Source organism: Schistocerca serialis, chromosome 1 (assembly GCF_023864345.2).
Source record: "Schistocerca serialis cubense isolate TAMUIC-IGC-003099 chromosome 1, iqSchSeri2.2, whole genome shotgun sequence".
In the NCBI taxonomy this organism is placed as follows: Eukaryota; Metazoa; Arthropoda; class Insecta; order Orthoptera; family Acrididae; genus Schistocerca; species Schistocerca serialis.
Genome location: NC_064638.1, coordinates 589772843 through 589844931, shown reverse-complemented (window position 1 = coordinate 589844931; position 72089 = coordinate 589772843).

Genomic DNA, 72089 nt, shown 5'->3' with positions numbered 1-72089 from the left:
GATTGCAGACCGAGCGCCGCCAAACGGCAGGTCTAGAGAGACGTCCTAGCACTCGCCCCAGTTGTAAAGCCGACTTTGCTAGCGTTGGTTCACTGTCAAATTACGCTCTCATTTGCCGAGACGATAGTTAGCATAGCCTTCAGCTATGTCATTTGCTACGACCTAGCAAGGTGCCATTATCATTTGCTATTTATCTTGTGATGCATGTACCATCAGACCGATGTTCACTAATTATGGATTAAAGTAAAGTATTCATGAACCTACGTACCTTTTTTTGCTAGTCTCTATTCCTTTAACTGTTCCAGACCTCACGCCAGCCTGCGTGAGCTTAAACACGTGCATTTTGGCTACCTCGTAGTGGCTTGGCTGTCTCGCCAAGTCACAACAGTTTGGATTTCAAAGAATCAGTCAATGTAGTTGCAAAAAGGTATACCTTCTTTCGTACAAAATGTACGGCTGGTCAGACTAATAGGGAGTGGGTTGCAACTTTGCAAGGCCTTACTAGGGATTGTGCTTTTGAGTGTGAATGTGGACTTCCTTATTCAGATACTATGGTACATGATGCAATTGCACAGAACATTTCTGATGTTTGCATACGGGAACAGATTTTGAAACTAGTCAATCCCTCCCTTCAACAAGTGATGGACATATTGGATAGGCAAGACACACTTGACTTTGCTCGGGAATCATTTGCAACTTCGCCACCCGTGTGTCAGGTTAACCGGCCCACCGGGCGAGCTGCACAGAACAGTCAACAGCCCTCGCGCCCGTCTGCACAGCTACCGCCAAGCTCTCAGCCACGTGCGCCGCGCAAGCAAGCAAATGCAGTGCTAAAATCATGCCCGCGGTGTGCTACTAGACATTCGCATGAGAATTGCCCGTCACGCCAAGCTATTTGCTTTTTCTGTATTAAAAAGGGACATGTTCAAAGTGTTTGCCAGAATAAGCTCAGATCGGGCACTCACAACCAGTCCAGGCCCTTTGCTTCGCACTGGAATCGGCATCAAACCCAGAATACTCAGGCTCGTGAACCTTTGCCCATGGAAATTCATGTAGTTCATTCCACTCCGCCCAGTGCCAATCTCCCTAACAGTGACTGTGTTCGTCCCACAAATAGTGTGCGTCAACATTGACGGAAATCCCGTCATGTCGCAAGTGATTCTGTTCCAGTGTCGGTTCACGTTGCACGGGACAGTCGCTCTTGTCGTCAGCAGGACAATAAACTTTTTGTGGACTTGGACATTCACAGCACAGTGATACCATTCCAGCTCGATACCGGAGCTGCCGTTTCACTGATCATTCAAGACACGTATAAACAGCTGGGCACACCTCCGTTGCGTACCGCAAATGTTAAGCTAACTACATATTCAGGTCACGGGCTCCCTGTGTTAGGACAGTGCAGCCTTCTTGCAACATACAAGGGACAAACAAAACTTGTGTCATTGTACGTCCTTCGTTCTTCTTCTGCAGTGAACTTGTTTGGTTTAGATTTATTTCAGTTGTTTAACTTGTCTATAGTCAATCAGGTCCAATCGGTGAACCAGACTGTGCCTTCAGACAGTGTTTCTCGTCTATGTGAAGAGTTTGCCGACATTTTTGCACCGGGCCTTAATTGCGCTAAGAACTATAAAGCACATTTGGAACTGAAAGTAAATGCGCAACCGAAATTTTTCAGAGCGCGCAATGTTCCCCACGCATTGAGTGATAAGGTCGCAAGAACATTACAAGATTTGGACTCCAAGGGTGTAATTGAACGTGTGCAGGCTTCTCTTTGGGCATCACCCTTAGTAATTTGGCCAAAACCTTCCGGAAAATTGAGACTTTGTGTGGACTTCAAGGCAACAGTGAATCCACAACTAGTGATTGCAACTTTTCCTTTACCCCAACCGCAAGATCTTTTTGACAAACTGTGCCTGGGTAAATATTTTTCGAAGTTGGACCTAGCAGATGCGTACTTGCAAATACCGGTGGACAAAGAATCCCAGCGCGTTTTGGTGGTTAACACGCATCTTGGTTTGTACCGGTTCAAACGGCTACCATTCGGGTGTGCATCCGCCCCTGCATTGTTTCAGCAATATCTACAAACTGTTTGTGCGTCGGTCCCTACTGTAGCAAACTATCTGGACGATATTGTGATCTCCGGAAAGACGGAAGAAGAACATTTAGCCAATCTGAGATCATTATTTCAGGTCTTACGACAAAATGGTCATCCCTTGCGGAAGGACAAATGTGTGTTTTTTGCTCGTGACTTACCCTATCTGGGACACGTACTCAATGCCCAAGGCATACATCCCAGTCCAGAGCACCTCCGTGCCATACAAGACTTGCCTTCGCCGCAGAATTTGAAGCAGCTACAGAGTGTGCTGGGAAAAATCAATTACTACCATAAATATGTGCGCCACACCTCTTCTATTTCAGCTCCGCTTCATTGCTTACGCTGTAAAGGTGTTCCGTTCGTCTGGACGACGGAATGCGAACGCGCCTTTCGCCAGTTGAAATCGGCGTTAATTTCCAATACTTGCCTTACGCCATTCGATCCCCAGAAACCCCTTTTGTTGATGGTGGATGCATCGGATTTCGGGATCGGTGCTGTGCTTGCGCACAAAGATGGTTCGCACGATCTCCCTATTGCCTTTGCGTCCAAATTGCTCTCGTCTGCACAACGAAATTATTCACAGATCGAGAAAGAAGCTTTGGCTCTCGTATTTGGTGTTACAAAGATTCATGATTTCTTGTATGGTCGTCACTTTACCATCATCACAGACCACAAACCTTTGACATCGCTTTTTCATCCGACCAAGGCTGTACCTCCACGTACAGCGCAGAAATTCATTCGATGGTCTATTTTCCTCTCGCAGCACCGCTACGATATCTTGTATCGGTCCACTGCTAAGCAAGGAAACGCTGATGCGTTGTCCCGTTTGCCTGTTGCTGAGGATAGAGCATTCAACTCCTCCGAACTTGCTTGCATGTTCATTGATTCGGAAACCGATGACGTGGTCGAATCTTTTCCGATTGATTTTCGTCGTGTAGCTACAGCCACAGCTGCCGACCCTGTCCTTGCTACCGTTCTGCGTTTTGTTGCTACGCAATGCCCCTTGTCAAAGTCACGGATCGGGGATCCGTTAGTTCGCCGATTTTTTGCTCACAAGGAGAGACTATTTGTACGATGTGGTGTTTTACTGTTGCGTTCTGAGAATGATCAGTCCAGGGTCGTGGTCCCACGTTCGTTAAAGTCCTCTGTCTTACGGCATCTGCACCAAGGACATTGTGGTATAGTGCGAACGAAACAACTTGCTCGTCAACACTGTACCTGGTTCGGAATCGATGCTGCGATTACGAATATGTGCTCTTCTTGCATGGCGTGTGCCGAACAACAATCCGCACCACCGCGGCAATTCTTTGCATGGCCGAAAGCCACTTCCCCTTGGCAACGCTTACACATCGATTTTGCTGGTCCATTCTGGAATGCTCGATGGTTGGTAGTGGTAGATTCATTCAGTAATTTTCCTTTTGTTGTCCAGATGTCTTCCATGACGTCTTCGGCCACCATCCAAGCGTTATCCGCTATCTTTTGCATTGAAGGTCTTCCACAGACAATTGTTACCGACAATGGCCAACAATTCATGTCCGCAAAATTACAGTCATTCTGCAAGGCCAATGGTATTCAACATCTGACGTCCGCGCCGTTTTCGCCACAGTCAAACGGTGCCACTGAAAGTTTGGTCAGGACTTTCAAGTCACAGATGTTGACGTTGAAAGAGTCGCATTCTCGGGAGGACACGTTATTCCTCTTTTTGTCCTCGTATCGCTCTCAGCCTCGCGATGGTCGCTCGTCGGCTGAGCTGCTTCACGGTCGCCCTCATCGAACCTTGATGTCTTTGCTACATCCGCCGCATCAGGTTCCTGTGCAGCGGCAGACACCTGCTTTTGCCCCAGGCGACGTTGTATACTGTCGCAACTATCGAGGTTCACGGCGTTGCCTTGCAGGGCGCATTCTTCGCTGCCTCGGCCGCGCTATGTATCTGGTTTTGGGGGCCTCTGGTGGGGTGCGTTGGCATCTCAATCAGCTGCGCCTCTGTCGTCACACGGGTTCTGCCGCTCCCCGTCTGCTTTCAGCGACGGTGCCGTCCGGTCAGCGCCCTGGGGACCCATCTACTGGCTCGCCTCAGTCCCAGGTGTTACCGACGATGCCTTCCCTTTTGCCCCATAGCGACGCGCCGCCACCGCCTGTTCTCCCGCCGGCGACGCCCACCGTGGACGCGTCGTTGCAACCGCCGGGCGCCTCCATGAGTCACGCGCCGCCGATCGCTTCCCGTGACCAGTTGTCCTCCGCCAAGGAATTCTTGCCCGCTCCGGACCACATGGCGTCTTCGCCCGTCGGGTGCCCCGACCCGATGGAGGTCGACCCTTCGGCCCCTCCTGTCTCTTTGCGGGCGCTTACAACGCATCTTGGCGTGCACCCTGGACAGGGTTTACAGGCGTTTCCTAGCTCCCCTCGGACCGAATGGCAGGGTGCGGGTGGCACAGCCTCCCCTTTCATAGGCTCCCCACCTCGTCGCATACGTCAACATGGGGTCCTCCCCACGGCAGGCGGAAGCCTTATAACACAACCGTACGCCGATATGCGGGGGAGGAATGTGGTGTCACCTCCAGACACCACACTTGCTAGGTGGTAGCCTTTGAATCAGCCGTGCTCCGTTAGTATACGTCGGACCCGCGTGTCGCCACTGTCAGTGATTGCAGACCGAGCGCCGCCAAACGGCATGTCTAGAGAGACGTCCTAGCACTCGCCCCAGTTGTAAAGCCGACTTTGCTAGCGATGGTTCACTGACAAATTACGCTCTCATTTGCCGAGACGATAGTTAGCATAGCTTTCAGCTACGTCATTTGCTACGACCTAGCAAGGCGCCATTATCATTTGCTATTTATCTTGTGATGCATGTACCGTGAGACCGATGTTCACCAATTATGGATTAAAGTTAAGTATTCAAGAAGCTACGTACCTTTTTTTGCTAGTCTCTATTCCTTTCACTGTTCCAGACCTCACGCCAGCCTGCGTGAGCTTAAACGCGTGCCTTTCGGCTACCTCGTAGTGGCTTGGCTGTCTCGCCAAGTCACAACAACAAACTTTTTGAATTTCCTATAAAGTAAACCAAGGACCTCCCCTAGCTTTAGCAAAATTGTTGTGAAATCGGAGTCTGGAGATCTATAAATAACAACAGTTAGGAGTTTACCTCCACTAAATTTAACCACTCCTGCACAACATTCAAACACCTTTTCAGTGCAGTACTTTGAAACATCAATTGACTCAAATGGGATACCGTTTTTCACATACATGGCTACTCCCCCACACCGCAAAGAGCTGCTAGAAAAGCTGCCAGCCAACCTGTATCCTGGTAAAGGAAGCCTCTGAATTATTTCCTAATTTAAGAAGTGTTCAGACATACCAATAATTTCAGAGTCAACATCTATAAGCAGTTCACTAACTTTCTCTCTAATACCTTGTATTTTTTGATGAAATATACTAATACCCTCATTAATCGGATACCTAAGCTTTGTCGAAAGTGGTTTCTTTGTTAGAGAGACTTCCATTAAGCAGGAATACCTATCAGCTGACTTCAATCTAAAAAAGGTACAGCTCTAACACTGACTACTACAGGAATTTTCCCATGAGTGATCCCACCACCCCCACCTATGCTGTCACCTATGAGCTTTGCCAACCTCCCCTTTCCATACCTGTGGAGGTGCCGGCTATGTCTAGTGAAACCCGTCCTGCTGATAGACTCCACCGACACCACTGAAAAGTGACTCATACCTTCTGTGACCAGCGCACCCACAAGTCTCATATTATTACGCCTGACGGCTGTATTAAGATGAGGCCGATCGTGACGCTGAAACAGTTCCACGAAATGCACATTCGTGTTGCTAGTCTGAGTGGCTATCTTTTCCAGGTCACCATCTATGTCATACTCCCCATCCCTGCCAATACTATTACCAGCCCCAAACACAATCACTACCTGATCCGCTTCAGTAAAATCCGTACATAACCCCCCTATGTTAACAGTCACGTGAACGAATCCTGCATTCGGCTTCACAATGCTGGTGACCTGGTACCCACTCCCCAACACTTCCTGCAACTGCTGGCCTACACCTCTACCATGAGAACTACCTAACAGCAGAACCTTCTTCTTTCTCTTGGACTTCGCAGCTGTCCTAGCCACCGTAACTGCTGAGGTCTGCTGCATACTTCCTACATCTACAGCTACTAGAGATTTCTCTGCACTAGACTCTGACAGTTGGTCGTATCTATTGAAAACACCAATAGTAAAACTATCTGAAAATCTCGTTCTTCTAGCAGATCTCTTGCCAACAGTCAGCTCTCATTCCCCAACCCCCTTCTCCATCCTCATCCTATCCTGTGCGTTTTTCAACTGCACCTGAAGGGCACAGATCTTACGCTCCTGCTCCTCTATCATATGGAAAGAGCTTATGCGGACAGATCGCACTAATCTATGGTTATTGAAGAAGTGCAGCAAATCTTTTGGTTTTCGCAGAGGGATCAGTCTGAATGATGAAATGATCTGGCCTTGTAGCACTAGCCAATATGGCTTCTCTTGATTGTTAATGCGAAGGAATGAAAGTAAGAGTAAACTACAGTCTTATTTTTAAAAATTATCTAAACTGTATATTTTCGGGTCAAGACTAATATGGAGGATGCTAGAAACAGGAAAAACCGAACTGGCTGCGAGTGTTAGATGCTTTAACCGGGTAGGAAGGTTAGGTAATTTGAGACGAGATCGTTTAGTTGAGTAAGTGCGATGGCAAGAAGAACCATAGTTTTGGACAGATGAGTACAGTGCTACCAACACAGAATCAGTGTAATGAAGGAGTAGTTCTCATAATTAATAATAAAATAGAAATGACGAAAAGCTAGTATGAACATCCCAGTGACCGCGTTTCCTAGCTAAGATAGTTTCACAATCTGACGTCAACGATTTTATATTCACCTAGTATGATGTTGTAAATGCTTTTAAATGAGTATGCATCATTTTATAACGATTGTATTGGTGACAAGAGTAAAGATTTTGTGACCGTTTCAATTGTTTTACAGAAACTGGATGATGGTTAGGCGACCGAAACTGCCCAATGCGGCAGTCACGACATTTTTTTTCCAAATAGCTACGAACTATGAGGTACATCGTGCTGAAAACGAAAACGGTAACGTAATAATTGGAAAGAGCAAGGTTTCATACGAGGAGAGTTTCAGACATTATGAAACGGCAAGTCAAAAATTTAGGAACCAGATTTTAAACTGCACATCATTTCCTTGAGCGTATGTGAACCTAATTTATTGGTTATTAACACCTATAGTGGCACTACGCAGTATTTTGCGTAAAGGTATTTAATGTTTAATGTAAGTGACCGAAAGTAGCATGGATATCTCTGCGAGGTATTGCAGTAACAGCATTGGCCATCAGCCACGCTATGTCGATATATACAGCACAGTAACAGGTGTGCAACTGCGTTGCAAAGCGAGGACAGCTGAGCACAGCACTGAACTGCCCCACGTAACAAAGAACAATGGAATAAGTGGGCCGTTGCCACCATACTCGAGCGAGTCTCTTTATTATGGGTGATGTGACTAGACATCAGGCTATAAGAAACAAATGGGTTCTAACGAAGTATAAATGAAGCTGAATTTGAGGGCAAGACATATCTCAGTTGGGTTCTTGGTCACCGCTGAGTAGCCATATCACGGACCCAGAGCAACGCCACACCTCAAGACGACTGATCAGCGCCACCAGCAGTCTCCGGTTCGAGGCCAGGCTGCGTCTGCGTCCACACTGGGTCCTTCACAGGACTTGGTGCCACAGCCCCACCAGCGTGTTATTCGTGCCTGCTATCGCCGCGGCTGAGGCCGAGGCAGGGACTCGGCATCGCAACGCCAGCCCCCGTCCGCCACCTGTCTGAGGGGCATGGGTCGAGCCCCGCTCACAGCCACCTCCGCCGCTGTCGATTGAAGAGCAGCGGGGCCACTGCCTGGCGTGTCGCTCTGCCGGGAAGCGCCACAGTCACAGCATAATCACCTGGCACTGTCGTAGCAGCCGACGCCAGCTGCACCGTCCAGAGCTTGCAACCGACACTGCTTTGAATAACAGCGGAAATCGAAAGTGTTCTTCACGACAGTGCTGCGAAATTTGGTGTTAATGGGCTATGGCAACAGACGACCGACGCGATTGCCTTTGCTAACACTACCATATCACCTGCAGCGCATCTCCTCGGCTTGAGACCATATTGGTTGCACCAAAAGACGATATCAAAACTGTGACCCTGTCGGATGAGCCCAGTTTTCAGTTGACTGGAGCCGATGGCAGGGTCAGCGTGTGGTGCAGACCACTCGAAGCCATGGATCCAAGTTGTCACCAAGGCACTGTGCAAGCTGATGGCAGCTCCATGATGGAGGTGGACAGTGTTTACATGTACTTCATGTTCTGAAAAAAAAAATTGAAGGAATCTTTTTTGGATGACAAAGCGCCTTGTTACCGGGCCACAATTGTTCGCGATTGGTTTGAAGAACATTCTGGACCATTCGAGCGAATGGTTTGGACACCCCGATCGCCCGACGTGAATCCCATCGAGCAGTTATGGGACATAATTGCGAAGTCAATTCGTGCACAAAATCCTGCACCGCCAAACGTTGGCAATTATGGACGGCTACAGAGGCAACATGGCTCAATATTTCTGCAGGGGCTTCCAATGACTTGTTGAGACCATGCCACGTCGACCTGCTGCACTATACCGGGCAGAAGACTGGCCGACACAATATTAGGAGAAATCCCACTACCATTGTCACCTCAGTATGTATCATCTCTATCACTGTCGTCGTCACTTGTTTTCTGCCCAAATAAAACACATCTACAAGTTTTAGTGTATAATATACTACGATAATCCCTTCGTCATCGCCTCTTAATTCAATTATAAGTGCAAAGTCTTTATTTACTTTTACCTCACTCGTTTTCCAGCCATTATGCGAGATATTAATCTTCCAGTTCTTTGCCATTTCTGAGCATATAGCAATGTCTTTGAGGAAAACTCAGATTTTTAATTTCTTCTCCCTGCGTTTCAACTGTCTTTCTAAATTTCTCCTCTGTTCCTTTCTCCGCTTGCTCAGTGAAATGGTCGAATGACATAGGAGATAGTAACTGAACAGAAATGGATAGTAGCTCCGTGAATGCTCGCTACTGGCCTCAAATGAAGTACATGTTATACCGTTTACGTGCTAATTAGTGCTCCTCCCTTTGGTTCGGGTTTCGACATCCGTTACCATTTCTGGAATCTCATTTAATTGAAAGATCAATTCGAAAACATCATACAGTAATATACTGGTATTTCTCCGCCTAAACCTCACCACGTTTCAAATACAGCTGCCTAATGACAGCATCTTCGCCTCTGGCTGTTTCGAAATCATTACTTGCCTTTGTATTGTGTTGTGACATTCTGCAAACACAGCGTTATTTATCTCAGTCAAATTCCTAGAAAGTGGACCCGACAGCCAGGTACGAGACGTGGAAGCCACCTTGTACGATTCACTCAAATAAATCTCTCGGGGTTTTCCGATGAAATTTATTTCATATTCTGTGATGGCTTATAAATACACCGGGTGAAATTTCCTTCGCTCCCTTATTGCTAGTCAATATTGCATCGCTTCTCTCATCCTCTTTTATTAATCGAATCACTCAGCACCGATATTGGAAAGCCTGAATTCCTCCACCGCCGTAACGTTTTCGATGAAACCTTAATCTTAGCTACGGGAACACAAGCAAAATCAAATTTCCCGCAAATGTGTTTAGAGAGACCACGTTCGATATAGTTTTCTGAGTGCCTGAACAAACTAGCCTTCAACATGGAGTACGCCTCTACGTAGAATTCGCTGGCAGTAAGTAAGAAGGTAACAAGTTAAAAATAAACTGAATTATATTATGAGCTGAGTACTAAATAGAAATTACTGGTAAATGCGTACATTATGTTTTAAATACAAAAAGCCTTGGATAATATTCAGCAAAAGGTAATTATTAGTGTAATCTAGGTATGTAAATAGATGGCTGCAAAGAAAATGTACTGCCCTTTCTGCTGTTTTGTGATTTTGCTATGATTAAACTTTTTCAAAACGTAGCCTTGTTTGAAAATGCAGAAAACAGCCTTCTTATCCATAAGTAAGTCTGGTTGTACTGCCCTCACTAATTACTTTCTTATTAAAGTGTGTAACTGTTAGACAAGACTATAAGGCCAAACATACAGCGGTCATGGTAAATCACGAATGATTTTGATAACTCCTTGAACAAATTGACGACTTGCTCCATCCTTCTTCATCCAAAACCCCGTTTTCATCAATCCTCTTTTTTCGTTGCCTTTTTCTCTCCCCTTGAGTTCAACAATTTCGACGTGCTGGATATACTGGCAAAAATACGTATTCAAAGCTGGTGGTAGGTATCAAACATCTTCCGGAACTGTTTTGAGCAATTGGTTCAGGAGCATATTCAAAGTATAAATTGCTGAGAAAACATACTCCATCTCTAAGCAACCAATTATCCGGTATTACTACAGCAGATACAGGGATTAGTGACGACAAGGTCGTCATGGCAAGACTGAATACCGTAACACCGACACGCACCAATAATAAACGCAGAATACATCCATTCAAAAAAGCAGATAAAAATTCGCTTGAAGCACACCTAAGACACAGTCTCCGTTCCTTCCGAACTAGCTACAGAAACGTAGATAAGTTGTGACTGAAATTCAAAGAAATAGTAGCGACAGCATTTGGGAAATGTATACAGAATATGTAAATTAACAGTAAATAGTAAGTAGTAAGTAGTAAACATCACAGGTCAGAAAGAAGTTGCAGAAGTAACTGAAGAAGTACGTCAAATTTAAAATTTAATACTCGACAATATGGAGGGAGTTTTATAGACTTCAGTGGCAGCCGATTTTAATAATGTCCACAAAGAAACTGTATCATGAAATCTGCCATAACATTCATGGAGAAACTGGACGTAAGTAAAGCACACCAGCGGCAAGACCCGTTCAATACCTTCACCCCAGGATAGCGAAGGCTCTGATAACGATATTCCCATTGAAGCTGAATTACTAAGTAAGATTTTGCGAAATTTGTTCCCCAGAGAAGATGAAGAAGATATACCAGACCTCGAATCAAGAAATGCTGCCAACATGCGTAACTTAGAAGTAGAAGTAGCAGCTCAAATCACTTAGTTAAGGCCAGTTTTCCGGTCCACAGTGTATACTCTGAGATTCCTTTCAGAGTATACTGATATAATAGATTCATACTTAGCAGCTATATACGATCACTCACTCGATGAAAGAGCTGCAGCTAATAGCTGTATAACTGCGCAGGTCAAGAAAAGAAATAGGAATCATCTGCTGCACTGCAGAGCCGTATAATTGTCAATTATGCGGTAGAATTTTGGAACAATAACTGTGTTCGAAATTATCGCTCTAATGAAACATAGTAAGCTTTTTATTTTAATTACAGAATGTATGTATAGGTTGCATAAAATTGTGGTCAAATTGACCATGGTTTCGACAGCACTAAGGCGGTCTTCATCAGAATAAAAAGTACATAAGAGTATTTAAAAATATAATTACAAGGATCAAAAATTCTATATACTTAATGGGATTACTTCCATAGAATGTACAAACAGTGTACTTACATGCAATCACACCATGGGTGAAAAACATCTGGGCCAAAATGCTCTCGTCAAATTGACGAGATTTCGTTACTAGAGGAAGGATTAAAGTATGTCATGCCTCAGTCATCCAGCCAGAATGTACATGAAAATTTTCTTGTTGACTCAAAATCAGGCCTAGACAATGTAGAAATGAACAGTTGCCGCCAGACTAGAGTAGCTCATGATGTTGGTAATATTGTCAGCAAAAACCTAACCAATTCCCATAATAATGTCAATTTCGACAAAGGCTAGTTAAAACCAGTAATACCAAACCTGCAGAAAAATATGCTTTGCTAAGGAATGCTGATAAGGGTAATACCATTGTCAATGGTAGCAGACAAGAGTATGTTACAGAGACTCTACATTTCCTTCAGGAAAACGATATTTCCGAGCTACCCCACGTCAACTTTGCAGAAAGGAGTCAGAAGTGCTTTAATGATGCCACAGCTTTTCTTAAATCTTTTTAATCAACTTGAATCTGCACTCGCCTAAGTTACGAGCTCAGTTTGAAGTCCATAAAAAAGACCACCCGATCCGCCCAATTTCCAACATTATGAACAGTGCTTATCACGACTTAGCAAAAATTCTTGCAAGATATATATTTAAAAAATCGCTCCTTTTCCATTGTAAATATTCTGTCTCCAAGAGTGAAGATTTAGCTAATAGAATCATAGACGTTCACTGTGATAGAGATACGAAATTAATTTCCTTCGACATTAAAGTCTTTACACAAATGTGCCGGTAGTTGAAGCCTTAGAAGGAATAGAAAATAATTCACGTTCTTTCAAAACAGATTTATCTGATGAGCATATCACCGACTTAATGAATTTACTTCGAATTGTAGTAAAATACAAATATTGTGAATATATTGGAAAGCTATATCAGCAACTAGATGACCTTGCAATGGGGAACTCCTTATCAGGAATCCTTGTAGAAGTGTTAATTAATATCTTAGAAGGAATATTTTTCAATAATTTTTCAGCGTTAACTGTAGGCATTCTTTCATACGCTAGATACGTCGACGACATTTTGATCATTTACATAGGGCCTAATGACGGTAATGATAAATTTCTTAATAAGTTCAACGAGTTTCGTGAAAATATTTTTCACCTGTGAACGCGAAAATGAGTTCCGGCAATTAAACTTTCTAGATCTCATTCTTACGATAGTAGACGACAAAATTAGCTTCAACATCTTCGGTAAGGAAATCAGTTCTGATCAAATTATACATTCACTTCAGTACACCCGCATTCCTATGAGATGGCCTTTTTTCTTTCAGCTATTCATCCTTCTTTCTCTGAACATCTGAATTGTGAAATCAATCTGATTAAAACTGTTACTGTCAATAACGGCTATGATCCTTCTATAGCAGACAATACCTTTAGTAGGAAAATCAATAATAGAGTCACGACCCTAGGCATTGCTAATAACGAACCTAACGGAAAGAAAATATTTCTCTCTATACCATTTCTGGTTCCAGTTTCTTACAGGATACAGCGTTTGCTTCAGAATAAATATAACTGTAGAGTAGCCATCTCCACTACTAATTCTTTAAAAAGTAACATCATATATAACTTGAAACCTACGCATTCCCCTTTTCGAAATTCAGGTGTCTATAAAACTATTTGCGGCATTTTCCCCTCCTATTACGTAGGCCAAACAGGCTGAGCTATTTCGACAAGATTCAAGGAACACCTTCTCGGCAAAAAAGGCACTAATGTTCAGAATTCAATTTTCGATGACCATTTGTTAATCACAGGACATAATCCTAAAGATGTAAAAGACGTCCAGTTCTTGCACTCAATGAAAAAAGGGCTTTATTCTTAATATCTAAGAAAAGCTAGAGATTTTTAAACACCTATCTCTGAAAGACAGCATCATTCTTAACGAAGAGTTGCAATTACGCAACGAAAACTTTTTTCAGGGTATTGAGCCGCTAATGAAACATGACCTGAATGGCGATACTCTCCTCAATGTAGAATCTTAAACATCGTTCTCCTTTCCATTTTCTTATTTTCTATGTACATTAAAGTGAACCGTATTTCTTTTGTAAAATAAGAACGTTACGGGATGTTGTAACTTTCATGCAGTGGTTCCTGTGGTTACCTGTAATGTTAAAATTGTCTATGCAGTGCCTCATTTGGTCTTGTGTATAATTCGATCACTTCTTGCTAGATGGCCTGGATCTGTTTTCGTGTCTAATACGTGGCTGCCTTGACCTGTTAACCGTCTACTGTGACGGTAGGGGCTGTTTGATGTAGTTCTTGGCCGTAATCGACCTCGCGACTGCCATTGTATTTCGATGAATCATTTTATTCCAGTTGAAAAACATGTAACATTTTTATTCTTGTGACAATTTTTTTTTGACCAGAGCATTTTTGCTCAGATGTTTTTCACCCTTAGTGTAATTACATGTAAGTACACTGATTGTACACTTTATGCTAATAATCCTGTTAAGTATATTGTGTTTTTGAGTCATGTCTTTATATTTTTAGGTAATCCTATGTAATCTTTATGCTGATGAAGACACCTTAGTGCTGTCGGAACCATGCTCAATTTGACAACAATTTTATGCAACGGAGGTGACTATACGTACATTCTGTAATTAAGTTAACGCACAGTTGCTGAACTTAAGCCAGTAAAAATTTTTTAAATTTCAGACTTTTTATTCTCATGGAGTACTGACTGTCATAGACAGGGGATCGCAAATTAATTCCACATATATAGAGTTTCAATGGGCCTTTGAAACCGTTTCTAACAAGCGCTCCTGATAAAATTTCATGCCTATGGAGTATTGGCTAAATTGTGCGACTGGAGTTGTAATTTTCTGTCAGGTAGGTCGCCATAGAAATTGAAGGAAAATAATCGACTAACACAGAAGTGATAACCGACGTTCCACAAGGAAGTCGTGATTTTCATAGTCTGTATAAATGAAGTAGGAGACAATCTGAGCAGTCATCATAGATTATCTGCAGAGGATGCTGTAATTTGCCGGCCGGTTATGAAGTTGCTTTCTCGGGTGACGTTATTCTGCGTCTGTACTTTTTCGTTTCCCCTCCGACGAAGACTAATTCGATCGTATGGCTCATCGGGCACCGATCCCACCGTGGTGTAACAACGATTCAGCACATTGAAAGTGGCAGAGGCTTCCACGTCATCGTTCTTTATTTGTCATCGTTCTTTACTAGCAGTTTTGTTGCATCTGGTCTTTAATCGTCAAGGCATGGGATAGCTTTGTTTGCTTGGTTTTATCCCCTTGTTCTGAAGCCTTCTCTCACTAGGTTCTTCCCAGAAGAAAACTTTATTTTCTTTTTGTCCCGGAATTGTGGTATTTATGTCTATAGAGTCGTACCTCCATAAAAGAATGAAGAAAAAATAAAAAGTATGAAAGAAAAGAAATAAAATAAAACCCAATCCAGTACCATGTCCATGTGAGGCACCAGCACACTTTGTGGGGAGGTATCATAGCGCAGCTTGTCCCCAACCAGCCAGAAGATGATTGTGTCCATCTTTACCATAATATAAAATAAAAACAACGCAAAAACAAAATAAAAGCAAGAAAAAGCACTACTTTTATAAGAAACGTATTATTACGTTTTCCGAACAAACTTTCTATCTACTTGTAACCAAAAAAATGAATGGGCCATTGATTGCTCGTTTCGAAAATAATTTGTGGCCCCACACATTCAAAGCAATTTTTTACACAAAAAACACAACAAAAACGGTAAATCGGGTGCCTGGAAACCGAGAGGTTGCGGCATTGGATCTCGGTAGGAACACCGATTTTCAGTCCACTACGATACTTCTCCACTTAGTATAGCAAACAGTTGCAGTTTGCTGTAATCCTATCAACGCCAAACGGTAACTGTAAGTGTCTACTGTAAGCGGTTAAGGCAAGCCCTCGTGATGATAAAGCCGGCTTAGAGTTTCGGTCCGATAAGGAAAAACAGAAAACAGAGAAAAAATGTCATGGTTTACGGGTAGCGTCCTTGACTAGTAACGCTCTGGGTTCCGCGTTCAAATTTAACCACTGCTTCCACTGCTTCAATTCTAACTGAAAATCATCAGCAATGATGACCGAAGACAGTAATATGTCACCCTCTTTCTGACAACGGTCTTGTCAAATGGGGCGGAGAGGCGGACAGGGTTTTGGGGCACCCTCTTGACCTTAGGGGTTTGAAACTGCCCCGAGGAAGCGAAGAATCAGCGATAATCAACGGTACGTGTATTCAGAAGGCAATGGAAACAATTACATTAAAGACGCAAATGTGCCTACACAGCTCATGTGACCTATAACTGAAAAAGTCCCATAATGATCATTAGCAAAAGATTCCGGTAAAGTCCCCCAATTCGAATATCTGGGAGGGGACTGCCAAAAGTGAGTCGGCTTGAGAAACAAACTCAATCACCAATGAAAGGCTAACGTTATATTAACCTGGTATGGATTGTCAGAACTTTGAATTGGAAAGGAAAATATTAAGATTGAATCTATACATAGTTTGGAACGGGGGGGGGGGGGGGGGGAGAGTGCGGGTTGAGTGAAGCGAAATGGAAAGAAGAAAATGATTTCTGATCTGTCGAGTATAGGGTAATATCAAATGGCTCAAACGGCTGTGAGCACTATGGCACTTAACTTCTGAGGTCATCAGTCCCCTAGAACTCAGGACTACTTAAACCTAATTAACCTAAGGACATCACACACATCGATGCCCGAGGCAGGATCGAAGATGTGACCGTAGAGGTCGCGCGGTTCCAGATTGTAGCCCCTAGAACCGCTCGGCCACTCCGGCCGGCGGTAATATCAACTGCAGTACGAAATGGTATAACGGGAGTAGGATTCGTTATGGAGGCCCGACAACCTAAAGAAGTTTGGGTCTGAGCGTAAGTCATGAACGGATAGACGAAACGATTAAGGTGACCACTCGCAGAAAGCAGGAAATTCGGGTTCGAGTCTCAGTCCGGCATAAGTTTTCACTATCGCCATTACCTTATACAGGTGATGGACTTCGCCCTCAAATTTAGTGAAGTAGTTCTTAAAAAATACTGCTCTAGAAAGTCTTAAGAATGAAATGTATGATCACAGTATAAGGCAAGTGTTGCTGCTGTTGTGGTCTTCACTCCTGAGACTGGTTTGATACAGCTCTCCATTCTACCCTATCCTTTGCAAGTTTCTACATCTCTCACTACATACTGCAACCTACATCCTTCTGAATCTGCTTGGTGTATTCATCTCTTTGACTCCGTCTACGATTTTTACCCTCCACGCTGCCATCCAATACTAAATTGGTGATCCCTTGATGCCTCAGAACATGTCCTACCAACCGATCCCTTCTTCTAGTCAAGTTGTGCCACAAACTCCTCCCCAATCCAATTCAATACCTCCTCATTAGTTACATGATCTACCCATGTAATCTCCATCATTCTTCTGTAGCACCACATTTCGAAAGATTCTATTCTCTTCTTGTCTAAACTATTTATCCTCCATGTTTCATTTGCATACACGGCTACACTCCATGCGAGTACTTACACAAACGACTTCCTGACACTTAAATCTATACTCGATGTTAACAAATCTCTCTTCTTCAGAAAAGCTTTCCTTTCCATTGCCAGTCTACATTTTATATCCTCTCTACTTCGACCATCATCAGTTATATTGCTCCCCAAACAGCAAAATTCCTTTACTACTTTAAATGTCTCATCTCATAATGTAATACCCTCAGCATCACCCGACTTAATTCAACTACATTCCATTATCCTCGTTTTGCTTTTGTTGATGTTCATTTTATATCCTCCTTTCAAGACACTGTCCATTCCGTTCAATTGGTCTTCCAAGTCCTTTGCTGTCTCTGACTGAATTACAGTGTCATCTGCGAATCTCAAAGATTTTATTTCTTCTCCATGGATTTTAATACCTATTCCAAATTTTTCTTTTGTTTCCTTTACTGCTTGCTCAATATACAGATTGAATAACATCGGAGAGAGCTGCAACCCTGTCTCACTCCCTTCCCAACCACTGCTTCCCTTTCATGTCCCTCGACTCTTATAACTCCCACCTGGTTTCTGTACGAATTGTAAATAGCCTTTCGCTCCCTGTATTTTACCCCTGGCACCTTCAGAATTTTAAAGAGAATATTTCGGTCAACATTGCCAAAAGCTTTCTCTAAGTGTACAAATGCTAGAAACGTAGGTTTGTCTTTCCTTAATCTAGCTTCTAAGACAAGTCGTAGGATCAGTATTGCCTCACGTGTTCCAATATTTCTACGGAATCCAAACTGATCTTCCCCGAGGTCGGATTCTACTAATTTTTCCATTCGACTGTAAAGAATTCGCGTTAGTATAAATTATTATTAGTTTCAGAGATAGTGACATTTGAAAAATTAGCAGGTGTAGAAGTATGAAACCGGAATTATGCGTACAGATGGTGCTAGTCGATAACGTTGGACCCGCGATACCGCGTCTGTAGCATCATCAGCTTCCAGAAGCCTCTGACGACAAATGTCAACATACAGTAACCGACGTTCCATAGATTGGTATCTGTTTCGATCTCGTAAACATGACGAGTTTTGTGCCTACGAACTACGATTTGCGGACGGCGTTAGTTTTCTGTTTCATTTGAAGAAAACTGCTGCAGAATTGGATCAAGTGCTTGTCGAAGCTTTCGGCAAATATGCTCTTGGGAAAACACGGTGTTTCGAGTGTCAAAAAGCTGAAAAGTGTTCATTTTGACGTGAGAAACGACGAACGCGGGAAACCACCAAAAAAGTTCTGGACGACGAATTGTAAGCTTTATTGGATGAAGATGATACTCAAACCCAAGAGAAACTCGCGGAACAGTAGTATTTGACCGAGAAAATACTTTCTCATTTGTTGAAGGCTATGGGAAAGGTACACAAACTGAGAAAATGGGTTTCACATGAACTGAATGAGAGACAGCAAGCATATCGAAAGATCACTTGTGATATGCTGCTCACCAATACAAAAGAAAGTCGTTTCCCCATCGAATAGGGACAGGTGACGAAAAATGGATATACACTCCTGGAAATGGAAAAAAGAACACATTGACACCGGTGTGTCAGACCCACCATACTTGCTCCGGACACTGCGAGAGGGCTGTACAAGCAATGATCACACACACGGCACAGCGAACACACCAGGAACCGCGGTGTTGGTCGTCGAATGGCGCTAGCTGCGCAGCATTTGTGCACCGCCGACGTCAGTGTCAGCCAGTTTGCCGTGGCATACGGAGCTCCATCGCAGTCTTTAACACTGGTAGCATGCCGCGACAGCGTGGACGTGAACCGTATGTGCAGTTGACGGACTTTGAGCGAGGGCGTATAGTGGGCATGCGGGAGGCCGGGTGGACGTACCGCCGAATTGCTCAACACGTGGGGCGTGAGGTCTCCACAGTACATCGATGTTGTCGCCAGTGGTCGGCGGAAGGTGCACGTGCCCGTCGACCTGGGACCGGACCGCAGCGACGCACGGATGCACGCCAAGACCGTAGGATCCGACGCAGTGCCGTAGGGGACCGCACCGCCAATTCCCAGCAAATTAGGGACACTGTTGCTCCTGGGGTATCGGCGAGGACCATTCGCAACCGTCTCCATGAAGCTGGGCTATGGTCCCGCACACCGTTAGGCCGTCTTCCGCTCACGCCCCAACATCGTGCAGCCCGCCTCCAGTGGTGTCGCGACAGGCGTGAATGGAGGGACGAATGGAGACGTGTCGTCTTCAGCGATGAGAGTCGCTTCTGCCTTGGTGCCAATGATGGTCGTATGCGTGTTTGGCGCCGTGCAGGTGAGCGCCACAATCAGGACTGCATAGACCGAGGCACATAGGGCCAACACCCGGCATCATGGTGTGGGGAGCGATCTCCTACACTGGCCGTACACCACTGGTGATCGTCGAGGGGACACAGAATAGTGCACGGTACATCCAAACCGTCATCGAACCCATCGTTCTACCATTCCTAGACCGGCAAGGGAACTTGCTGTTCCAACAGGACAATGCACGTCCGCATGTATCCCGTGCCACCCAACGTGCTCTAGAAGGTGTAAGTCAACTACCCTGGCCAGCAAGATCTCCGGATCTGTCCCCCATTGAGCATGTTTGGGACTGGATGAAGCGTCGTCTCACGCGGTCTGCACGTCCAGCACGAACGCTGGTCCAACTGAGGCGCCAGGTGGAAATGGCATGGCAAGCCGTTCCACAGGACTACATCCAGCATCTCTACGATCGTCTCCATGGGAGAAAAGCAGCCTGCATTGCTGCGAAAGGTGGATATACACTGTACTAGGCCGACATTGTGCATGCTCTGTTGCCTGTGTCTATGTGCCTGTGGTTCTGTCAGTGTGATCATGTGATGTATCTGACCCCAGGAATGTGTCAATAAAGTTTCCCCTACCTGGGACAATGAATTCACGGTGTTCTTATTTCAATTTCCAGGTGTGTATTTTAAGTAACATAAGCGTCGTAAACCATGGGTGAATCCAGGCAAACCATCGACATCAAAAGCAAGACCAAATCGATTTGGAAAGAAGATAATGCTCTGGGATTTGTAGGATCAGAAGGGTGTCATTGTGGTCATTAATACAGTTTCCGTTATGTCTCTTTAGCATTCTAATCTTATTAGATTCACGACTGAATTAATGCTTCCTCTGTGGCAGTTTTGTATAAAATATCGAAGACACTGAACGAAGCCAGAAATGTCGGGTGTCCGCTGTAACAGTGCACAAGAAATATACAAAATTATTCTCAATGTCTTCTGAAAGTTTTCCTGCGAAAAGTACTGGCAATATTCAGTAATAATTTTCCCTTTTCTCCATTTTGCAATGACAAAGCTATAGAAAGTATTCTACATGACGAATTGCCAGTACCTCAATATTAGTTCTTAACAGGTACAATTCTGCTTAAATGCAAACAGTCAAATATGAAGAAAACTCAGTTAATATTAATTCCCAATCATCTCCACGGGGACCAAACGAGGCGGCTCAGTGGCTAACGTCCATATCATTTTCGAGAAACCCGTGTTCATTCATGGGTGGGCCATCCACGTATCATTTATGTGCCATTACCCACACCACTCCACTCAAATGCCGGAATAGTTGCTTAAAAGGATCACGGCCAGTTGATTTCCCTCTAGTAGCATGATATCCGAGCAAAGCTCCGTCTGCAGTAATCTTGACTATGGACGGGACGTAAAGCACCGATCTTCCTTCCTTCTTATTCTGTCTCGATTATTATTATTATTATTATTGACGTATAGGCGCACTAGCACCAAGAAACGTAGGATCAATCAATGTCGCTTTTGATGGGAGGCCTTCCTTTGTGTCCGAATTTGTTTCATCCTATCAGGATGAAGTCTCCTTCTTTCATCAGACCATGTTTTCTAATTTCGCTCTGACCAAATTTCCAGTCAGATATCCTTTGTCTGAATATTTTTTTGTTTGTAACGTCTGCCTTAGTAATACCGGCTACTGTAAGATCCTCCTTAAGCGCAGAGATCCATTTAATTGGCTCAGTTTTGGCCTTACTTCGGTTTTCCTAGAATTCCGGTATTTGTTTTGTCAACCTAGTGGGTGCCATTCTTTTAAAGTGCCCATAAAATTGAAGTCTTCGTTTTCTTATGTCACCATTTATGTCCGTCTGTTCTTTATTTCCTTATTACTTCTCAGCCTATTAATTTCTCCATCAGTAATTTTAGGGTCTAATATTATCCTAGTAATCTTTCTTTCTTTCTTATGAGTTTATTCTTTATATTTAGAATTAAAGTTTCTGTCCCATCAAGACGATCAGCTTTGATTACAGTGCTGTAATGCCTAAGTTTACTGAATTTAGAAAGTGACATTTTATTAAAAATATTGTGTGTTTATCTGAACACAGTTACCAGTTTTTGACAAAGAACTGCGTTTGCAGCTTTTTCCAGACCGTTTCCATGTATGATTTCCCCCAAGTATTTAAACTGAGAAATCCATTTTATTTTTCTTTATATTTGCCTTCAAAAACTTTGGTGCTCGTTTGTTACATGCCGTATATTGCATTTTTAAGTGATAACTGTAGTCCTACTTTTCCGCCACTTCTTTAAAAATTTCTGTTTGTTTTTGAGTTGTGCTGATATCCCTAGTTAAAATTGCCAGACCATCAGCAAAGGCTAAGAAATCCACTCTAATATTACTCCTACATGACTTGATTGATTTATCTATATTTTGACTAGGCTTTTGCTTTTGCCATTCTATAATTACCTTTTCCAAAACACACTTAAGAAATAATGGGGAAAGTCCATATCCGTGTCTAACACCTGTCTTTATATCAAACGGTTCAGTAATTCCTCCCATGAATTTGACTTTCGAGCTAGTGTCGGTTAACGTTTCCTTAATCAGTATTGGAATTTCCTTATATAGCAATTATTCCCTTAAAGCTTGGAAAAGAGATTCACGATCAACTGAGTCGTAGGGCTGTTTAAAATCCACAAGTAAACATACAATATTGTTACTAGAGTTCCATTGGTGTCTAAGGACGGTTTTAGATTAGGAATTTGTTCCAGAGAGGATCTGTTTGGTCTAAAGCCTGCTAGATATTCATCGGTTTTAGGTTCTAAGTGTTCCTGGGTTCGATCAAGGAAACTTTTTCTTTGTGACAGGAAGACGAGAGACTCCTCGATAATTATTAACATCGGTCTATCCCCTTTTTATGCAAATGAAGAAATAGGGCAGTTTCCTGTCCTCAGATATTTTTTCAGTATGCCAGACATGTCCTATTAGTTGAGTGATATCTTTTATAGGGTTAGCGTCAGCTAATTTTAGTAGTTCTACAATTGTACCGTCTTCTCTGGATGCTTCATGATTTTTAAATCTCTTAATTTGTATAGTTGTTCTTTACAGTTAGGGTCGGTATTGTTAGTTTGCTGTGGTTAGAATTTATTCGCTGTTTCCGGATAGTTTAACAGTTTTTAAGAATAATTAGCAAGTACTTTACAATTTTCCGGGTTGTTAAGAACCAAACTGCCATTTTCATTTTGTAAGCGAAGAATTTGAAGTTACTAACCGGTTGGTTTTGTTTTTAAAGTTTTATAAATGTTTGTTGTGTTGTTCAGTTCGAAGAATTTTTCGACTTCTAAAAGTTGCGCATTTTCGTAATTTCATTTACTTTGTCGGATTAATTTACATATTTCTTTTCTTACAGTCAGAGAGATGTTGTATGCATTTCAAGTTATCTTGCTATTCCAATTTTTTATTGCCTTATGCATAGACTGTTATTTCGTAATCCGCATTCCACCAGGGGTGTTTTTGTTTCTTTCTAACGGAATTAATATTTGTGCTGTTTTGATGAACTTTTCTTTTAGGCTTTTCCAATTGTTGAATTTTTTTGTTAAGTCCACTTGTTAGTGTTGAGGTTATTTTAGCAGTGTCAAATTTTAGGATAACATATTTTGTTTTGAAAAGTTTTTGAGGTTGAAGTTTTACTTTTAATCGCGTTAAATAATGCTCAGAATAAATATTAGTCCTTTTCCTAACTTGGATATTTTTTTGCTAGAGTATGAAACTGATACATGTTAGATTTAAATGGCTAAATATATGTGTTGGGCGCTATCCAAGTTTTTCGTTTACAACGGTTCTTTTTAAAACATGTTCACATGATTTTAAGGTTAAAAGTCTCTGGGCATTTTGGTTTGTCCACTTAGGGAAACTGCGAGATGATGCTTTCTGACGCTTATCAACCTTCATTAGATTCTTCAGGTTTTTAACGTTTATCCTCATTGACTGGCATTTGGGCGTTAACTAAAGTGTATGCTTTATTTGCGCATTTAAGAGAAATTGTCATTATTCCATTATTAATGGCATATGAACCGGTAATCGAATTCAAAATATTTTAAGAGACTTCAAAAGAAACTCCAAGATGTGGTGTATTATTAAATTTTTTTATTACTTTTACTTTTAAAAAGACGATAATCGCCGAAAGCCGTAACGTCTGGATATTAAATGAACCAATTTAAGAGGGTCGTTTTTGTAAACAACTATGTGTGGGAAACGTCCAATTCAACAAATTACGATCGGACTGTTGCACGTTATATATGTGTTTACGCCATGAGCACCCAGCGTAGATCGCCCCTGCTTCATTCCATCTGAAGTCCTTCAAAACTCTTTTATATTATGATTCTAATACTGGATCCCCGTCTCTTCCCTATCGACTCCTACGTCTTCTTCTATCACGTCATCAGGTAAGTCTCCCTCTCATAGAGGAGTTCACTGTAGTCACTGTTTTCTTTCCACCAATCCGCACTCTCCTCTGCGTTTAACAGTGGAATGCCCACTGCGCTCTTAATGTTACCGCTCGTGCTTTTAATTTTAACGAAGGTTCTTTTGATCTTTTTCTATAAGCTGAGTCAGTCCTTCCGACAGCCATTCCTTTCTCGATTTCTTCAAATTTTTCATGCAGCCGTTTCACCTTAGCTTTCCGGCACATCCTATTCGTTTAATTTCTAAATGACTTTTATTTCCCTATTTCTGGGTATCACAGAACATTTTTGTATTACCTTCTTGTCTGTCAGTTCAAGTATGCTACCCTGATTTCTTACCTTACACATATCTTTGTCTTCTTTAAAATAAATTAATACTAACAATAAAAAAAATGCTTTACTCTTAGCTGCTTCTTTTCATGAATTATATATGTGTAAAGAGAAAATAATTTAAAAACTCAAACAGTCCAGGTTTCGACAGAGCATTTCCCTCTGGGTGGTACTGGATAGATCATGGTATTTTATTTTTCGATTCGCTGAACTTTGCTACTGACGAGTGAAATCTTTGAAGCTCCTGATAATTTTCATATTGTCTTCGGCATTCGACCAGTGTTCATGGCCCAGTAGCATACTGCCTGCAGCCGATAAACGGACTGTGGCTCTTGGCCTGGGAAACACTGCGTTAGAACTACGTCATCCAGCCTGTTGAAATTTAACTGGAAATTCTTTCAGGTTTAATAATTTTGCAGCCACCGACAAGCAATAGCATACGTTAGATCACAAATAATTTTAATAGAAAGATGTTTTCTCAATTTGGATTGGAAGCCTACAGAAGTCCAAATGCAAAAGTGACTCTTGAAAAGTAAGCTGAAAGAAACACGAAATTTCCAGATCGTTGAGAGGAACAAATGGATGAGAAGGGGAAGAGGCTGACTGTAGGACTTGGGAAGGAAATGCAGAGGACGTCAAAAGAAAGGAGTAATAGAAATAAGGAACTTTAATTCCAAATGAATATTAGTATAAACGAAATGTAATCACAGATATTTAATGTTTTATAGAGAGCGAAAAGCAAAACTGACATCGATCGAACTTCGAGAATAATTTGTTTGGAAAGCATGAGGTCATTCTTACTGCAGTAATGCAAAAGCTTTAACGGAAAAATTATGTAGTATATCTTTGATTAAACATCATAACACGACATCTCGAAAAAGAAATAGTTGGCGTTGCTTACAGTGATATCGACTTTCAAGCTAAACTGTGGAACAAATCACAAAATGGTGTCGTGAGTTAGGCAGCAGATGAATCTACAATAGCTGCAACTGCTGGTGCTGCGAGACACATTTGTTTAGCTATAGAACAGAATTTATAGTTTGAGAACGAAGAGCAGGGCTGCATTAGGAATGAGAGAGTAGAAATTTCTGTATTTTGGTAGAGAAGCTGACTGCGGTGGAGATGAAGAAGCAAAAGGAAGAAGAAGTGTGTAAGATGATTAAGTAAACAGGGAGGTAAACAATGAAACTCTGAAGGAGTCACCGGAAAATTTAGCTGAGGGTAACTCTACGTTGTAAATTGAAATATGAGATCAGTGAATGTTTGAAAATCCATACCAATAGAAGGATTTGGAAGTCTAGATAGCGAGGGAGTGAATTTTTCACGCTGATAAGACCCATTCGGTGTATCTTGCTCCAATTACAATTACTAAATGCACAGGAACGGAGAAGATGTAATTAAGAAATATCTTAATCGTGTATATCCGTGTGATTCTTTTAGAAAACTGAATTTTCGATACGACCGTTGATCGACACATTGTACTGTTTACAGTAGAGGGCAGTGGGTGTCCATCGAAGAGTTTTCATTATTTCCTGGAGAGGAGCACAAACTTTCTAACTTCTCACATACGTGTGAAGGACACTCTCTGGGTCCGACCTGTGATACATGGTCCCTGGTCAGACGGAGCTACCTCTGTCAGGACGGAGGTAGAGCCAACATCCCAGCAGTCACAGCGCAGGGAGACAGCGTCTCTGGCCAGCCACGCGGGGTGAGATATGCGTCGCCCATCCGAGCGAAACGAAGATAGCGCCGCTCCGCGCCCGCCGCCCATGTCGCCCAGCAGGCTGTCCACCACAGCCAGCACAAACACTCTCCGTCTGTCTCTATGTTCCTCGCGTTTGACTTCATTCTCCCGAGAGTTGCCATACCTGCTAATCCTGCATTACTACTAGTAATCATTAAAGTGTGTACATTACAATACTGAGCTAACCGTTTTCAGACCTTTATCGGGCGGGGTTGCGCAGTTATTAAGAATCTAGAGTAGAACCAGCTCTCGTTTTCCATGATTTCGTAAAATTATTAGGGGAAATAGCTGATCGCTTTCCTCAAAATGAGACAAAGCCTGTTTTCTACGTCTCTTGCCACAACTGCGTACGTGAAATTTTACTGTTTCTTAGTAGGAACAGAAATGTGTTTCCACAGTGCAAATCTCATGTACATAGTTGTGGAAGTTCGATCTTTCTGTTAGGTACAAGTGCTGCCAACTGTCGGGATTCACTGTACAAATATCAGCAAATCAGTGTAGCAGTGCACAGCAGCTTGTGGCAGCCAGATTACTTGGATGTTGTATTCCACTCTATAAAAAAGTGTTATTATTATTTTTGTTTTGCATTGCTATCATTGAGTGGTCAGTTTACTTAGGACAGTCAGTACTTCAAAAATAGTTGTCTTATACCATAAAAAGAAGCCAAGTGCACAAAGTATAGTTCGAAAAGGGGGCACATATTTTTGTATAAATCTTACATCTAAAATAATTATAAAAAAAGCACCTAAGACCATTACAAAATAATGAAAAATTTTCCTTCCTCCAGAAAAATTCTAGTCTGAAAGAGTTAGAGTTGCGTAGAATAATGTAAAATGGTAGGCGGGTAGGTGACGGTGTGGTAAGGTGCTGGGCTTTAATAAAATCAGTAATACCTTTTAAGAAATTGATTTACATGATCAATAAGCCAGAGTATGGAAACCGCTTTAATCTTTTCGTTTACAACATCTCCTCAATGAACGATAGGAAATAACAATTTCGATCAGAATATTTTTAACTAAGGACAGCTGTAACCAAAAGCATTTTTAAACTCTCTAGTGAAAACCTTAAGCTACTTTAATCAAGTCCTTAGATAATTAAAACTCGTAAAACTTGATGATATACGAACTTTAGGAGAATAAACTTTCAATGTTTAAAAACTGTTCTTTAAAGTCAACAAAATATAAGGTTTACGAAAGTTATTTTCGAGAACCCTTAGCCACGCAAGCCCTGTTGTACAAACAGAAGAATCCACTTGCTATGAGATCACGAAGAACCACCTTTGTTTTCTACAGCGTAAGTCACGATCTCCTCGTAACACCTTTTAGTTTGCACGCTTTTACAATTTAATAACTAAGCTACCTGTAACACAACATATATATATATATATATATATACTAACACAATTAACACAAATATTCAGTAAAAAAGAAGTACTTAAATTTGTAAGCTACGGCTACAACTGAATGAGCCAGCAACCTTTGCCTGAATAACTTTCCAACTGCCAAAGTAATTTACAGACCAGAAGCAATTAAGTACTGATCAGCAGTTACTGTTTGTCGTAACACCACTCGCCCATTATTCGGGTAAGTATTACACAAAAACTGCCGGTCGGTGTGGCCGAGCGGTTCTAGACGCTTCAGTCTGGAACCGCGCGACCGCAGCGGTCGCAGGTTCCAATCCTGCCTTGGGGTTGGATGTGTGTTGTCCTTAGCTTAGTTAGGTATATGTAGTTCTAAGTTCTAGGCGACTGATGACCTTAGAAGTTAAGTTCCCTAGTGCTCACAGCCATTTGAACCATTTTGAACACGAAAACTTAGGTAAACAACAATGCTTCCCAACATGCGAGGCACCGGGACATATATTACTTTATTTTCCACGTTATTCTAAATATAGCTTCAATACAATGTACTCTCAGTGAAAACTTAATAAACCAACATTCGACAGAGTGGAAACCAGGGTGATATCACCGGTGGGCTCTCTAGCGTAGACGAAATGAATAACTTCTCAAAGAACGTAGTAAAGACAGATGCTCACCATTCTAAGACAAATACATTGAGTTCGAAGAAAGTTGGTCAGATACGATAGTAGGAACCACAACATGACGGAGCGGAAATCTGAATATACGGACAAGCTGCCGTTCGTGGAACGGGTCCTCAAGGCACACCACAACAGAGGTAATTCCCTCCGTTCTGCCGCACGCTAGCGAACTCTCCCGATGAATTCACGCCACTCGACGGGTGACTGACCCGTATTGCTTACTACCGGCTATTAAGTGCACTCCACGTGCACTCCTCTCTCCTGCACTATGACTCGAGATGACTGGGAGTATTGTGTTGTCCTCATAATTTGGAATAAGCAAGGGTTGGTAATTTGTACGGGCGCTGATAACCGTGCAGTTGAGCACCCCACAAACAAAACATCATCATCCTCATCATCATCATCTCCTACAGTAGGTCAGACCTTCTCACCGATAACACGCTCACACTATTTGCAGAGCAAAGCGACACCACACGTCACTGCACTGTCGCCACAGAGTTCTACTCGCGCATGTGCGCCTCTATATCCATGCATCTTCCGCCTGATCCTGTTGACTAGCACCAGAGATACCATCTATCGACCAAGGGTAAGTAGAGCTCATTCGCCACAAGCGTGATCCATAAATCAGGCGTCACGGCTCACTTTTCTCCTCTTTAAAGAGAACATGAAGGAGAGGAGGAGGCACTTTAGGGTGAAACGTACTGAGTAACCACCATCGTCGCACCAGCCTTATTATTGGCACGATCGTGGGTCAAATAACTCAACAGAGATAACTACCCACTTCTAAAACACCTACCCCCTCCTACCCAGCAAGCATTTGTGATGCCCGCTTGAGACTCACATACTTCCCGTCAGCGTGGAAAACTGCAAAGGCCATCACCATAGCAAAACCCAATAAAAACCTGCTCCTTCCCGAAAGCTATAAGCTCATTTCTCTCCCAACTGGCCCTAGTAATACCCTGGAATTAATATTCCTCTCACCCCTCTGTCAGTTCCTGGCAGAAAAAAACATCCTTATGCCCAAACAGTTTGGTTTCCGCTCTGAACACTGCACTATACAACAATCCCTTCGCTTGGTAGAACACATTTGTATGGGCAGGGCAAGGAGAGAAGCAACAGCAGCAGTGTTCCTAGACATAGAAAAGGAATTTGACCATGTTGGGCGTGATGACCTAACCTACAAACTAGACCAGATAGGGGGCCCAGTTCATATAACCTGGATCATTGCTTCCTTCCTTACAGGACGTCAATTCTTCGTAAGGAACGGAGACAAGTCCAGCCAGACACGACAGATTGCGGCAGGAGTCCCGCAAGGCTCGGTTTTAGATCCTGTCCTCTATACCATATATACGAATGACAACTACTGAAGGCACAAACTACTGATAGGCATAGTTAGCAAATGAAAGATTTTGATAGAGAACAAACAATGTATTTACCGTAACAGTTATGACCAACAGAAACATGTGCAGTGAAATGATACTTAATTTGAAGAACTGGTGTGTATAAAATTATAAATTTACAATATAAGTATACAATTACAAAGGTACAAAAGACATCATTAAAGAACATAACAGTACAGATAACATTTGTAGTAACACAGGCTTTACACAAGAATAGAAATAAACATATACATCAGTGTTACAGGAATTATGACATAATTAAATACATAAAAGATCAGAATACCTTTTGAAACGTCATCTTCACACATGAGCATTAAAACAAAACAGAACAAATAATGTCTAAACATCTTTACAAAGTAAATAACATATTACCAGAAAAATTCTACAATGTAACTCTCATCAGATAAACACATAAAGACAGGAAGAACACAAATACCCAAGGCTACACAAACACATAGTTGGATAACACAAGGAAAGGACAGGGTTTGTTTTACTGCTGTATTTGAAAGACAAAACTTTCTTTACTTCTCAGAGATCTCCCTTCATTCTTCATTATTTCCAAAAAGTCCTATCTATACCAGCTTTCTGCACTTGTTTCGTATAACTTCTCAATGCATTTCTTCCAATTCATCGCAACTCATTCTCTTATATAGTCTACCCCCTCTTAAGCTAACTTAAATCTGCTGAGCTCAGATGCTAAACTAATGGACGAGGCAATGCAGCAGCATGAAACAATTAATGCAGACAGCAATGACAAAATTGCAAATTGGCAAAGCAAGCAGCAGTAAATCTAAATTAACAGAGCAAATGCAACATTACAACTAATATGAGCCAATGTGCAGCAACAAGAAAAATAAATCAGTAGTAAAACTGGCTTAACAGAGTAATACAAAGTGAAATTCAGGAGCACTATGCCTGGCAAACAGCAGCAGCAAATGCATTAACTTATATCTAAACATGACAAACCCACATGCAGAAAAAATAGTACACTAAAGACAAGAATGCAGATAAGGGAAATGTATATTCACATCTTAATGTTTATGTAATTAAAGTGGTGCACCACAAAAACTTATTCTATGAAATAAATTACTAAGCACTTGAAAAGAAAATTATGTATGCAGTTCCTGTGAAGGGAAATGTCTTTTTGTGCTCCCTCACTTTTTTTTTGAGTATATCACAAAATTATTATTTACTGGCTCTGTAGACAGAAAATATTTACATTAGTACATCTAAAAAATTTTATTTTAACCACTGCTGCAGTGCAGCTAGAAACTAGATATTAAACAAAATAGGAAAAGCAAGGTATGAAACGTTGTTCACTAGCCATATGGCATTTCATAATGCAGTAAACGATACTTCAACTAGCAAGACAATAGATGTGAAATGTTTCTCATCATTAAATTTCAGTAAATATCATAAATTAAGAACTCTACAGTGTAATCATGTTTTCAAGTTTGAGCGTGTCATATTTGTGATGCTTTCTAGAAAGGAATGTCAATAGCGAGGTTAATTGCCTCTTTTTTCTCCACCTGTTCCTCTGAAAGGCACACACTAATGGCTTTTTTCCAGGCGACTGTCGCACAGCTGGGTGCGCACAGTGACCTACCTTCCTTACCGAAATATTTACGATACCAGTTTCCGCTACAGTGACAGTTTGATACAAATAAAATTTCACAGGTCGAAATATTTGCGTTACAAATCTGTAGTAACAAAATCCTATAAATATAACAGTGTCCAAAAATTTTTCGGTGGCATTGTGATACATTCACGCATGTACACACATTTCATAACTCTTAAAGTACGATTCCTGGTTTCCAACATCCTTTTTCACATATCAGAGTCCCTAACCACTATTCATTACTCCTTACCGTATTACACATATACATATTCGTCAACACGTCAATCTTGCGGCGACACTTCAATATTTCATCATAATAAATACATAACATAATCAAATTCCTCATATAGCATCAGCTTATTGATCATAAACATACCTCAACAGCATAATACACATTGTCATCATAATAATAACATCATAAAAAGCCAAATCTCAGAAACGTCGTAGCTTTCTGCAATAATTTCAAAACATAAGCAATTCTCTGCTCATTTCAATAGTGTCATCTAACTCAAACATACTTTAAAAATCATGATCCCATACCAAATACACCATCCAAAGCTCTCATAGTAACACAATGGCTCTGAAAGAATATGAAGAGTTCTCGAAGTACATACAAAATACAGTTTCATAAGTGTGAAGTCATCCAACTGCGTAATAGCGTAAGCATCTGTCGGTGACGTAGTAAAAAAATGTTTGTTTCTCTGTTAAATAATCTGGTAGTTGTGTAATTCTGTGTTGGAGAAATATGGTACCTATGTGTAAAGTTGTATAAGCAAATACCATATTAGCTAGGGCTTCTTGTGCTTGCCACCCACATGGTACACAAAGTAAGCGTGTACCCCCTTGAGGATTAATGTAATTATACCCTCAGGTGTTACAGATTACAGCAATGGAATGAAATTTATCACAGGAAACTTCCTTTGTAATTCAAATATCTTGAATAATAAATGGTTTAAGTACAAAATTAATCACTCAAATACGTGTCCTGTAGCGCTAAATGTGCATCTTGCTTTAAGATAATTCTGTGGAATTGTCGTAGTTATCGTCCTCTGTAAGCAAAGTTCAGCTGAAGTCAATGTACTTACCTTATCATAAACGAAAGTGAAATGCTTTGCGTATAGATATCGTAGTTATTACATACCTTACCATGATCAAGAAAGTACTATACTGTAACGTATTGTTGTGCTACAGAAAAGGCTGTCTCATTGTAGCTATACCACAAAAGTTACTACTAAAACATGTTTTCCTTTCCAAAAGAATTCAGAAAAACTGTGCAGATATATAAAAGACACATCGCAAAAGCAACAATGTAAATTGTGTCACACATTAGTAGTGTCGTGATATAGTCGTGTAGCTGTCAAATAAACTAACCACTGTGTCATTTGGTATCTCTCAGAAAGCACATTAAATCCATAATGTATTTTCAAGTAAATCAAAATGTTGCAGTAAAATCTCATTAACAGTACTTGTATATGCTCTAAGTATGTAAGTCTTATAATCGTTACGTAACCATGCAACTAACAAGCAAGAATGCACACTCACAATAACACTGTATCGTCTGTTCACTATAACAATGCATTCGTAATTACTGTCTAAATATGTTCCCTAGGTTCTAGACTGGATAGTTAATTTTAAAACATAGTTGCATGTTAACAGTTTCTAAGTGTGGCAAAGAGTACTAGTAACGTGAAGTGAAAAATTTTGTAGCAGAGACTAAGTTAAAAAGCAGATTATCTCTCAATAAACGGTTTTACATGTGAAATATGGTGTAAACCTTTACTCTTTCTAGTACACAGAGTTTCAGTTTCAACGCAATTATCATGTGGTATACGTCGGTAAGGAATACTGGAATTTTTCTCAAGGTTAGCGTCTATGTTATATTTCTCAAGCCCAGCTGGTTCACGTGGCTGCCTGCGGTGCGAGTCATCGGCTGTTTCTTTGTTTGCGCGCGTCGTCATTGGGATTTGGAGACCTAACTTCTACAAATTCACCTTGTCGAGAGGGCCCTGCCCTGTTTCAATCCCGCCAGTTCTGATGAAATTCAGGTCTGTCGTTACGATCATATCGTCTGTCGTCATGTCGGTAGATTCCATAGTTTCTTTCTTGTCGGTCACGTAGTGGAGATATCTCCCTGAATCATAATTGCGCGCTGGACCGTTGCGTCTAAAGTTATTCTGCCTCCCTTGATAATGATTATTTAGGTTCCCATATTGTCTGTTTCTCTGATTGTCTCTGTGATAGTCACTACCACGGAGATGTGATGTTTCCCTGTAATTATTACTACTCTGCCAACGGTTGTCATACGGGTGGTGTCTGTTTTGGTCACGATTTGTGTTGTAAGAATAGCCTTGTCGTGTCTAGTTATTATTTCTTTCATCGCGGAATTACGACGGATGTGACCTGTAGTTGTTGTGTTCCTATCTTCGCTTTCCGCGATTGTCAGTGTCAATTTATAATTCTTGTAAGAGTCCCTGAAAAGCTTAAATGTCGTCTTTGCAACGTCCTGCCAAAATAATATGTCGTAAATGTTCAGGTAATTTGATTAAGCAAATGCGGATGAGTTCTGAGGGGCTCTATGGGTTTGACAGGTACTGATTCTTGTGCAACATGTCCACAAAATATTTCGCAAGGCTGGAGAATTCAGATTGTTCGAAATGTTTCATCATTATGATGCTATGTTTTACTCGGTCTTGTTTACCCTGAGACCAATATGCTGAGAGGAAGGCATGATAAAATTCTCCTTCACTGTGGCAATTGTGAATGACCGATCGCATTCTTACAGCTGGTTCATTCTCTAAATAGCCACACATAAATTCTAATCCGTTCTCTAATTACCAGTTGGGAAGAAAACAATGATAGAATTGATGAAGCCACGATTGTGGATGAATGTCGTTGCCGGAATTCTTAAATGTTTTGAATTTACGTGTGGTAATAAACAGCTTATAGTCAGAGTCATCATGTCGGCGAGTCATTGTTACTTCGTTTCAGCGGTTCCATCTCAAATTTCGGTGTACCTTGCCAATTTCTTTCATAATTCCCGAAGTACCCCGTGTTATTATTTTGTGGCTGTTCCGTATTTCTATGTCCCTCTTCCCGTATTGGAGCGCGAGTGTCCTCTGAAATACGTAATTCTTGTATTACCTGTGTCAGCTGTTCTTGTGCTTCCCGTATTTCTCTTTGGTGTTGCGTATTAATTTGATTCTGATTTTGTTTGAATTTCCTAATTTGTTCGCACTCTTCTGTGTCATTAAAGACTACCGGTTTTGGGTCACTCAGATTATCATCTACCTTCGTAGATAAATTATTTAGCTGATCCGAAAGTTCAACTACTTTCTCTGATAATGAACTAATTTCCTCCATGTGTCTTTCTGAACCGATTTTCAGAGTATCTACTGTATCCTTTAAGTTTTCCTGAATTGTTGCAAGTTGCGTAACCGAATCGGTAGATGCAACTGAGTCAATTTTAGCTTGCTAGGTCTCTTGTTTTTCATGAACAATAGTTTGCAGTTCTTTTACGGCTGCTTCGTGATTCTGTAATGCATTTTCATGCCGCGAAAAAATAGGTTGAAAATGCTCACAAATTTGTGTTTTTACGTCATTACAGACTTTTTGACATTTCGATTCGATTTTAAGTAGCTCAGCAGTTAAACCTTCACGTGTTTGTTCAAGCGTTTGTTCCAATGAGTCTAACTTTTGAAGCTGTGGCAGTGATTGTCTCTGATTTGGTTCCATCGTGTCTAACTTTTGAAGCTTTTGTCCCATTTGTTGCATTAATTGTAACAACAATGCACTGGTGTCTGAAACATGTCCCTCAGTGCTTTTCGGCAGCGAATTTGCACCGGCAACATTCACACTTTGACGAGCAGAAAATGTGTCTTGACTTATTTGAGAAAACGGTGAGGACCCAAAACCTGACTCTACAGTATTTGCGAGATTGTGTCCTGTCATTTCGGATTCCTGAGGCGAGCTGTTGCCGATCGATCGATCGATAATGCTTCCCTGTTCACTAATTGTTTCACTGTCTACGCTATTATTTGCCGCCCGCTCCATTTCCCTATGCACAATTACCAAATTACTACTTCGTGTATCTGTTAATTAATTACACAGTGGTGCTGATAATCTACGCTCGTCGTCACTATTATTTCTCAGTTTACTTTGGAGCCTAGTGCTACGTTTTTCACACGCCATTATTGTCACAATATTTCACACGATAACACAGAAAAGCACAATTTGAAGAGCAAAAATAAGGGAACACATTAACATAGCACTGAAAATAATATCTAGTTAATTGCAAGCGCAGCTGCGAAATCCTTGGTGCAAATCTACATGCATGCCACAACTGTTTTACTGTACAACAATGAAAGACTGCAACTACAAAGGAGATTCTCTCTACAATACAGGCTAGCAATAAACAAAAGCTACACTAATTATACAAACTACAAGAAAAAATCAGAAGATTCCAGTGAGGTATCCTTGGCTAAGGGTCGACATATGAAACGTCCCCTTAGAAAAATTATAAATGACTGTGCTTAAACTGACACACAATATTTTTTAGCGCAACGCAATATGACTTTCAATAATCCCTACAAGAGAATGGCCCTGACTTAATTAACCTATACGTTTCACATATCACTTACCTGACAAAAATTTTCGTTACTGAAACTACTGCAATACAGCGAGCGCCAATACTGCTAGCTAAATAAAAGATTCAAACTACTAAAGACACTAAATACTGATAGGCATAGTTAGCAAATGAAAGATTTTGATAGAGAACAAACAATGTATTAACCTTAATAGTGTTCAAAAGTCATAATATATATAGCAGTTCATGATATCCCTTCTTACAAATGTACTATTTCTGATGGACACACGTCCAGATCACCCGCTCTCAAAAATCCGCCATCTCACTTCCCCACATCCACCACTGCTGGCGGCTCACCTCCAACTGCTCAACGCTACGTCCTGTTAACAGCCAACTGCCCAACACTACAACAGCAGATTCCAACAATGCAAACCAGCCTCAGACTGCACACAGCACACTCAGTGATTTTCATACAGAGCGCTACGTGGCTGTGGCGTTACCAATATAAGAATCTAAAGAGCCTACTTGCAAACTCACAACGGACGGGCAAGAGCTAACTTCGATAAATTCAGTCATTTACCTGTGGCTCGAATGAGTTTGGCTCTTTGCATGGAACAGGCACCTCACTACAATGGCTGCATCCTCTTCTGTTGGCTGTATCCAGTTTTGAAAGGCAATGGTATAAGGATCCAGTGTAAACTCCTTCTCTGGCGCCAGCTCATGCTTTCAGTCATCCTGTATGGCTCGGGCCGGCCGCTGTGGCCGAGCGGTTCTAGGCGCTTCAGTCCGAAACCCCGCTGCTTCTACGGTAGCAGGTTCGAATCCTGCCTCGGGCTTGGATGTGTGTGATGTCCATAGGTTGGTTAGGTTTAAGTAGTTCTAAGTTCTAGCGGACTGTTGACCTCAGATGTTAGGTCCCATAGAGCTCAGAGCCATTTGAACCATTTGGTCTCCCAAAATCGATTATATAGATAAGAAATAGCAGAGACTCTATAACACTATTTTCTGTTTTACTCGATGACTATACCAATTACTACGGACTGTTACCACTCTGCAATCACGAATCCATTCGCATAACTGACAGGATGTTCTATAATCATACAAATTGGTTACAAGAGGCTTGTGAGGTACAGTGTCAAAAGCCTTCTGGTAGTCTAGAAATACGGTATCAATTTGAAATCCCTTGTCAATAGCACTCAACGCTACGTGAGTGTAAAGAGCTAGAAGATGGTTTCCAAAACCGTGTTGACTGCGTTTCAATTGACAATTCTTCGAGGTAATTGAGAATTTACGAACACAAAATATGATGGTCGTCCACAAAGTTAGTTTCGTTTTTATTTCTATCCGCGCCAGTGCTACGATCGCAGTCTCGAGCATACGCAGCAGTTCTTCTGACTCAAGAAGAAGACATGTACCCAATTTTCAGGTCGCTGCAACCGACGCATGCTTCTTTTTAATATAATTCTGCAATTCAGCAGGCTTTCGTGGCCGTTGTCACTGAAGTTAAAATCTTCTGGTTTAGCAGGCCGCGTCATATTTCTATTAAAGTGATCGACGTTTCGACCCCTCTGCTGGGATCGTTTTCAGGATCTTCTGGTTTCCACAAGTGCTACAATACTGTCAGGGTGTCGTGTTCTGTTATGAGGGGGAGTTTTCTCCCGTTCGTGCTGGTGAAGTGATAGTATTGGTTAATATTCATCTGACTACCATTGGTGGGCCATTATCATAGGCTCATATTCTCGGTCTGATGCAGAAGAAGGGGCGTTGTTGGCTAACCTCCTGTGGACACCATTGGCGGCCCCCAAGGTATACTGGTTGGAATTCCTGCTACTGCTATTGGTTGGTCCTCATCATGGGCTAGATTCGAAACGGACAGGGAAAGAGAGGAGGAATTTTTACCCAAAATATCATTGTCCGCCGAGGTGACTTGCAGCGCGTTGTTTATGTCGCTCGCACACCACGGCCGCATATTCACTTCCTTGATGGCCGGGAGCCACGATGTAATTACATGATAGTACATGTACGTTATTAAAACGATGTCAGATCCACAGTTCTCATGATGTTTCACTACTGCCGAATCTGCGCTTTGTTTTAGCCACATGTGCCGTTCGTGTTCTTATTGTGTTCCGTAACAATTTTTCTCATTTCGCCTATATACACTTTGTCGCAGCCACATGTCGCTTGATAGATGCCTACATTGTGGAAGCAATAAGGTGCATCCGTTTTCCATCGGAAAAAAATCTTTTATTTTGTTTTGACTAAAAGAAAATGTCTGAATACGATTTTTCTTTAGAATTCTGCCTAAGTGGTCAGTGACCCCCAAAACGCACGGTAACCTAACGGAGTAAGAAGGCGGTTCCTCGTCTTTCTTATTAGCGTTATAAGCCCTGTCGTTTGACTAACTTTCATACCCATTTGCCTTCAATGTCTTTGAAAAATTCAACTCCATGTTGTCGTCATCGCTTATACGGAATGCACATGAAGACAGAGTGTTGAGTACTGCTTGCTTCTGGGCTGGGTGATGGTGCAAAGTGGCATCTAAACACCTGTTTGTGTTAATCGCTTTCTGAACACTCTGTGACCTAGAGTGTTATCAGATCTTCTGTATACCAACAAATCTAGGAACTTACTCTCAGCCTCCAAGGTATATTTGATTTTGGGGTGAATTCCATTGAAGAAAATGTGGAACGCATGAAATTCTTCTTCGCTGTGTGGCCATATAACAAAAGTATTGTCCACATAGCAAGAAAGCTTCAAAGGAGCAGTACTACATGCCTGTTTCGCAAAATGTTCCATAAAAACGTCAGCTGCAATTTGCGTAATGAGTGAGCCCATAGGGAGGCCGTCAGCTTGTTCATAGAATTCCCCATTGTATTTAAAATAGCTGTTGTATCTGATATTGCAATGTTAGTAAATGACGATGTCACATCGAAGCTAACAAGAATGTCACCTGCATATATCTTCAGTGTGCGTATAATTTCTAAAAAATGTTTCGAATCTTTTAAAAAAGTATTTGTTATACCAACTAGAAGTCTCAGTTTGTCAGACATATGAAGTGCTAAAATGTTAGCTGTAATTGAAAATGCCGCCGCGTGTGAAATCAGAGCTGTGATTCGGTTCTAAGTGCAAAGAAAGTTAAACAAAAGGAAATTCATCGGCAAATGTGCGAGGTTTGCGGGCAAAATGCTATGAGTGATTCAGTGGTTAGAAGACAGGTCAGACTGTTCAATGAAGGACTTGATCAGGTGCACGATGAAGAACGAAGAGGACGCCCGTCTGTGGTCACTGATGAACTGGTTCACTAGGACACGTTTGATCATCCTCCGTACAGCCCGGACCTCGCTCCTAGCGACTTTCATCTCTTCTTACACCTAAAATGATGATGACGAGCTGAAAGCACATATTACCACGTGGTTGAATACACAGGCGGCAACGTTCTTGTGCCACGCTATGACAAGTGCCTACAAAATTTCGGAAGCCGTGTCGAAAAGTAGTTCAACAGTTGTAGATTTTTGTAGAATAAATATTTTTTCTCTATCTGTACACGTTTGTTTTATATAACCAAACGGAATTTACTTTGTGGACATACCTCGTACATTCGAAAATCCTGCTGCGTATCGACTTTAATGATATGGTCTGTAATTTAGTGGATTACTCCTAATACCTTTCTTGAATATTGGTGTGACCTGTGCAACTTTCCAGTCTTTGGGTACGGATATTTTGTTGAGTGAACGGTTGTATATGATTATTAAGTATGGAGTTACTATATTAGCATACTCTGAAAGGAACCTAACTGAGATACAGTCAGCTTCACTACGCCGAGGATGTTTACTTCTAGGTTACTGATGTTGGCAGTTGCTCTTGATACGAATTCTGGAATATTTACTTCGTCGTCTTTTGTGAAAGCATTTCGGAAGGCTGTGTTTAATAACCCTGCTTTGGCAGCAAACTCTTCGATAGTATCTCCATTGTTATCGCGAAGCGAAGGCATTGATTGAGTCTTATCGCTATCATACTTCACATACAATCATAATCGCTTTGGATTTTCTGCCAGATTTCGATATTAAGTTTCGTTGTGGAAAATGTTATAAGCACCTCGCATTAAAGGCAGCGCTACATTTCGAGTTTTTGTAAGTCTTGGGGATTATCCATCCGTTAAAATTTGGGACATTTTTTTCGATGTTTCTGCAACAGTGTTCTCACCGGATGTGTGTACTGACAGAGAGATCAGCTCCGTCGTTTGTTAATTTAACTAGTATAAATCTTTCAGTTGCTGTTAACAATATTTCTTTGAGTTTAAGCCACATCTGGCCTACAATAACTGGTACAGTGTTAATTTGGAAGGAGTGAAGATTGTCCCTCAGCAATACATCAAGTAAATTTTTATTTGCTTTTTCGAATAGGTATATTTTACATTTATTTGTGGATGATTTGGAAGTTACGGTATTCATTCTCGCTACGACAACCATGTGTTCACTAATCCTTGTATCCGTTTAGATGATCGTAACTAGCTCAGGATTTTTTGTTGCCACGAGGTCCAGTGTGATTTCACTATCGTTTACTATTCGAGTGGGCTTATGAACAAACTCTTCGAAATAATTTTCGGGGAATGCGTTTAGAACAATTTCGGATAATGTTTTACGCGTCCTTCGGATTTAATCGTGTATTTTCACTGACATATCCAGGGGACATTAACCCTAGATACAGTAAAAGATATATTTATAAACAAGTTAGTCATGGAACACACTAGGTAAAATTATGTGTAGCTTTTCGTTGTGATGATAATATATCATTCCATTACTGTAATTGCTGTCTAAGTTTTAATTCAACGCCCCCGTAGTCGTATCTGAAGCGACAGCCGTAAGAAACTTGGGCCCCTCGCGGGACGTCATTTGCCCTTGCTGCTGTGAGGCCAGCTGAAAGTTCTCCCCGGCGCTGCCTCCAGCAACTAGGAGCCGCCCTCTGTGCGAAGCGTGCTCGGAAAGCAAGAGCACTTAGCCCATCACCTGCCCCTGACGGCCGCGGTAACTATTATGGAGTAATTAGGGAACTATGCACCTGGCGGCCAAGCCATATTAACGGTGTAGGTGCAAGGGCCCCTAGTTAGGCAGGATGTCACAGAGTGCTTCTCTTTCATCTAAGTGGGGTACACATCGTTTAAATTCTTATACAATCTGCTCAGACTCGTTTTTAATGGGCACCTAACTAAACGAGCTACATATTCTCGGAATGTGTTAGGGGTTTTCCACCATACACTAAAGACGCGTTTCAAAACAGAACTACTAGACGTAAGATCTGTACAACTAACAGTACCCACAGCGAATCCGTTAGTATTGAAATTTTTCTTACGTGTGTTTATTACGAGGGCAGTTCAATAAGTAATGCAACACATTTTTTTTCTGAAACAGGGGTTGTTTTATTCAGCATTGAAATACACCGGGTTATTCCCCAATCTTTTAGCTACACAACACTATTTTTCAACGTAATCTCCATTCAATGCTACGGCCTTACGCCACCTTGAAATGAGGGCCTGTATGCCTGCACGGTACCATTCCACTGGTCGATGTCGGAGCCAACGTCGTACTGCATCAATAACTTCTTCATCATCCGCGTAGTGCCTCCCACGGATTGTGTCCTTCATTGGGCCAAACATATGGAAATCCGACAGTGCGAGATCGGGGCTGTAGGATGCATGAGGAAGAACAGTCCACTGAAGTTTTGTGAGCTCCTCTCGGGTGCGAAGACTTGTGTGAGGTCTTGCGTTGTCATGAAGAAGGAGAATTTCGTTCAGATTTTTGTGCCTACGAGCACGCTGAAGTCGTTTCTTCAATTTCTGAAGAGTAGCACAACACACTTCAGAGTTGATCGTTTGACCATGGGGAAGGACATCGGACAGAATAACCCCTTCAGCGTCCCAGAAGACTGTAACCATGACTTTACCGGCTGAGGGTATGGTTTTAAACTTTTTCTTGGTAGGGGAGTGGGTGTGGCGCCACTCCATTGATGGCCGTTTTGTTTCAGGTTTGAAGTGATGAACCCATGTTTCATCGCCTGTAACATTCTTTGACAAGAAATTGTCACCCTCAGCCACATGACGAGCAAGCAATTCCGCACAGATGGTTCTCCTTTGCTCTTTATGGTGTTTGGTTAGACAACGAGGGACCCAGCGGGAACAAACTGGTGAACAATTGTGACAGCACTACCAACAGAGATGTCAAGTTGAGCACTGAGTTGTTTGATGGTGATCCGTCGATCATCTCGAACGAGTGTGTTCGCACGCTCCGCCATTGCAGGAGTCACAGCTGTGCACGGCCGGCCCGCACGCGGGAGATCAGACAGTCTTGCTTGACCTTGCGGCGATGATGACACACGCTTTGCCCAACGACTCACCATGCTTTTGTCCACTGCCAGATCACCGTAGACATTCTGCAAGCGCCTATGAATATCTGAGATGCCCTGGTTTTCCGCCAAAAGAAACTCGATCACTGCCCATTGTTTGCAACGCACATCCGTTACAGACCCCATTTTAACAGCTCCGTACAGCGCTGCCACCTGTCGGAAGTCCATGAAACTATACGAGACGAAGCGGGAATGTTTGAAAATATTCCACAAGAAATTTCCGGTTTTTTCAACCAAGATTGGCCGAGAAAAAAAATGTGTTGCATTACTTATTGAACTGCTCTCGTAGATAGCTTACTAGAGTATTGCAGATATTGGCACTCACACAACTTCCGACATGTTTTCATTACTAGTATATTGGGTTTATCACGCATTCACTATTCCCACTTCCGAGCGAAATTCCCACTTGGAAGCTTATGTGCCTGACAAGCATCTAAAAATAACTGCTATACGGAAGTCTGAAACACTGAACGACACGCTTTGGTTATATAGCACATTTACTTCCTCCAGAGCCTGTAGTCATACTTGTGATGTTTCCTTTATAGCTCTGAATCATAAGTATCAATTATTCTTCCTTTCCAGCTACCATTTCCTAAACCTGAATAGTTGGTTGTTATTAATCCTCAAGCAACACAAACTTATAGTGGAATGGATCAGTAAACTTGCATTTAGTTAGCACATTAAGCATGGGACGCATTTTCCCATAATACATAATCTTTGACCAGAAAACGTATCACGCAGAATTTCTTAAATACTTCGATACCCTGTATTCATCTTCCACAATTACATTTATTTAATAGTTCGTTATGACCCTGTTTTCTACTTTGTACACGATAATTAGATAACTTAATGCTAAACAGGTCGTCCCACAATATCAGAGTGAGCTCACAGCTGGACAAAGACCGTGTTACAGAGATATGTGACCTGTTATGACTATGTATCGATACAAAAACAAAAGCGTATTGTTACTCGCAAAGAAGCTATGAACAAATATATCTTAAAGTAACTTATATGCACAGATTAAAAGTATAGGTATGTGTAATACAGAAACGTTGGGTATATGAATGGCACAAACTAGTAAGTTATGTGGACAAACTGGTGAATGTAATGAACAGGCCAAAGAAAGCATAGATATAGTAGTATGTACCTTTACACACTTATGCAAAGCTTTTCGCTTATACATTTGATAATACTGAAGATTAGATGAGTGGTCACGTAACTAACGAGGTACTGAACAGAACTGAAGAGAAAACATATTTGTGGCACACTCTGAGATGAAGGGATCGATTGGTAGGACACATTCTGAGACATCAACGGGTCATCAGTTTAGTACTGGAGTAGCGATTGTGGGTAAAAAGCATAGAGGGAGACCAAGATATGAATACACTAAGCAGATTCAGAGCGATGTAGGTTGCACTAATTACCCGGAGACGAAGAGGCTTGCACAAGATAGAATAAATTGGAAAGCTGCATCAAATCAACTCTTCGGCCTGAAGACCACAACAACAATTTTAATATCTGAGCGTGAATTCATTTGTTCAGGTATTCTGTGTGAATTACTTTATCATTGTGTATTGTATCGATATCTAGTTGTAGAATATTATATATCTTTGCAAAACAATCATTGTACACCTATGAAATCTCGCTCATACTCGTATTGTGTGGAGTATATGTTTAATAATTAATTTATCTGATGATGGCCCAGAAAGTCGAAACTGGTTAGTAATATAATACTACGTACATATCTTTGTTTAACATCAATACTGTTTATTAAAGTTTTTAATATGTCTATACTCCTCTGAGTATCGAAAGGATGTTCCATATACACACGGAGTGTCCTCCATAACGAGTCTCCGTTACTACAAGTATATCTAGTAAATAAATTCTACGGGGCAGAAATTCGTTTTGGCGTTAGTCACAACGTTAGGTAAGATTCCGAGCAATTTTTTATGGAACATACGTTGAATAACCTCAAACTTACTTGACTGATTGTTAAAGAAGACTTTGGCCAAAAATGAAACAATAGGCGGCGCAAGCAATAAATCGCTGTGAGCTTTAATCACAAAGTAGCTAAACGGAACAGCAATTTTCTTAAAGGGGACGAAAATTTAAGGTAGTGTCTTGTTCTTCGGATGTGAGACTGCCTGTAAATGTGTTAGAATCTGAGTGACCAGCTACGTGCAAATACGGAGAGAAGAGAAAACTGAACCTCGTGTACTGCTTAGTATTTATTTGCCTGCAGGAGGATTACGAGTTACTAATGGAGCACAGATCGTAGATATTTGAATCTTGTGCAGATCTGTCGGCGAACTCTAAGACAATAAAGCAGATCACTAATTCTTTTGAGTTGTCAGTCTTCTGGCTTGTTTGAAGTGGCCCACCACGAATTCGTCCTGTATCTTCCTCTGCACTTTTCGACATCTACAGCTGTCTCTATTTCCATGTATGCTGGCACGCATTGGTGGTGTAAGGTTGCCTGGGAGTGGAAGGACCGGCCCAAATATGGATAGAAAATCATCGGTCTCAAGATTATTAACACCTACCAGAAAAAATAGCCTTACCAATCAGGCCGACAGGAATTTAACATATTACGACAAACCTGTTCCGTTGGATACAGTTATCTAAAAGCAGCTAACAAACATTTTAGTGAGGTCAAATAACAATGCCAAATAACAATATGTTAAAGTGATAATTGAGATACTTGTTCTCGACATTCCAAATGTGATTCATGGGAAAATAAAATACACAAGTTTAAATTTACAACAAAAGTTATCGTCTTCCCTAAAATATACAATTCTTGCGAGGTAAATGTTGTTGTCAAATTTATGGCAAATTTCGAAAAGTGAAACAAGATAGTATTTCACCAATTGAGGTTAGAAAACCATCTCTTCAAGGTTCTAAGAAAACAGTCTTCAAATATATAAGCCAAAACATCTTTAGAATGCGTCTGACAAAAAAAATCAGGTTTCACAAAAAAGAAGTTCATTAAATGAAAATAAAAGCAATTAAAGCTGCCTGACATGAAACCACGACGGATCAGACGAACGGCCTCGAATTACTCAGGGCAGACCCGATACGACGCTCACCACACAGCATCCAGAGGGAACACACCACACGGCACAGATACAATGACAGCCTGATGAACAGTGAAGTAAATTTTAAGTATAACGAGGAAAACTGAGACATTTAAGTCTCTAATTTATCTACGTTAACGATGGAAGCTGGAGAAATGAATTAAAATTTGTGCTGCAGCAGGGACTCGAGCCCGCGTCTTCTCGCTTATTAGGCAGACATGCTGACCATTACACCACCACAGTATTATGGACAACAGAGCTGCACAAAGTACTGAAGTCAAACACCCTCCCCAACACAAACTACAATTCACATCTCCCCTTACACTGTCAATATTACCAGGGCTCTCCCACATTTGAATAGCACCCCAGCATTGGACGTAATGCAGAAGTGTTGTACTACATGTGATCGTATGGATCTTAAATTAAATTTCCCTTGAGACATTTAAGTCTCTAATTTATCTACGACAAGGTTTTTAACATGGCTGTCAAGCAACGACTGTTGTATAATACAAAATTATGAAAAACACAGCCCTCAGTCGCGAACACAATTAATTTGTGACCTAGGTTTCAGTGTCACAAGGGACACCTTCTTCGGACAAGATTAAAACTAAATGTTACAGCATAACGTACCAAAAAATACGAAAGCGGAGGTCATATATGACAGCGTCAGATAGTCAGAATTAAAACAAAATGCAGCAGAGGTGCAAGTCACCAGGGGCTGCCATGTGTCCTCTGCTACAGTCAACACAAAAGACCGCAGCTTTCGTATTTTTTGGTACGTTACGCTGTAACATTTAGTTTTAATTTTGTCCGATGAAGGTGTCCCTTGTGACACCGAAACCTAGGTCACAAATTAATTGTGTTTGTGACTGAAGGCTGTGTTTTTCAAAAGTTTGTGTCTACGATAATGTTGGAGGCATCAGATTACACGCTGAAAAGTCGCTAAAAGATAATGAGTTGACTGGCCAAGAGAGCCATCCCCACTTACGCCCGATAGAAAAGAAGTTTATCATTCAAGCGAGATTTAGCTTCAAATCACGCTACGAGCGGAAACGGTAATTACCTAAACGTCACGTGGTGCGGAAAATATAAGCGGAAGGAAAACGCGAATGTTTGGCTGTTGAACCTCACCTACGCAATCACAAGAACAATAACAACAACAGAAAGCTGAACTGAGTCCTATACAGAAGCAACAGGGCACAAACGGGCACAGGCAGCGAATCACTAACAATTATCACGCTCCCAGCTAGAAGAAAGATCAGTCTTTACGAATGGCACCTGATTTCGGCACTGACGCAAAGAACTAAAAGTCGCTCACCAAGCGCAGAAAGCCGCTGTGCGATGATAAACAGTGGAATATTAGGAGCCACCAGGAGACGGGTGGATGACGACGCCCCAACGCTGGCCTCCAGACCTGGTCGACCAAACGAATAATGGGCCCACTCCCGTTTTCCGGTGCACGTCCCTCGTGTACGGAAGATGCTCAGCCAGACCAACTTGGAAACCATACGGACGACAGAACACACAGCCGGCCCGTCGCCCGGCAGAACTGCGCTGTCCATGCCTCTCCAGTGACTCCCTCTCCCCAGAAAATGACCTCGACCGCCCCCGCGGCAAACGTGATACGCACCCTTCATGCCCAGGATTCTGGCACGAACTATCGAACGCGTAGCGGTTCAGAAGTTATTCCCGATGTCTTAGCAGATGTCTCATCATCCTGTTCCTCTTTATTGTCAGTGTTTTCCATATTCCTTTGCTCCCTGATTCTGCGCAGATCATCCCCATTTATTATCAATCCACATAATTTTCATTATTCTTCTGGGGCACGACAACTCAACTGCTTCGATTCTCTTTTGTTCCGATTTTCCCAAATTTCATTTTTACTAGCATACAATAGTGCCCTCTGAATGTAAATTCTCAGAAATTTCTTCCTCAAATTAAGGGCTATATTTGATACTAGTGCCCTTTTTGCCAGTTCTAGTCTACTTTTAATGTACTTCTTGCTCCTTCCATCATGGGTTATTTTCCCACCTAAGTAGCAGAACTGCTTAATTTTACTTTCTTCACGATCCCCAGTTTCATCTCTACTCCTGTTTATTCTCATCACGTCATCTGACAAGTCCTCCCCCTCAAAGAACCCTTCAGTGTACTTTCCCATCTGTCCATTCTCTTCTCTGCATCTAACAGTGGGATTCCCACTGCACTCATTACTTTACTCCCATTGCCTTCGATTGCACTGGAGGTTGCTTTGACTTTTCTTCTAACAGTTAGTATTTTTTCGGTTTCCTCACATTTGCCATGTCATCATTTCTCTTCACCTCCCGTATACGTCCACTTTATTTCAATCCTAAGTTCCTTGATTTTCTGTATACCTGAATTTCCATGGACAAGTTTGAACCTCCTTTTTCCGTCGAGCAACTAAAGAATTTTTTCTGTACCTCAGGGTCTCTCTGCAATTATCTTCCTTTTAACTGTATTTTCGTTTCCAGTTTCCGCGATTTCTCTTTTTACTGATGTCCATTACTCTTCAAATTAAATACCTCTAAAGGTGTTCATTATCGCAGTGTCTATAGCATCCGAGAACTTTAAACGTATCGCTTCATTCCTTAGTACTTCCGCATCCTACGTCTTTGCGCATTGATTCTTCCCGATTGGTCTCTTAGGCTTCAGTCTCCTCTTCATCATTACTAAATATTTACCTGAGTCTATATCTCTCGTGAGTACACCTTACACTCTAATTTCTGATTTCGGAGTCTCTGCATGACCATGATGTAATCGAACTGGTATCTTGCAGTATCTCCCGGAATTTTCCAAGTGTACTGCTTCTCGTGTGTTCCTTGAGCACAGTATTCCCTGTTATTCGCTGAAATTTATTGTAGATTTCAGTTAGTCTTTTCCCCTATCTCAATCCTTCTACCAAGCCCATGTTCTCCCGCAACTCTATCTTCTACACCTTTCCCTGCAACCTAACTGCAATCTCCCACAAATATTACTTTTTTATCTCCCTGAATTACCCGTCCAATATCCATATACTAAAGGTAATGTTGTTGTTGTTGTTGTGGCCTTCAGTCCAGAGACTGGTTTGATACAGCTCTCCATGCTAGTCTATCCTGTACATGCTTCTTCATCACCCTGTACCCACTGCAACCTAAATCCTTCTGAATATGCTTAGTGTATTCATCTCTTGGTTTCCCTCTCCGATTTTTACCCTCCACGCTGCCCTCCAATACTAAATTGGTGATCCCTTGATGCCTCAGAACATGTCCTACCAACCGATCGATTCTTCTAGTCAAGTTGAGCCACAAATTTCTCTTCACCCCAATTCTATTCAATACCTCCTCATTAGTTATGTGATCTACCCATACAATCTTTAGCATTCTTCTGTAGCACCACATTTCGAAAGCTTCTATTCTCTTCTTGTCCAAACTACTTATCATCCCTGTTTCGCTTCCATTCCGCCGCGTGGGATTAACCGAACGATCTAGGGCGCTGCAGTCATGGACTGTGCGGCAGGTCCCCGCCGAGGTTTGAGTCCTCCCTCGGGCATGGGTGTGTGTGTTTGTCCATAGGATAATTTAGGTTAATTAGTGTGTAAGCTTAGGGACTGATGACCTTAGCAGTTAAGTCCCATAAGATTTCACACACATTTGAACTTCCATTCATGGCTACACTTCATACAAATACTTTCAGAGACGAGTTCCTGACATTTAAATCTATACTCAATGCTAACAAATTTCTCGTTTTCAGAAACGATTTCCTTGCAATTGCGTCTGCATTTTATATCCTTTCGACTTCGACCATGATCAGTTACTTTCCTCCACAAATAGCATAACTCATCTACTACCTTTAGTATCTCATTTGCTAATCTAATTCCCTCAGAATCACCAGAATGAAATCGACTACATTCCGTTATCCTCGTTTTACTTTTGCTGATGTTCATCTTATGTCCTCCTTTCAAGACACTGTCCATTCCGTTCAGCTGCTCTTCTAGGTCCTTTACTGTCTCTAACAGAATTACAATGTCATCGGCGAACGTCAAAGTTTCTATTTCTTCTCCATGTTTCCTTTTGTTTCCTAAACCGCTTCCTCAATATACTGATTAAACAAGATCGGGGGTACACTACAGACCCGTCTCACTCCTTTCCCAACCACTGCTTCCCTTTCATGCCTCTCGACTCTTATAACTGTCATCTGGTTTCTGTACAAATTGTATATAGCCTTTAGCTCCCTGTATTTTACCCCTGCCACCTTCAGTATTTGAAAGACAGTAATCAAGTCTTCATTTTATTACATTCTTCTTTAATTCTGGGGGTATTCATCTTGTCTTTATAAATCTTGCACACCAGATGGTAGAGTTTTGTCAGGGCTGGCTCTCCCAAGGCTGTAAGTAGTTCTAATGGAATGTTGTCTACTCCCGGGGCCTTGTTTCGACTTAGGTGTTTCATTGCTCTGTCAAACTCATCACGCAGTATCATATCTCCCATTTCCTCTTCATCACGTTCTCTTCCACTTCCATAATATTGTCCTCAAGTACATTGTCCTTGTAGAGACGCTCTATGTACTCCTTCCGTCTTTCTGCTTTCCCTTCTTGCTTAGAACTGGGTTACCATCTGAGCTCTTGATATTCATACAGGTGGTTCTCTTTTTCCCTAAGGCCTCTCTAATTTTCCTGTAGGCAGTATCTATCTTACCCCTAGTGAGATGTGCCTCTACATCCTTACATTTGTCCCTTAGCGATCCCTGCTTAGCCATTTTGCGGTTCCTGTCGATCTCATTTCTGAGACATTTATATTCGTTTTTGCCTGTTTCATCTACTGCATTTTTATATTTTCTCCTTTCAACAATTAAATTCAATATATATTCTGCAATCCAAAGATTTCTACTAGCCCTCCTCTTTTTACCTATTTGATCTTCTTCCGCCTTCACTATTTCATCCCTGAAAGCTACCCATTCTTCTTCTACTGTATTTCTTTCCCCCATTCCTGTCAATCGTTCCTTAATGCTCTTCCTGAAGCTCTCTACAACCTCTGGTTCTGTCAGTTCATCCAGGTCCCATCTCCCTAAATTCCCACCTTTTTGCAGTCTCTTCAGTTTTAATCTACAGTTCATAACCAACAGAATTATTGTATTGTGGTCAGAGTCCCCAACTGCCCCTCGAAATGTCCTACAATTTAAAACCTGGTTCCTAAATCTCTGTCTTACCATTATATTATCAGTCTGAAACCTTCCACTACCTCTAGGCGTCTTCCATGTATACAACCTTCTTTCGTGATTTTTGAAACAAGTATTAGCTATGATTAAGTTATACTCTGTGCAAAATTCTACCAGGCGGCTTCCTCTTTCATTTCTTACCTCCAGTCCATATTCACCTACTACGTTCCCTTAACTTCCTTTTCTTACTATCGAATTCCAGTCACCAACGACTATTAAATTTTCGTCTCACTTCACTATCTGAATAATATCTTTTATCTGGTCATTCATTTCATCAAGCTCTTCGTCATCTGCGGAGCTACTTGGCATAGAAACTTGTACGCGTGGGCTTCGTGTCTATCTTGGCCGCGATAATGGTTCAAATGGTTCAAATGGCTCTGAGCACTATGGGACTCAACTGCTGAGGTCTTTAGTCCCCTAGAACTTAGAACTAGTTAAACCTAACTAACCTAAGGACATCACAAACATCCATGCCCGAGGCAGGATTCGAACCTGCGACCGTAGCGGTCTTGCGGTTCCAGACTGGAGCGCCTTTAACCGCACGGCCACTTCGGCCGGCGCCACGATAATGCCTTCACTTAAACTCATTCCTATGTTTTTATTCATTATTAAACCTACTCCTGCATTACCCCTATTTGATTTTGTATTTACACTCCTGGAAATGGAAAAAAGAACACATTGACACCGGTGTGTCAGACCCACCATACTTGCTCCGGACACTGCGAGAGGGCTGTACAAGCAATGATCACACGCACGGCACAGCGGACACACCAGGAACCGCGGTGTTGGCCGTCGAATGGCGCTAGCTGCGCAGCATTTGTGCACCGCCGCCGTCAGTGTCAGCCAGTTTGCCGTGGCATACGGAGCTCCATCCCAGTCATTAACACTTGTAGCATGCCGCGACAGCGTGGACGTGAACCGTATGTGCAGTTGACGGACTTTGAGCGAGGGCGTATAGTGGGCATGCGGGAGGCCGGGTGGACGTACCGCCGAATTGCTCAACACGTGGGGCGTGAGGTCTCCACAGTACATCGATGTTGTCGCCAGTGGTCGGCGGAAGGTGCACGTGCCCGTCGACCTGGGACCGGACCGCAGCGACGCACGGATGCACGCCAAGACCGCAGGATCCTACGCAGTGCCGTAGGGGACCGCACCGCCACTTCCCAGCAAATTAGGGACACTGTTGCTCCTGGGGTATCGGCGAGCACCATTCGCAACCGTCTCCATGAAGCTGGGCTACGGTCCCGCACACCGTTAGGCCGTCTTCCGCTCACGCCCCAACATCGTGCAGCCCGCCTCCAGTGGTGTCGCGACAGGCGTGAATGGAGGGACGAATGGAGACGTGTCGTCTTCAGCGATGAGAGTCGCTTCTGCCTTGGTGCCAATGATGGTCGTATGCGTGTTTGGCGCCGTGCAGGTGAGCGCCACAATCAGGACTGCATACGACCGAGGCACACAGGGCCAACACCCGGCATCATGGTGTGGGGAGCGATCTCCTACACTGGCCGTACACCACTGGTGATCGTCGAGGGGACACTGAATAGTACACGGTACATCCAAACCGTCATCGAACCCATCGTTCTACCATTCCTAGACCGGCAAGGGAACTTGCTGTTCCAACAGGACAATGCACGTCCGCATGTATCCCGTGCCACCCAACGTGCTCTAGAAGGTGTAAGTCAACTACCCTGGCCAGCAAGATCTCCGGATCTGTCCCCCATTGAGCATGTTTGGGACTGGATGAAGCGTCGTCTCACGCGGTCTGCACGTCCAGCACGAACGCTGGTCCAGCTGAGGCGCCAGGTGGAAATGGCATGGCAAGCCGTTCCACAGGACTACATCCAGCATCTCTACGATCGTCTCCATGGGAGAATAGCATTGCTGCGAAAGGTGGATATACACTGTACTAGTGCCGACATTGTGCATGCTCTGTTGCCTTTGTCTATGTGCTTGTGGTTCTGTCAGTGTGATCATGTGATGTATCTGACCCCAGGAATGTGTCAATAAAGTTTCCCCTTCCTGGGACAATGAATTCACGGTGTTCTTATTTCAATTTCCAGGAGTGTATATGCCTGTAGTCACCTGAACAGAAGTCTTGTTCCTCCTGCCACCGAACTTCCCACTATATCTAACTTTAACCCATCCATTTCGCTTTTTAAATTTTCTAACCTACTTGCCCGATTAATGGATCTGACATTCCGCTCTCCGATCCGTAGAACGCCAGTTTTCTTTCTCCTGATAACGACGTCCTGATTAGTTCCCACCTGGCGATCCGAATGGGGGACTATTTTACCTCCGGAACATTTTACCCAAGAGGATGCCATCGTCATTTAACCATACAGTAAAGCTGCATGCCCTCGGGAAAAATTACGGCTATAGCTTCCCCTTGCTTTCAGCCGTAATAAAGGTAATGAGAACTGTAAAATGGATAATTGCTGATACTTCAGTAAAAGCGCTTGTCACTTTGCGGAGTACAAACAAAGTGAAACCGATCAGAAGAATTCTTCAGTTAATATGTTTTAGTTTCACAATTGGCTGCGTACATACCCATCACATCACTGAATACATTATACAGCATTCTTCCTTGTACAGCCCCATCCACAGTAACTTTCACCGGCGGCAGTAGGGGCAACACACGATCTTCGATCTGGTGCCTCCCATAGGGAGCTATGAATGCAGGTTTGGATAAAATAAACGCTGAGTTGCAAATCTTAAGTAGTTTGTGTTTAAGAATTTAATTTACCTGTATTAAAACTTCGTCAACGACCTTGCCGCAGTGGATACACCGGTTCCTCTGAGATCATTGAAGTTACCATTGGGTGACCATCCAGGCCGCCATGCGCTGTTGCCATTTTTCGGGATGCACTCAGCCTCGTGATGCCAATTCACGAGCTACTCGACCGAATTGTAGCGTCTTCGGTCAAGAATACCATCATAACGACCGGGAGAGCCGTGTGCCGACCCAAAGCCCCTCCTATCCGCATCCTCCATTTAGGGTGCCGATGGGCCGCTTGTAGCCTGTAGACGGAGTGGTATTAAAGCTTTATATTTATACTGAAAAGAAATTTTTGCAGAATGTCTTTTACATTTATGAGCATTGCTATGCAGGCATTGTCTCACGCTGTTCGTGTAAGAGGAGACCAGCTGTCATATTACGAGAACGAAATGAGAACCTCTTGCGTAGTGGAAAATACTGCACAATTCGGAAAGAGCACATGTCACTCCCGTTTACGGAAAGAATTAACGATCGGATAGGGAGTAAAGGGCGGTATTGTCTAACTTCCGCCCATTGCAGTATCCTGGAATAAACATTAGGTTCATACATTATCATCGTTCCTAGAGGAAGAAACGGATCTGTCAAGATTCAGCACTAACTCACTATAATAACTTAAGAAACTTACTTTACTCGAACAAGGTATTGTCCACATAGCAGATGCTGATTAAAGCGTAGCGTTCCTTACTTGCGAAAGACTTTCGTCACCGTCGTCGACTTCTAATTAAGATACAATCTTACAGTCGTTACAGATATGAACTTCTTCGATGGATATTGCATTACTAGAACCCAGTACGCTATACTCGATGAAGAATGTTCAAGAGAAGTGAAAGACATTCGTTTGTGCGCCGAGCCGCACAAAATACTGTTAGTTTTAAAATCTAAATTCGGTTTGAGCAGATCAAGTTCTTTTTGGCTGCAATGAGCAGCAACCCTCTTAGCCCACCCAACAATTAACTTTTAGTTACTGTACGTTCTTCGAGATGGTACACGAATCTTATTTATAATTTTGCCGTTCAAAAGAGTAACTTTCTCATCCGTCCTGTTATATCTTGTTTCAAGAACATTCTTCAAGCCCACTTCAGTGTTTAAGTGATGAGAGTTTTCTCCATCGTCCAGAACACCATCACAAAGGGCACACATCACACTCATTATGTACGACTATTTTATACACCTCAAGTGAAGTTACCGAGTGCAGACACATTCTGACCAACCATCCCAGAGCGAACATGCACAAAATTGCTGGTGCACGAGACCAACACAAAGGATGGGCCTTCCCCCATTAGAAGGAGGGAAGTCAATATGACGTCTAGTATTCGTAAATTAAATGAAATATTTGTCACACAGGATTAACCGCATTCTACGATTATTCGCTACCGATGCTTCTTTCTGCAGGAGTCTTATGTCGTTGGACGATCCTGGGGAAAAGCAGAAAGAGTTGAACAAAATTTAGTGTAATTATTGCTATCTCTTGAAATGGTGCGTACATTCAGGATAATGCTTATAACAGACACTTAGAGATCAAAAGTATCTGATCGCTAAATGGATCTTATAACGATAGAGGCTTTTGAAACACGGTGCCACAGAAGAATGTTGAAGATTAGACGGTAGATCTGGTAATTAACAAGTAGTTACAAAATTTATGGCCAAACTATACTACAAAGGATCGGTTGGTACGACGAGGATCCTATGGCGTCTATGAATCACGAATTTGGTAATGGGGGAGAAATGTGTATAGTATGTGCGGGAAAGGTGCATGGGAGGTGGCGAGAACTGTGAAAAGATACCAAGACTCTACCAGAATAGGTTGCTTACATTGTGTATAGTTATAAAAAATGAAGAGTCTTGCACAGAGTAGGCTAGTGCGAGCTGTATGAAACCAGAAGCCTGCAACAACAGATAGGATGAATTAGTAGTTTCTTCATATGTAGGTCCACAGTTCGACATAATATCTAAATGCTAAAACCATTTTAACAATTCTTCGTAGGCTGTCAAATTCTTTATGTAAGATGAACTTCATTACAGTAGTGGTCACTGTCTCCGAGTGACCTTTTTCAAATGTGTGTAATAATACTGCGAACAAACTAAAATAATATTGTGACACAGTTACAACTTGCGTATAATGATAACTGGTGCATTACTTAGAGTGTTTTATTGTATTTGACATGCGTATTTTTTTAATTCTTGGTTTTACTCACGATGGTGCGGGCTGGAAGCCGGTAAAGTCACTTTTCAGGCGGAGGTCACACAAACAGAAAATGCTTAAGAACAGATGACAAGAAAGACTTAAAATGATTGGCCACATGCGAGTAGGATTCGCGCGCTGACTCGTCTGTACAGACTCAGTTATGAAAATAGACAGTTTATCCATGTCTGGAATCGAGGATATTTACGCTTTTTGGCTATTATCGACATTGATACTGGCAAGATATCGGTCCCAGGGATTCCAACAGTTTCCGGAATGTTTTAATTTCAAGATAGAAGTCGGAAAACAAATGACGAAAGAAGTATCTTTTCCTTGTAATATAATTAAAAAACAACAGTTTCAGATTTTTTCCCATACTTCTACTATGAAACCTTGCTTCATCCCAAATTTCTTGATTCTCAGTCAACTGGAAGTACCCTACAGGTTTTGATGCGTGAGCTTTCAAGTAACAAAATATGTAACGTAAATGGCCGTATCTTTTTATTGCATTGATATCTTTTGATTACGCTGACATAGAAATTTTGAGTTTTCTATTATCAATAGACCATAGACCAAATTATGTGACATAAATGTGAACTTTTTACGTTTAGTCCTTCCTGAGTAAAAGGTTTATAACTGCCGCACAGACGTACTTACAGAACCACAAAACATATCTCTTGCAGCATATAACTCTCTGTGGCCATGATGCAGTAACCGTGATATATTTTCTACATGGAAAACAGACTGTGTTGCGATGAAAGCAGAATACGCAATATGACGATGAAATCGTATACCTAACGACTCTCTATTATTATCGTAGACAACAATAGATCCTATAAGGTATCCATTTTTACAGACTGAGACACGAAACTCCATGAAACACATTAGGGAACAACATTTGCGATTTTTACACGAAAGTGAAAGATACTATAAATAGATTGTTAAAAAAAAGAAAAAAACACGGAGATGGAGAATGCTGACGTTCTTTTAAAATCTTATAGATGATTTTTTACTCGTTTTAAATTACAGTCACAGATTATAATTTGAGTGGTACTACCATGTAATGATATTGTATGAAAGTGGTCATTGTTATGACGGAGATAGAATGATGAGTATCATTTTGGGCCATGTGGAGCCGTGGGTAGCGATTAAAAGCATTGGTGAGGAAGGGTGAGGCTGAAAAGTGGAAGGATGTGAGGAGGAGCATTTTGAGTAGGGCGAATTTTACTGTTGGGAAATGTGACAAGGGTGAAATTCCTGAGGGAGGGGATTAATAAAGCATAAAGGTGCGTCGAAGGTGAATTATGGACGTAGTGGGCAGTAGTAGTGTTAATGCTGGATAGGATATTGGATGCCGGAAGTGCGTTTTGCAATTAATGTGCAGGGTTTTAAGTTTCTCTAGGAAGAGAAGTAGATGTGGAAAGTAGGTAAGTTGGCATAGTATATGAGTTGGGCAAGGTAGGCGGATGCTGAAGACGAGGTAGAGTGCCTGAATTGCCAGGTTTTCAAGAAACTGGTAGAATTTAGGAGAGGCCGAAATCCAGGCAACGTTGGCGTAGGTGACGATAGGCTGAAAGAGGGATTTATTGATGAATATAATGGTGGAAAGATTCCCAGAAGGCCATAGAATGGGAGGAGTTACGTATTGCAGGAGGCGTGGTCGGTGTGTTGGTATGTGAATGTCGGCGGTGTACAGGATGTAAGGGTGGTGGGAAGTGCGAAGGGACAGAGCCTTGAGGTGATTCTGCAGTAGGTGAAATGTGCGAGAACAGGTATGGCTGATTTGAGGTACTCGTATATAGGACGGAGCTTCAAGAAAGGATGCTGTTTAACTGGGAGTGCAAATGTTGCTTGAAGAGGATACCAGATTGCCGTAAACAGTAACATACCATTTGGACATAAAGTGGGAGAAATAAGGTGTATTTCGATTTATTCAGTTGATATGACATGACTGGGTACGGTAAGGAAGATGGTCGTCGGCGGAATGTTTGGGATGAAATACACATTGGGGGTTGGGGATGGGTAAGTGGTTTACGAGACGCTGGTGTTTTTGCTGGGTTTCGAGGATTTTAGTGAAAATTGCCTTGAGGCCGATAGGTCGACGAACATTTATCCTGATGGGTAACACCATCCCGTCAGGGAAGACACAGCACTCGAAGAGGTGCAGGTAGTCCTCTATGACGTTTAATCCACAGCTTTTGTGGTCCCATGCCAATACAGTTCACCCCATAGCGTAATACCGCTCCCACTGCGTGTTTCGAGCAATTGTTCATCTGGTTAGCAGCATATCTGGACACGACCGTGAAAGTAATACGACTCATCCGAATATATCACGCGATTCTATTGATCCACGCTCTGATCTCTATGATTCCTTGTCCACTGCATTAATAACTCATGTCATCAGATCAGCTGGAGAACACGTAGAAATCATTTGCTGCAGAACCACACTTTCAACAATTGGCTCTGATCGGTTTGTTCCAAAACGTTGTGCCTACCAGCACCGTAGTCTAAGATACGCCACTCACGCACGAGCTTCCGACCTCCACGATCTGTAAGGAGGCATGAAGTTCCACTCCTTGCCGGCTAATCAAGATCTTACAGAGCTATAACCACTTTCCATAGACTTTCCCCCAACAGTAGCATGCCAAACCCCTGACCGTCTTCCTTGTTTCCTAACCCGTAAACTACGATACTTTACTGGCGACTAGAGACGTTCTAAAAGAGAACATGATCGATTAGAAACTGAAATTAATTTCTACGTTGCTAATGCTATTTTAGTTTAATTTTTTTTAGTTTGCTACATTATGAGAATGAAATACGGTTATAAAGTTGTTTCTGGAACTGTTTCTACAAACAGGAAAAATAATAAATAGTAAAATAAAACGATAATGAGGGTACATGGAAACCTAGCCATAAATTTCCCGACAGCCGTTCGTGTTTTAGTACATAGTACGTTTAAGAAAGTAGCAGATGAACGTATCGAGTTGCTCGCTTTACTTGTATAGCGTAGCTGTAGGTGCTTGGGAAGTACCGTGAAATATGCTGGTATAAACTGAACATTCGCAAAATACCGAATGACCGGCATTCGTTCTACACTTTAGAATGTTCTGGAAACGTTGTTAATTGGACTGTAACATATTGGCTCGTTCTCTTGGATAAATGCCGCTGGAGTAAGGGTGGCAGCCAGGCTGTATTTGTCAGGTCGTCTCTAGAAAATCATAACGCCGAAGTTAACATTTGCTTGCGAACCAATTTACGATGTTATATTCAAGGTTAAATTAAAGAGGGCGTAGTCAAATTTTCTCACTGTTACACATAAAGGGGATACTATTTGTTGAAATCTCTCTTTTACTTCTATTGTTTGTTATAGATTTATCAGGCTAAGGCAGAAGTGTTCTCATAAAATTTCGAAGTGGTAACTTGTTTGCAAGTTCTGTTTCCCCATTCTTAAAAGTCGGACGAACTCTAACAACAGTTATAACAGCACACAGTCATGGAAAGCTTTTATAGTGACCTGAAAGGAACATTCGCAAATATATTCTCTCAGAAAGGGGATGCTTGTTGCAACTGCCAACGTCAAGGGCTCCATTTACGTCTACAAAAGCTACATATTTTGCAGTTTGATTTCCTTTACTAGGTGCAAGGTAAGAACAGCTTCTCTCAAATTTATTCTCCTCCTGAAACAAAACTGATCTCCACCCACTATATTTCCACATTTTATTACTATTCTTATATGTACGAGGGTTGGAACTTTAATAGTGACAACTATTTATTTACAGCTCATACAAAAGAGATACGTGTTTCAAAGTTTTACTGACCTTCAAAGTAGTCACCAGCATTGTGTATAACCCATTGCCAGCGATGTAGAAGTCGTAGGATACTCTTAGCAGTACCAGTTGTGTTAACAGTTCGAGCAGCGGGGTCTATTGCCTGGCCAATTTGTAGCAGTTTTGAAGCGAATGCCGTGAAGTGTTCCCTTCAGTTTAGAAACAGAGTTGAAACCACAAGGGCTTAAGTCAGGTGAGGGCATCAGGTGGTACAGCACTTGGCAGCCCCATCAGTCAAACAATTCAGTAACAGCTTGCATTGTACGTGCTTGAGCATTGGTCTGCAAAATGATGGCCAGGTCCTGCAGAAAATGTCATCACTTCTAAGCTGGTCGTAGGTTTAGTTCCAAACATGAACAGCATAGACACCGAAGTGATGACACTGACTGCAGGACTTGCCCATCATTTTGCAGGACAATACTCAAGCATGTACAGTGCAAGCTGTTACTGATTTGTTTGACTGATGGGTCTGCTAAGTGCTATACCACCTAATGCAATCCAATAACTTATGCCCTCGTGAGTTCAACTCTATTTCTAAACTGAAACATTCGCTCCAGATCTGCTACAAATACGTCGGGCAATAGACCTCGCCGCAACTGGCACTGCTAAGAGTAGCCTACGACTGTCACATCACTGGCGACGGGTTATACACAATGCTGGTGACTACTTTGAAAGTCCGTAAAACTTTGAAACACGTATCTATTTTGTACGAGTTGTAAACAAATAGTTGCCACTATTAAAGTTCCAACCCTCGTATAATTCTAGGAATCAGTGCACAGTGTAACTTTATAGAGAAATCAGTCTATGATTTTCACATTTATCTGAACACACTTTCTTTTGGTTACATGATGACATTGCCTTTCGGAAATATTTACATCTATATTCTGCAGACTACTGTAAAGCGCATGCCATAGTGTGCACCCCACTGTGTCAGTTTTTACGGTTTTTTCCAGTTCCATTCACGTATGGAGCGCAGGAAGAATGATTTTTTAAATGTTTCCATGCCCACTATAATTAATGTACTCTTGTCCTCATAAACCCTACGGGAGGTAGAATATTCCCTAAGTCATTACGTAATGCCGATTCTTGAAACTTTGTATGTAGTATTTCTCAGGGTAGGTCTATTTTCAAGAGTCTTCTATGACTGGTTGCACGAGTGGTTTGCAAGCAATGTCATTTGTCGACATATTATCTTTACCCAGTATTCTACCAATAAACCAAAGTCTACCTCCCACTTTACTCAGAGCCGAGTCTATGTACTCATTCCATTTCGCATCTCTAGAAAGTGTTAGCCCATTCCTGTTCTGAGTGATTGATATTACAGAAAAAGGAAATTACGTTTTTCAGAATTGTGAAGTGCAGAATTTTACATTTCTAATCACTTACGGAGTTGCCAATATTTGCACCGCTTTGAAAGCTTATCGTGATCTGACTGAATATTTATGCAGTTTCTTTCAGACGATACTTCATTATAGATAACTGCGTCATCTTAAAAAAGTCTGAAGTTACTATTAATTATATACGCAAGGTCATTAATATACGACATGAAGGGCAAATGTCTCAACACACTTTCCTGCAGCGTGCCCAAAGGTAATTCTACATCCGTTGATGACTCTTCATCCATCCTGCGTCCTCTCTACCGAGACATACTCAATCCAGTCACCAGCTTAGTTTGAAAAGATAATTAAATCGGCACCCTAGTTGCAAACATGCATTGTTATACATCATTGGGGACATGTTGATAATGTGTGCCCCGACCGGGACTCGAACCCAGGATCTTCTGCTTACATGGCAATGTAAGCAAGAAATCCCGGGTTTGAGTCCCGGCGGGGCACACATATGTGTCAAATAGATATAGTTGGACACAGTTGCTGTTATATGACTAATTTTTGGTTATGTACAGCAACGACCCACAATTTGTTTATAGGTTACTTTATTCAGAAAGTACCGTTACCAGTTTCGACATCTTTCACAATAAATCTTCGGATTTTTTTTCATGTTTTCATCAAAACAAATGATACCATGTTTTACTGTGCGTTATCCTAGGATTAACAGTACTTCACAGTTACAAACATTTAACCAAAATGATTGTGCTACAGATTTGTGTTGGAACGCTACCATGTTCATCTGGCAGTTTCTTTCTTTCTTTTTTTTTTTTTTTTTTTTTTTTTTTTGCAATTTTCTTCCTAAAAATATTTTAGTAAGAGACTTCGTATTTTCACAATCAAGTACGTAGGTTTGCAATGTAAAACACTTTCGTTTGGTCACAAAACCAATTTTCAACGTGCATGACATGCTTCGATTCACAACATTCGAAGCAAATACAAAGTTTACAAAGCACATGAGTACGAAAGCGCTGCGATACAATGACACAAGGATATATCACTTCCGTGAAAAACTTCAGAAAGTACGTTCAATACTCTAGTATCCGCAGATCAGTAACTAACCTCTTATAATGTGTATGCACCAACAATTGTCACTATTATTCAAGGCTGTGAATACTAATAAATTTTAGTGTATTTTCACCATCATTATTGAAATAGCACAGATGAATTTCACCCACTTTCCTGTCCACATTTGTTCCTCTGTAGTCATTTAAAACAAGTTTGAGACGCTATAATTCACAAAATCTCATGTATTTATCGTTATCTGTTTGTATGAGAACCTTACATTTATTGTAAAATACTTTTAAAATTTAACACAACAGTAATTTACGCTTCCTTTCGTAAAAACGCCATCTCTTTTTATCACTGTATCATATTATCTTTAACACTCTTGTATTTTGTAAACTCTGTATTTATATTCATCTACATTGCATCTACATTGATACTCCGCAAGCCACACAACGGTGTGTGGCGGAGGGCACTTTACGTGCCACTGTCATTACCTCCCTTTCCTGTTCCAGTCGCGTATGGTTTACGGAAAGAACGACTGTCTGAAAGCCTCCGTGCGCGCTCTAATCTCTCTAATTGTACATTCGTGATCTCCTCGGGAGGTATAAGTAGGGGGAAGCAATATATTCGATACCTCATCCAGAAACGCACCCCCTCGAAACCTGGCGAGCAAGCTACACCGCGATGCAGAGCGCCTCTCTTGCAGAGTCTGCCACTTGAGTTTATTAAACATCTCCGTAACGCTATCACGGTTACCAAATAACCCTGTGACGAAACGCGCCGCTCTTCTTTGGATCTTCTCTATCTCCTTCGTCAAACCGATCTGGTACGGATCCCACACTCATGAGCAATACTCAAGTATAGGTCGAACGAGTGTTTTGTAAGCCACCTCCTTTGTTGATGGACTACATTTTCTAAGCACTCTCCCAATGAATCTCAACCTGGTACCCGCCTTACCAACAATTAATTTTATATGATCATTCCACTTCAAATCGTTCCGCACGCATACTCCCAGATATTTTACAGAAGTAACTGCTACCAGTGTTTGTTCCGCTATCATATAATCATACATTAAAGGATCCTTCTTTCTATGTATTCGCAGTACATTACATTTGTCTATGTTAAGGGTCAGTTGCCACTCCCTGCACCAAGTGCCTATCCGCTGCAGATCTTCCTGCATTTCGCTACAATTTTCTAATGCTGCAACTTCTCTGTATACTACAGCATCATCCGCGAAAAGCCGCATGGAACTTCCGACACTATCTACTAGGTCATTTATATATATTGTGAAAAGCAATGGTCCCATAACACTCCCCTGTGGCACGCCAGAGGTTACTTTAACGTCTGTAGACGTCTCTCCATTGATAACAACATGCTGTGTTCTGTTTCTCGTATGTTGTGAATCGAAACTTGTGGCAAACAGCGAAAATTCGTTGAAACGAAGGTGTTTTATATTGCAAACCGACGTATGTGATTGTGAAAATACTAACAACCTTGAGAATATATTTCACTGGAAGAAAACTGCAAAAACAAATGTGCCCGATGGGCATTTCATGTAACTTGGATTCTAATGCAAATCTGCAGCGCAAACATATTGATTACACGTTTGTAACTGTCAATTATTATTTATCCTAGGACAACTCACGGAAATCGATGCATCATTTATTTGGATGAAAATCTGGAAAAACTGTCTGAGTGCTGTGAAAAATTCGAAAGTGGTAACGGTAGTTTTTGAATAAAGTAACCTAGAACCAATGTGACTTGTTGCTGTGCACTACCAAAAGTAAATTGCAACGAACTTGTTAGAATGCTTTGAACTACAAATTCATTCGATAGTGGATTTATGCCACATTTTGAGTGCACAATTACACATCCATACGAAAGTAAGTCTCGAAAACTCGAATGCATTAAATAAGGAAGATGATTTCTCATTCGTAAGGTACTTTTACATCTTGATAGATAATGTCAAGAACTTGTGATATTTCCCGGTATTTCATCTTTTAAAGTATTTCATCTTCATACATAATCTAGACATTTTAGACTGTTTATTAAATTAGTTCGACGGACAAACTTGTTACTGTCATAAGATTATTATACAGTCTTACGTAATGTCAGTCTTTAACTCTATGTTGATCATAACACATATATTTCTTTTACGAACACTATGTTATTAATATTTTAAAAAGTTATAAAGAGTTTCATGTATTAGGAGGTGATCTTCTTTAAGAATTTGTACTCATGGTGGCTGGCAGAACTAACCACATCTGTGATAGTATGTGTGAACACTTTATAAGGTTTGGTTTTTGTAGTCGTTGTATGTCACATTCCAATGAAACTTGTCAAAATGTCCTTGCTTGAACTACTTGGCATTTTATAATAATGTAAGTACTTGGTTTTGGTACTTTCACGCTATCCTCTCACATAGTTTCACTGTGCAGTCAGTACCTTGTATCCCCTCCAGCCAAAATTCCGTCACTGATTAGATTATATTAATTTTGCGCTCAAACGTTAAGGACCTCTTGACGTTTTGTTGCAACGTTCTTCGTCTTTTATCCCAATGGCTAAAAGGATAGATCACTTTTTATTAATATTTAGGGTTTCTTTGATTTTTTTTATTGATTGTAGAATGTGTTTCAAGGGACAATGCTGTTACATTCACAAGTTTATTGCATTTGCTTCATGTGTCAGGTCTTGACTATATGTTTCTGATGACTGAGTATATGATTTATTAGACTACTACATTGACGCTCTCCCTTGAGTTTGCTTTACTGTTTAGTTGCCATGTAGCACGGTCTATACAATCCTCGAATACCGGAAAGTAATTTAGACAGTAATTATCGCAAAGAGCATGCTAACAGATTTGGGTATTTGAGTGCGTCTGCAGGTGATATTCTGTTTCACATTATTTTTCCTGATAGTTTCAGTGTAGAATCACATTACTGGTCATTCCATTCCGTAGAGTTTTTCGTTCACTGGTTCGGTTGCATTAACGTTTATGGCTCCTGTGACTTGATAAAATTGCAATCCCATTTCCCTTTCAATTTCAAAGCTGTTCTACCCTCAACTAGAGGACGCAGCGTCATTTATTCCTATAGGAAATAACATTGTTTAGAACTAAAAGAACACTTCCCTTAATTACAGGTCCTGAAACTAACATCTCTTGAGATATGGCCCTTCGAGAAAACCCATTTCTCCTGACTTTGTTCACAGGAGAGGCAGTATCACAGTATGTGGCATTATAAATTATAATAAGCACATGCGAACATGCATAAACCCGTTAAACAGTCGTAGAGGAGAGGCATCAGTATTTCTTTGGTATCACTGTAAGGGCTGTAATTGTCAGTGAGACACTGATTGCAGCCCGCCACGAATTCCTCTCTTGCGCTAACCTCTTCACCTCATATTAGCGCTTGGAACCTAAGTCTTCAATTATTTGCTGGATGTATTCCATCTGTATTTTCCTCTACAGTTTTTGCCCTCAGCAGCTCCCTCTAGTACCATGGAAGTCATTCCCTCATGTCTTAATGCATCTCCCTCCAGTACCATGGAAGTCATTCCCTCATGTCTTAACAGATGTCCTATCATCCTGTCCCTTCTCGTTATCAGTGTTTTCCACATATTCCCTTCCTCTCCGATTCTGTGCAGAACCTCCTCATTCATTACCTTATCAGTTCACCTAATTTTTAACATTCGACTGTAGCACCACAACTCAAATGCTTCGATTCTCTTTTGTTCCAGTTTTCACACTGACCATGTTTCGCTCCCATACAATGCTGTACGCCAGACGTACATTCTCAGAAATATCTCCCTCAGATTAAGGCCGATATTTGATGTTAGTATGTTTTTCTTGGTCAGGAATGCCCTTTTTGCTACAGCTAGTCAGCTTTTGATGTCCTCCTTGCTCCGTCCGCAATGGGTTATTTTACTGCTTCGGTAGCAGAATTCCTTAACTTCATCTACTTCGTGACCGTCAACCCTGACGTTAAGTTTCTCGCTGTTCTCATATCTACTACTTCTCATTGCCTTCGTCTTTTTCGATTTACACTCAATTCATACTCTGTATTCATTAGACTGTTCATTCCTTTCAGCAGATCATGTAATTCCTCTTCACTTTCACTCAAGATAGCAATAACATCAGCGGATCATATCAGTGATATCTTTTCACCTTGAATTTTAATTCCACTCCTGAACCTTTCTTTTATTTCCATCATTGCTTCCTCGATGTACAGATTGAACAGCAGGGGCGAAAAGCTTCATCCTTGTCTTAGACCCTTATTAATACGATCACTTCGTTCTTGATCGTCCACTCATTATTCCCTCTTGGCTGTTGTACACATTGCATTTGACCCGTCTCCAACTATAGCTTAACCCTACCTTTTTCAGAATTTCGAACTCTTGCGCCATTTTAGATTGTCGAACTCTTTTTCCAGGTAGACAGATCCTATGATCATGTCTTCATTTTTCTTAGGTCTTGCTTCCATTATTAATCGCAACGTCAGAATTGCCTCTCTCGGTCCTTTACCTTTCCTAAAGCCAAACTGATGGTCATCTAGCGAATCCACAATTTTCTTTTCCATTCTTCTGTACATTATTCTTGTAAGCAACTTGGATGCAAGAACAGTTAAGCTGATTGTGCGTTAATTCGCGCACTTGTCAGCTCTTGCTGTCTTCGGAATTGGGTGGATGATGCTTTTCTGAAAAATCAGATGGTATGTCGCCAGAGTCATACGTTCTATACACAAACGTGAATAGTTTTGTTGCCACTTCCCGTAATGATTTTAGAAATTCTGATGGAGTTTTATCAATTCCCGTCTGCCTTATTTGATCTTAAGTACTTCAAAGCTCTTGTATATTATAATTCTAATACGTGATCCTTATCTCTTCTAAATCTATTCCTGTTTCTTCATCTATCACACGAGACAAATCTTCCCCCTCATAAAGGCTTTAAGTGTATTATTTCCACCTATCTGCTCTCTGCTCTGCATTTAACAGTGGAATTCCCGTTGCATTCCTAATGTTACCACCGTTGCTTTTAATGTCACCAAAGGTTGTTTTGACTTCCCTGTATGCTGAGTCTGTCCTTCCGACAATCATATCTTTTTCGATGTCTTCACATTTTTCCTGCAGCCATTTCGTCTTAGCTTCCCTGCACTTCCTATTTATTTCATTCCTCAGCGACTTGTATTTCTGTATTCCTGATTTTCCAGGAACATGTTTGTACTTCCTCCTTTCATCAATCAACTGAAGTATTTCTTCTGTTACCCACGGTTTCTTTGCAGCTACCTTCTTTGTACCTATGTTTTCCTTCCCAACTTCTGTAATGGCCCATTATAGAGATGTCCATTCCTCTCCAACTGTACTGCCAACTGCGCTATTCCTTATTGCTGTATCTATAGCGTTAGAGAACTTCAAACGTATCTCGTCATTCCTTAGTACTCCCGCATCCCACTTCTTTGCGTATTGATTCTTCCTGACTGATGTCTTGAACTTCAGCCTACTCTTCATCACTAATATATTGTGATCTGAGTCTATATCTGCTCCGGGATACGCCTTACAATCCAGTATCTGATTTCGGAATCTCTGTCTGACCATGATGTAATCTAATTGAAATCTTCCCGTATCTCCCGGCCTTTTCTAGGTATACCTCCTCCTCTTGTGATTCTTGAACAGGGTATTCGCTATTACTAGCTGAAACCTGTTACAGAACTCAATTAGTCTTTCTCCTCTTTCATTCCTTGTCCCAAGCCCATATTTTCCTGTAACCTTTTCTTCTACTCGTTCCCCTACAACTGCATTCCAGTCGCCCATGATTATTAGAATTTCGTCCCCCTTTACATATTGCATTACCCTTTCAATATTCTCATACACTTTCTCTATCTGTTCATCTTCAGCCTGCGACGTCGGCATGCATACCTGAACTATCGTTGTCGGTGTTGGTCTGCTGTCGATTCTGATTAGAACAACCCGGTCACAGTAATACACCCTCTGCCCTACGTTCCTATTCATAACGAATCCTACACCTGTTATACCATTTTCTGCTGCTGTTGATATTACCCGATACTCATCTGACCAGAAATCCTTGTCTTCCCTCCACCCCTACTATATCTAGATTGAGCCTTTGCATTTCCCTTTTCAGATTTTCTAGTTTCCCTACCACGTTCAAGCTTCTGACATTCCACGCCCCAAGTCGTAGATCATTAAACTTTCGTAGATTATTCAGCCTTTTTTCATGGTAAACTCCCTCTTGGCAGTCCCCTCCCGGAGATCCGAATGGGGGACTATTCTACATCTACATCTACATCTACATTTATACTCCGCAAGCCACACAACGGTGTGTGGCGGAGGGCACTTTACGTGCCACTGTCATTACCTCCCTTTCCTGTTCCAGTCGCGTATGGTTTACGGAAAGAACGACTGTCTGAAAGCCTCCGTGCGCGCTCTAATCTCTCTGATTGTACATTCGTGATCTCCTCGGGAGGTATAAGTAGGGGGAAGCAATATATTCGATACCTCATCCAGAAACGCACCCCCTCGAAACCTGGCGAGCAAGCTACACCGCGATGCAGAGCGCCTCTCTTGCAGAGTCTGCCACTTGAGTTTATTAAACATCTCCGTAACGCTATCACGGTTACCAAATAACCCTGTGACGAAACGCGCCGCTCTTCTTTGGATCTTCTCTATCTCCTCCGTCAAACCGATCTGGTACGGATCCCACACTCATGAGCAATACTCAAGTATAGGTCGAACGAGTGTTTTGTAAGCCACCTCCTTTGTTGATGGACTACATTTTCTAAGCACTCTCCCAATGAATCTCAACCTGGTACCCGCCTTACCAACAATTAATTTTATATGATCATTCCACTTCAAATCGTTCCGCATGCATACTCCCAGATATTTTACAGAAGTAACTGCTACCAGTGTTTGTTCCGCTATCATATAATCATACAATAAAGGATCCATCTTTCTCTGTATTCGCAATACATTATTCCAGATTCTTTTGCCAATGGAGAGACCATCATGACACTTCTTCAATTACAGGCCACATGTCCTGTGGATACACGTTACGTGTCTTTAATGCAGTGGTTTCCATTATCTTCTGCATCCTCATGTCGTTGATCATTGCTGATTTTTCCGCCTTTAGGGCCAATTTCCCACCCCTAGGACAAGAGAGTGCCCTGAACCTCTATCCGCTCCTCCGCCCTCTTTGACAAGGCCGTTGGCAACATGAGGCTGACTTCTTATGCCGGAAGTCTTCGGCCGCCAATGCTGGTTATTTATCAAAATTTAGGCAGTGGCGGGGAACGAACCCGGGACCGAAGACGTTTTGATTATGAATCGAAAATGCTACCCTAGACCACGGGTACCACATGTTTCTAACCAACAGTAAATGTTTTACTGATTTTCTTTTGAAACTACTATTCTACCCTGCAGACAATTCATTTTCGGACAAAACAGTCTTAAGTTTCACCCTGAATTGCCCTGGATATCCTCAGAAGCACTCCTCCGCTGACTCTTGCCGACTGACTGGTCGGACGTTCGAGAAGGGCATATATACTCTGAGGATGTCCAGCGCAGTCCTGGAGGAAAAGTCAGGAACAGAAAAAATGGTTCAAATGGCTCTGAGCACTATGGGACTCAACTTCTGAGGTCATTAGTGCCCTAGAACGTAGAACTAGTTAAACCTAACTAACCTAAGGACATCACACACATCCATGCTCGAGGCAGGATTCGAACCTGCTACCGTAGCGGTCTCGCGGGTCCAGACTGCAGCGCCTAGAACCGCACGGCCACTTCGGCCGGCGGAACAGAATAGTTTCATGGGCCAGGACCTTAAATCCCGAAAGGTTTACCAGCAGCCATGTAGAGTTATGTTGCGTCTCTAACAGAACCTACCATGGCACTCAAATATTAGAGGGTGTAGCATATAAATTTAGTTGTAGGGATGACAGAGACAAGATTAAGTCTCGTTCAATGAACATTAAGAATGACTAATCATACACGAAGCAGACAGCCAGCGTATCCCAAAGTAAGACTTACTATTAAAATGAAGACCCAGGAAGAAATGGAAGAAAAAAATTATTCCAGCATGTACCTAGAATACAGATCGTAAAATTCTTGACTGGTATGAGTCAAATCAACAGTCTTACTTTCCATGGATCTTCCGTGAAAACAAAGTGGAGGCAGGAATTACAGTTGTACGCTGTGACCTGTGGAGTTTCTTACAGAGACCAGATGTGGAGTTAGGCAAATAAATTACAACGAGTAGAGAGTTTCATTGGAATCAAATACAGGGAATACAAGAAATGAATTACAGTTGAATAAGCTAAAAAATGTTTAGTTCGTCTTGTTCAAAATGGGACTTAACTTCTGAGGTCATCTGTCCCCTAGAACTTAGAACTACTTAAACCTAACTAGCCTAAGGACATCACACACATCCATGCCCGAGGCAGGATTCGAACCTGCGACCATAACGGTCGCGCGGTTCCAGACTGTAGCGCCTAGAACCGCTCGGCCCCACCGGCCGGCTCTTCTTGTAAACCAATGAAAAAATATTGAAAGTATTAGACTTTGATTTACTTGGTACTGTTTCCTCCTCACCGTTACCGCTGTTGTACACACTACTTGTCACTTACCCGATTTCCCATACACTCTGTCAGTCTTAACTTGCCACAAGGAATAGAACCATCTCCTCAGTCTTATGACTGCTTTGATACAGCTCGACACTTCCTCCTCCTTGTCGTTGTGCCTGTTACTGTCATGAGTGCTAATCAAACGTCGAGGGTGATAAGTTTACAGAGGTACGACAACTTATTTTTGCTTTGTCGTGCTCCCCCCTGACTGAATCTCGGCAGCGTCCGGCGGCACTGTACGTCCCTGAACTGGGCCGCGGAGGCCTCGTTTTATCGACCGGCTTGTAGCGGTGGGTGGAGTTATCTGGCACCGTGACCCGGAAACGAGACAACCGCGAAACTCGGACGCGCCATCGAGGATCTCTTCTGATTGAAGAACCTGACTTGGCTCCACGCTTATTGCTCTCTGTCTGGCAGATGAACAGTGGAACAGCACTGTCGAGCAGGCGGTCGTTCTATTCCGCTCATGTGCACGCGGCATGACGTCAGACAATTAATCGACCTAATAACCTTATTTCTTCAGAAGTGGAAGAGGCGCTAAAGCGGAAAATGTGTGCCTAATCTACTTATCGGTGCTTGATCGCTGCCTTTTGTAACGTCATTAATTTTAATCAGACAGTAAACACGTTTACCCTCTAAACAGATCGACTGATATTCTCGGAGAGGAAATCAAGTCGTAGGGTAAAGTGCTTATTGTTAATGTGTATTACCTGATGAACTTTAATTCTCTGACTAAAATGGGACTTAGGTGGCACACTTTGCATAATGATAAGTTTTCTCGAGCAATGAGATGGAGGAGGCAGGATGGGGAGACTTACTGCGGCTTCTCCGCCAGAGTGCCCCCTGACTACCAGGAGGTCATCGTGTCTCGCGATTAGCACACTGGACTTGCTTTCGGCAGGACAACGGTTCAAACACCCGCCCGGCCGTCCTGATTTAGGTTTTCTGTGATTTTCCTAAATCACTTAAGGCAAATGCTGGGATGATTCCTTCGAAAGGGTGCGTCTGTTTTCCCTTAATCTCCCTCCTACCGTAATACGAGCCTGTGTTCCGACTCTAATGACCTCGATGTCGATCGGACATTAAACATTAATCTCCTCGTCCTCCGTCTCTCGCGAAGAAGTGCTCCCTACTTGTTATCACAGCGTGGCTCAAAAATGGCATTAGCCCTTGGAGTGCAAAAGATTACTCCACTAGGAGAACGTTCTCGGCACATTATTACCATTAGAGAATTACGGTGTAGAAGAATTACAAACAACAAAAGTGCACAGAGTGTGTTAAGATCCCTTCCACGTACCAGGAGAAGAGAACATAGCTTGCCATCTACGATGGAAGTCACCCCTGCCATTAAGACCCACTTCGCTCTCGCCCTCTAGGTCTCTGCCATCAGGTGGAGCGACAATTGAATCCATCTGGTGCCCGTCACACTGACGGCATATGAGTGACGGCTTCTGCATCCAGTTTTCTTTCAGATAACGGTTTCCGAGGTATATAGCCGAGTAGCTATCGCAAAAGACTTGTTCAAGTGCAACCTGGTCGTAGGTAAAATTTCTTCCTTTTTAGCGTCCCGTACCTCACTTGGTAAACTAAACTGAACTCCGTCCGAACAAGCCTTGGAAGGTCCAACGTTACCGACCGGCCGCCGTGTCATCAGCCCACAGGCGTCACTGGATGCGGCTATGGAGTGGCACGTAGTCAGCACACCGCTGTCCCGGCCGTATGTCAGCTGATGAGACCAGAGCCGCTACTTGTAATCAAGTAGCTCCTCAGTTTGCCTTTCAAGGGCTGAGTGCACCCCGCAACCAACAGCGCTCGGCAGACCGGCTGGTCACCCATCAAAGTGCTAGCCAAGCCCGACTGTGCTTAACTTCGGTGGTCTGGCGAGAACCGGTGTCACCACT